The sequence below is a fragment of the Chaetodon auriga genome, chromosome 24 (genome assembly GCF_051107435.1).
Source record: "Chaetodon auriga isolate fChaAug3 chromosome 24, fChaAug3.hap1, whole genome shotgun sequence".
In the NCBI taxonomy this organism is placed as follows: domain Eukaryota; kingdom Metazoa; phylum Chordata; class Actinopteri; order Chaetodontiformes; family Chaetodontidae; genus Chaetodon; species Chaetodon auriga.
The window spans coordinates 17,972,719-18,038,509 of NC_135097.1; the positions used below are offsets into that span (position 1 = coordinate 17,972,719).

General features: G+C 40.2%; 1 protein-coding gene across 1 annotated transcript; it reads right to left on the minus strand.

Moving 5' to 3' along the window:
- Window positions 1–17,077: 17,077 nt before the first annotated feature.
- On the minus strand, window positions 17,078–60,609 carry ache (acetylcholinesterase (Yt blood group)). The gene is made up of 9 exons (XM_076724538.1): window positions 60,313–60,609; window positions 32,349–32,866; window positions 31,116–31,339; window positions 30,746–31,006; window positions 30,260–30,482; window positions 29,499–29,744; window positions 27,585–27,777; window positions 25,562–25,740; window positions 17,078–22,665 (listed from the first exon to the last, which is right to left on the minus strand). The coding sequence occupies exons 2-9, from the start codon at window positions 32,776–32,778 to the stop codon at window positions 22,544–22,546; spliced, it is 1,878 nt and encodes a 625-aa protein (XP_076580653.1). The 5' UTR covers window positions 32,779–32,866; window positions 60,313–60,609; the 3' UTR covers window positions 17,078–22,543.
- Window positions 60,610–65,791: the final 5,182 nt, after the last annotated feature.

Genomic DNA, 65,791 nt, shown 5'->3' on the forward strand with positions numbered 1-65,791 from the left:
GCCAATAGACCTAAGCACTTTAATTTCATTTAAAGCACTTTGATTGTCATTTGTAATTTTGAAAAATGTGGCTATCCCCACAGAAGCAATAGCCATGGGTCTAGCTATCAGCTACATTGTTCACATTTCCATATTTGTAACAAATTTTCTGTTCAGACATTATTTCTCTACTTTCCATTTTTAGGAATAGGTCATTTAAGTCCATTTTACCAGCTTTGTTGGGCTGCATGCTACCTCTGTTTGTATACTTGTTTGAAGTCTGACTGAAATGACTGAACTGTGTTTCCTATGAGGGCCAGTAGGCCAAAGCACTTTAATTTAATTTGAAGCACTTCAGTTCCATTTCTTTTTTTTTTGTCGTCTTGAAATGTGGCTGGGTAACCCCATATAGCTAATAGTCTAGCTGTAAGTAATGTTAAGATTACTCCCCCCCCCAGGCCAGTTTTATTTTATCCCTTGAGGCCAAGAACTAATCTTTTACTTATTTTTGATGAAGCATAAACTATGTGTCATTATGCTGTAAATTTTCAGTGAATAAAAGAGAATAAAGGGATAGAAATGTAAAAAGGGTTGTGTATCTTGTCATGTCTTTTTTTAGGTCACAATATACACTAGTAGGCTCTAGCTCTATTGATTTCAATATGAAGACGCCATTACAGTATTTCTATTATAATATGTATTACACCATGAGCCATAATTGCGGCCATTATATTGTACTGTTGTTAACCTTAACCCCAGCTCAGTCAATATGCCATACCACGCCACCTCCTGTTGGGTGTGTAATGAGCTGCACTGAATGCAAGAAGATCTATTGAGAACGCCAAATCCATATTTCTAGTTATTTTCGTGAAAGTAATGCAAAAGTACTGTAATGCCTTACAATTCAAAGACAGTAATATTATAATATAACAAATTACTTTGAAATGACAGTAACAAGTAATAAATAATGCATTACGTTTTTGAAGTAACCTGCCAAACACTGTTTATCAGTACTCACGAATCCAGGAATAATCAGCGGAGCAGGTGAGTAGAAAGGTGGTCATGGAGGGCAGTCAGAGCATAGACGGAAACAGCAGCAACAGCCAACGGCAGCACACCAGCAGGAGGTTTCCAGGTATTCTCTCTCAGTCACAAATCTCCGTGTCCTGAATCACATTCATCAGCTAAGCAGCAAGTCCATACACTATTTCATGCCGATCTAGCAATAACTTGTCTTCACCAATGTAAGCACATGCAACGCTAACAGTACGCCAGCAAAGCTAATGGCGCTAACGCTAACAGCTAACTCGCGATTAGCAACACACTCACGTTTACACTGTAACATTTCGTCACGGTATGGAAACAGTACAAAACTTATTTACCTCGTGTAGATCACAATAAGTCCAACAGGATAACTGGTCATCAACCCTTGAGTTATGAACGCTATAACTCTCCTTCTTTTAACACATGTGACGTTCACTTGTGGATGATAACTTGCTTCTGCGTTTCTTCAAAACATACTCATTTTACGACTATGCCCCGCCCCTCTACCTAGGCACGCACATGAATTGCCTGTTAACTTTAGAACCTTCCAATTAGAGTAAAGAAAAACAAAGATTGACATTGGGCTGCAATCCACTTTAGATTGTCATGCTGACTACACTCCTGGCCATACATATCAAACAAACTATGCTTATTCACATGAACTCCATCCTTTTGACTATAAACATGACTTACATTTTTAACCATATACATTTTAAACATCATTTTGCTTTTTTAAAAAAACTATTTACATCGTGATGTCTAAATGAATTTTAGCCAGGGCATTTTTATGCCTACATAATTTATGCACTCCTCCTTGAACTGCCACCTTATCGTGGTGGAGGAGTTTGAGTACCCGAATGATCCTAGAGGCTATGTTGTCCGGGGCTTAATGCCCCTGGTAGGGTCTCCCAAGGCAAACAGGTTCTAGGTGACGGGTCAGACTAAGAGCGGTTCACAAGCCCCCATGGATAGTAAAAAAACAAGGATGTTCACGTCGCCCGGATTGGCGTCACCGGGGCCCCACCCTGGAGCCAGGCCTGGGGTTGGGGCTCGCAGGCGAGCGCCTGGTGGCCGGGTCTTTGCCCACGGGACCCGCTGGGCTCAGCCCGAAGGAGTGACATGGGCCCGCCTTCCCGTAGGCCCACCACCCGCAGGAAGGACCAGAAGGGGCCGGTGCTTTGCGTTTTGGGTGGCAGTCGTGGGCGGGGGCCCCGACGACCCAAACCCTGGACAACGACTCTGGCTATGGGGACATGGAATGTCACCTCGCTGGGGGGGAAGGAGCCGGAGCTAGTGCGGGAGGTTGAGCGGTACCGACTAGAGATAGTCGGACTCACCTCTACGCACAGCTCGGGCTCTGGAACCCAACTCCTTGAGAGAGGCTGGACTCTCTTCTACTCTGGAGTTGCCCGCGGTGAGAGGCGGCAAGCTGGTGTGGACTTGCTTATAGCCCCCCAGCTCAGCCGTCATGTGTTGGAGTTCTCCCCGCTGAGCGAGAGGGTCACTTCCCTGCGCCTTCGGGTCGGGGACAGGTCTCTCACTGTTGTTTCGGCCTATGGGCCAAACGGCAGTGCAGAGTACCCGGCCTTCTTGGAGTCCCTGGAGGGGTACTGGAAAGTGCTCCAACCAGGGACTCCATCGTTCTGCTGGGGGACTTCAATGCCCACGTGGGTAGCGACAGTGATACCTGGAGGGGCGTGATTGGGAGGAACGGCCTCCCCGATCTGAACCCGAGTGGTGTTCTGTTGTTGGACTTCTGTGCTAGTCATAGTTTGTCAATAACGAACACCATGTTCAAGCATAAGGGTGTCCATCAGTGCACGTGGCACCAGGACACCCTAGGTCGGAGGTCAATGATCGACTTTGTAGTCGTATCATTTGACCTTCGGCGGTATGTCTTGGACACTCGGGTGAAGAGAGGGGCTGAGCTGTCAACTGATCACCACCTGGTAGTGAGTTGGATCCGCTGGCAGGGGAGGAAGCGGGACAGACTTGGCAGACCCAAACGTACTGTGAGGGTCTGTTGGGAACGTCTGGCGGAACCCGCTGTCAGGGAGGTCTTCAACTCCCACCTCCGGGAGAGCTTCGACCAGATTCCGAGGGAGGTTGGAGACATCGAGTCCGAATGGACCATGTTCTCCACTTCCATCGTTGATGCAGCCGTCCATAGCTGTGGCCGTAAAGTCGCCGGTGCCTGTCGTGGCGGCAATCCCCGAACCGGAAGTAAGGGATGCCGTCAAGCTGAAGAAGGAGTCCTATCGGGCTTGGTTGGCTCATAGGACTCCTGAGGCAGCTGACGGGTACCGGCAGGCTAAGCGGGCAGCAGCTCGGGTGGTTGTAGAAGCAAAAACTCGGGTCTGGGAGGAGTTCGGGGAGGCCATGGAGGAGGACTACCGGTCGGCCTCGAAGAAATTCTGGCAAACCGTTCGGCGCCTCAGGAGGGGGAAGCAGCTCTCCATTAATACTGTTTACAGTGGAGGTGGGGAGCTGCTGACCTCGACTGGGGATATTGTCGGGCGGTGGAAGGAATACTTCGAGGATCTCCTCAATCCCACTGTCATGTCTTCTGCAGAGGAAGCAGAGACTTGGGACTTGGAGGTCGATTCGTTCATCACCCGGGCTGAAGTCACTGAGGTAGTCTGCAAGCTCCTCGGTGGCAAAGCTCCAGGGGTGGACGAGATCCGCCCTGAGTACCTCAAGTCACTGGATGTTGCAGGGCTGTCCTGGTTGACACGCCTCTGCAACATCGCGTGGCAGTCGGGGACGGTGCCTTTGGACTGGCAGACTGGGGTGGTGGTCCCTCTGTTTAAAAAGGGGGACCGGAGGGTGTGTTCCAACTATAGGGGGATCACACTCCTCAGCCTCCCTGGGAAAGTCTATTCCAGGGTACTGGAGAGGAGAATCCGGCCGATAGTCGAACCTCGGATTCAGGAGGAACAATGCGGTTTTCGTCCCGGCCGTGGAACACTGGACCAGCTCTATACCCTCCACAGGGTGCTTGAGGGTTCATGGGAGTTTGCCCAACCAGTCCACATGTGTTTTGTGGACTTGGAGAAGGCATTCGACCGTGTCCCTCGCGTCATTCTGTGGGAGGTGCTCCGGGAGTATGGGGTTGGAGGCCCTCTGCTGAGGGCTGTGCAGTCCCTGTACAACCGGAGCAGGAGCTTGTTCCGCATTGCCGGCAGTAAGTCGGACCTGTTCCCGGTGCATGTTGGACTCCGCCAGGGCTGCCCTTTGTCACCGGTTCTGTTCATTATTTTTATGGACAGAATTTCTAGGCGCAGCCAGGGACCGGAGGGGGTTCGGTTCGGGAGCCGGCAGATTTCGTCTCTGCTTTTTGCGGATGATGTTGTCTTGTTGGCTCCATCGAGCCAGGACCTTCAGCGTGCACTGGGACGGTTCGCAGCCGAGTGTGAAGCAGCTGGGATGAGAGTCAGCACCTCCAAGTCCGAGGCCATGGTTCTCGACCGGAAAAAGGTGGTTTGCTCCCTCAGGGTTGGGGGAGAGATCCTGCCTCAAGTTGAGGAGTTTAAGTATCTTGGGATCTTGTTCACGAGTGAGGGAAGAATGGAGCGTGAGATTGACAGGCGGATCGGTGCAGCGGCAGCAGTAATGCGGTCACTGTATCGGTTCGTCGTGGTGAAGAAGGAGCTGAGCCGAAAGGCGAAGCTCTCGATTTACCGGTCAATCTACGTTCCTACCCTCACCTATGGTCATGAACTTTGGGTCATGACCGAAAGAACGAGGTCCCGGATACAAGCGGCTGAAATGAGTTTCCTCCGCAGGGTGGCGGGGCACTCCCTTAGAGATAGGGTGAGGAGCTCTGTCACCCGGGAGAGGCTCAGAGTAGAGTCGCTGCTCCTCCACATCGAGAGGAGTCAGCTGAGGTGGCTCGGGCATCTGTACCGGATGCCCCCTGGACGCCTCCCTAGGGAGGTGTTCCAGGCATGCCCCACCGGGAGGAGGCCCCGGGGAAGACCCAGGACACGCTGGAGTGACTATGTCGCTCGGCTGGCCTGGGAACACCTCGGGGTCCCCCCGGATGAGCTGGAGGAAGTGTCTGGGGAGAGGGAAGTTTGGGCGTCCCTGCTCAGACTGCTGCCCCCGGATAAGCGGGTGGAAATGGATGGATGGATAATTTATGCATTCAGATACTCCCTAGTTCTGTTAAGGTTTGGGAAAACCTTAAAGGTCCCATATTATAAAGCTTTTCCAACAAGTTAACATAGGTCTACAAGTTCCATAAAACATGTTTTTGAAGCTGTTCACCTCCCTCTATTTCCCTCTGTTTCAGTCCCTTTCAGAATATGCTGTTTCTAAGAAGGAGGGGAGGCTCCTACAGAACCTCAGACGCTTCTGAATTAATTGAGTTAGTCAAAAAATGTCTTTCTATTTTTTTTTTTGGAACTTAGATATTTTAAACCTGTTCAATACGAGCACCCCCTGCACAGGGGGCAGTGTGAGATGTGCACAGTTCAGATGGTCGATGCTCATGCTAGGAACACCAATCAAAACTTGTAGCATACCAGATTGACAAGGAGAAACTCAGCTAAAAGCCTCTACCAAGCATTGCCACCCAAACGAAACATAATCCATACAACAAGAAATTATATGGGCATGTAACAAAAACAGTGTATGTCCATTTTAGTGCATCTGCTGATTTCACCACTTCACACAAACCACACAAGCCTGGTATCATATGAAAGGTCCCGGTTGTTTACATAAAGAGGAGGGGGTTTCTAGAGTAGGGGGAGCACTCTTCATGTGATATACTGTCTCTGGGGTTACTTCCTTCTGGATCGCCATTGGTGCTTCTATGGTGAACTTACAAGTACAATTAGTCATTTCGCAGACGCTTTTATCCAAAGCGACTTACATATGAATTCACACACTGATCGCGCAGCATCGGGGGCAGTTTTTGGGGTTCAATATCTTGCCAAGGATACTTCGGCATGTGGACTGCCGAGGCCGGGGATTGAGCCACCAACCTCTTGATTGGCAGCAACCGCTATACCTACTGAGCTACAGCCACCCACTTGGGTGCTGCCCTTCGATTCTCTTGACTCTGACTGTTCAATAGAGGTGTCAATCATCAAATTCGACCACTGGATTGCTGAGATATTGACCGGCCTAACTGCACTGTTAGTTTCAGTTCTCCTTCTCAGAGCGCACACAGACACTGCTGACCAGCACTACTGGCCATTCACCTCAGGGTGAGAAAAAGTACCTAGCCAGAGCACGCACATTCAAATCTAAAACGTGGGTGCTATTATTGGTTGCAAATACTGGTATGCCAGGTTTCTTATTGCTTTAGCTTTATACATGCATGAATCTGTTAGCCGGTTCTTTTATTGGAAGCCCAAGAACAGACCAGAGAAATGGTCAGTTCATAGCCAAAGTATTTATTGAGGTCACAGGTGAAGTATAGCAGCGTTGGTTTTGGAATGACAGAGCTCTCGCAGGAACTCTGTCAGGATGAGCCCAGCTCTCTGATGAAAGTTCACATTTATCTTCTTGGGCTGTGCCAGCCCCGTACAGAAGTTGGACTGATGCGACCGAATGTAATTGGCCAATTACCAGGACGTGGATACGCCAACCACTGTCCACATCTTGTCCTTGGAATGTGATGAGCAACCTGTGTGTGAGTGTTGTCTATGCGTGTATCTAATGCAACAGACCTTACTGACAGAGAAGTGTCTCCTGTTATCAAAACTGGCTTTCACCAGTCATGCTATCTCACAGTTCTGAACAGTACAAGGACATACATTGGGTTACACAAGTGCAGTAGGAAGGTACAGAATAAGAACACATAAAATTACTAGACAAAGCCAATTGTAACAAATCGTCATTTTTTTTTATTTGTTTGTATAGGTGCACATGTGGAAACTGTGCAACAGTGCAGTCACAGCCTGAGAACATATGCTGCCAGGGGGTGCCACAGGTAACATTATCTTTACCTACACTTATGATTACAGTGTGTGATTGCAGATAACATGCCACTGCAGATACTCACTTTATGTTATGCATAACAGGTTACAAGACAGCTGCAGCTGCTGGATGAAAGGCCTCCACGCATGATTGACCATCCAGGTTGTAGCAGAACGTGCCGTGTAACTGACCAAAAGGTTTCCATAATTAAACTGGAGGCTCTCTCCAATATTATTGACCATCAGCAAGTTTTTATGTTGTCTTCACAACAAGAACCAATGATCTTTTGGCCATTCTAAGCAGCTGCCTCCACACTGGCACTTTTGAACATGGTTGACAAAGATTCCAAAAAAATCCTCAATTGAAAGAGATTCTTTTAGGGGGGATTTTCCAATTTAGACCCCAATGCACAAGTAGACTCATCAAGTCAGTCAGTTGGAAATGGATCAGGCCCATCTAATCAAAATACCAGGCATTAATCAGTTGCTAGCTCAACTCTCTTGCCCCAACAGTATTTGGAGCCATACATACACTGAAAAAAATGAAACATTGGATCAACTTAAAAAAATTGAAGTAATCGGTCACACCTAATATTTTCACACCTAATATTTTAGCATTGACTCAAAGTAAATAAATCATTTAGTTTAACCTGAATATTTTAACTTAATGTAAACTAATTTCTGAAGGTGAAGCAAATCAATTATTTATAGTTGTCCTAAATTAAATTAATTAAGTTGGATCTATTACTTAACGTAAATAATAATTTTAACTTCATGTAAACCTTTTTTTGAAAAGTTGGAACAAACTTCTTTTTTTAAGTTGTCTCAAAAAAAAATTGAAAGTTGTCATAATTTATTTATTTATTTTATAAATTTATTTAGTTATTTATTTTTGAATTTATTTAAACAGTTTCCCCCGGGATCAATAAAGTATATCTGATTCAGATTCTGAATTTAATGTATATAAAATTGAATTTAAAAAAATTGCTTTAAAAACATTTTGACTAATACTCAGAACACATTCCTTTATAAACTCAATCTCTATTGTTCAATGAACATTTTTAACATTTTAACATTGTACTTTTTTGTGTACAGCACAACACTGCTCTTTGCATTTGAAGGTGACAAAAAACAACCAAGAAATGTCTGTATTTTTTCAGAAGTTAATACACTGTATGCATGCTCTGGGGTCTCTGAGTATTTTCAAACACTGATGATTTTGGTATGCCCTACTGGCTGTTGCCCAGATGACAGGACATTACAACATTTCCGCAACTTTTTACGAATTTATAGCTTTTATTGCACATAACCTAGCGAGTTCACATCTCTCCTGTTGTTCTCTCCCCAAACGGCAGAGGGACTGAGTCCTCCGCTGTATTGGCTGTTACTGAGTGAAATTGCATCCACACCTTTTGAAGCCTTCGTCCTCACTAGTATGTACCATGGGCAATGTCAACAGTTAAACACCGCCATGTTATATATACTGGCCCCGAGGACTGAAAACAACGTCCAGTCAAGGACAGAATAATATATACATGTTTAAAAACAGAAATGACTTAGACTATCTTTGTTCGTTACCAGAATGCAAAGTTTATTCTTTTCTTTACCAGTGTCGACGTCGGCTTCTTCTGTTGGTCCAAATCCGAAAGTTTGAGGTGGAAATACAATTACCGCCAGAAGTTTTAAAGACTGTACATGCACAAATCATACTCAATGTAATAAAATTCCTTTTGTGCCCCGCTGTCAGATTACATTATAGTAAAGAAAAAGAAAACAGATTCAACCATAAACATAAATTAGAAAGTTTAGTTTAAATGAGCAAACTAATATTTTTCAACTATTGGAATGAGAAAAATCACATTAAACGAATGACAGCTTTGTTTTACTTTTTTCAGTGTACAGCCGCAGATCAGATGATCTGTCGATCATCAGTCTTTGGCCCACTGTGTTTTCAAACCAAGATTCCACTTTTTGCTTGAACTTGCCAACTGTCATAGGCAGTCTATGGCACCAAAACAAAACTCTACACTCTGAAGGCAGAATAAATCTGGAAAAGTACATTTTCAAACAACAAAAATATCCAAAATTGTCCTGCATTCACTGCTCCCATAAATGTGTGTTGGTCCCTCTATGGAAAGGGCTGACAAAACCGGAGCATGGCCTAACCCAATTCTGGCTCTGAGTATCTACTGCTCTATTACTCCCTTTGTGCTCATGCCTCCCATTAATAACGTGAGGATTTCGTGTAACACGTTTTATATTTCTCTCTGCTAATATCTATACTGGGCCTAGCAATATCTAGAGAATGTAATATTCTGTCATACTATCCCATTTTTAACAAATCTCACTGTAAATTTAGAGAAAAAGTGAACAGCCTGTTGACAGCTACCTCTCTGTTGTGGTAGACATTTGGGTTAACTAAGCCTAAAAGTCTTCCCTGTTTACTCTGGAGGCTTTCTCCAGTGTTGTTATCACCAAACAGATTCACATTGCATCCACAATGACTTTGGAGGAGAATGTAACCCAGTTGTGTGAGGTTTGAGGAATGTGTAATTGTCATGTTTTGTGTTGTAATTTTAACCTTGTGTTTTAATGTTAGAATGTCTGAGAACTTGCTATGAATTAATATTAATCTGGGTTCACTGCTTTGTTCATATACCCACTGATTTGTACTATAATATATCACTATGAAGTGTAAGCCCCAGCTCTTGCTCACATACCATGTCCTTCTTGGAAACCCAGGCCTAAAATTGCACCATGACTCCAGTCATGTCTCTTGCTACATTCATGTATTGTCTTCCTCTTTGTTACATCACTCATGTGCATTTTATATATTCTGTGCGAAATGGTCTGTTGCTGGTTGAAATCCTATGCTTTTTTCTCTGTGTTTTTTGCCCTGCTGCAGCATACAGTAATAAAAGCTAGATGATGATAGATGAGACTCCTCTACAACAATGACCCCTTCAACAATATTTCCGTACAGCCTCCTCCACAGTGTAGGTTTCACTCTCTCAGAGTGAAAAAAGGGCATTGTTTGGGAATGGATCAAGCCTATCTGATACAAAACCAGGTAGTAATTACATGACGGCTCTGCAACTCTCTAAGACCAACATATATGGGTGGCATGGTAGCACAGTGGCAACACTGTCGCCGGGTTCGATTCCCACGTGTCCTCCACCATGCCTTAGGTGCCTGCTCGAGGAAAGGGCCTTTCTGTGTGGAGTTTGCATGTTCTCCCCATGTTCACCTGGGGTATCCTCCATAAAAAACCCCCACCACCCCCACCATGAGCAATGGTGACCAAAGTAACTGGGTCCCCGGGTGCTGCTGTCAGCTGGCAACCCACCACTCCTGGTCTGCCGCGGAGGAAGGACTTTCCAGGATGGGTCAAATGTGGAGAAAATAATTTCACTAAAGCATGGCAAGTGTGCAGTCTCCCTCCTGTAGCATGTGTGTGCTGTGATAAATAAAGTATATCTTAGTCTTAATCTTAATATATGGTGTAGTCCCGGCTAAAAATAATTTAGACATCAGGTTGTAAAATGAATATTAAAAATGTATAGATGGTTAAAATGTCTTAAAAATGTAAGAGTCAAAATGTTTACAGTTAAAAGGTCAAAAGGTTGGAGTTCATGTGAATAAGCATAGTTTGTGTGATATGTATGGCCAGCGCATGTAGTCAGCCTGACAATCTAACGTGGATTGCAGCCCAATGTCAATCTTAGTCTTTCTTTACTAAAGCTAACAGCCAATTCATGTGCATGCCTAGGTAAAGGGGTGGGGCTTAGTAGTAAGATGAATAAGTTTTGGGTTTTGGAGAAACGCAGAAGCAAATTACCATCGACGAGTGAACATCACATGTTGAAAAAAGAGAGCAATAAAGTTCATAACTCGAGGGTTGACGACCAGTTATCCTACTGTTGGACTTACTGTGATCTACACAAGGAGACAGAGCTTTGTGACTGTAAGAGAGGACCTGGAAATCTCCTATGGACCACTATGGAGAGTGATTTCCCTCCTGCTTGTGTGCTGTCGCTGTTGTTTTTTCTATGCTCTGTCTGTCGTCCATTACCACATTTCCACTCACCTGCTCTGCTGACTATCCTTGGATTTGTAAGTACTGATAAACTAGCATGTGCCATTTTATTTTGATTGCTTGTGTTAACAAGTGAAGCGGCCATTACAATTTTAGGCCTCCATACTCCCGAGCCACAACTCAGGTCTGCAACGGTGTTTTGTGTGTGTGTGTGTGTGTGTGTGTGTGTGTGTGTGTGTGTGTGAGAGAGAGAGAGAGAGAGAGAGAGAGAGAGAGAGAGAGAGAGAGAGAGAGAGTGGGCCCACAGTATATTAGTTTACTTTTGATGTTCATATGTCAAAGATGTCATGCACTTATAATATTAGAGCTTAAATAATGGTAACAGAGATTTAAAGGGACTTGAAGGAAATAAGAGAAACAAAGTATTATTTTGTGTTTATTGATATTGGGTATTATTTGTATTTTCATTTATTTTCATGAGAGAACAAAAGACTGGTTTTATTTTGTGTACCTGGATTATAAATACCCACCTTGGTTTTATTGCATTTTAAATACTTGTGGTGTTATACTTCATCATACAAAATTCACATTTTGAGTAATATTTGTTTAAAAATGTCAGACACCAGGTAAAAACCTAACTGGAGGCATAAATACCATTAGTGTACTTCTTTAATTTCATTGGAGGCACTGCCAGTTATTTTTTAGTGTTGAATTAGGGAACAAAGGTTGTAAAAGTAATAATTCATAAATACAGATAAAAGCACCAATAAATTTGAAACTGTACCCAGGCCCCCTCCGATAGTACTAATACACCTAGCAGATTCACATAACAGTATTTAGATAGATGGGACTGGTCTTACATGTCCAGTATCTCCCAAATCCTGTTCCTCTTGTGTTCTCAAAACAAATTCAGTTCAATTATATTTATATAGTGCCACATAACAGGTTGTCTCAGGACACTTTCCATATAGAGCTGGTACAGACCAAACTCTGTATCTGCAGAGAATTCCCTCATGAGCAAGCACTTGGCGACAGTTATACCTTGTGCTTGAACTTGGTGGCTGTTATGGACATTCTATGGCAACACCTCAAAGCTCCACTCTCTTTTAAACCGTGCAAGGAAAGCAATGTGAGGTGCAACAATTTGTGGGTAAAATTTACAGGATTAGGCACCAAACATCTAGGGTATTCAGCTAATTTCATTTCAAACAAGTATCACTTTTTGATTTGGGAAACTTATGTTTTAATTGACAAAAGACATTTCATAACCAGTATCTAATATTTTTCATCAGGAGTTAACATGATTCCATTTTCAGCACTAGATCACTTCTTGTCAGGTTACCAATGATTTACTTCTCATCCTAGAGACTAATTGAAAAAAAATGCCATTGACATCAAACATCACTGATTATTTTGTGTAGCAGTCCAGTGAGCTTTCTCCTCCTGTGGTCATTTATTTCACAGTCATATCATCCAGTTCCAATGCTATGTAACAAAGCTCAGTTCTCTCTCCCACTTAAAAGTTACAGCTAAAGTCTTTCTGATATGAAAGGTTGATATCACTTGAATCTTAATCAGATAAGGAGGCTCATTTACAGCCTTTCTGACCCAGGCAAGACATCCAGCGGCCGAACCTAAAAAAAATTGATTATTAGCTTCAGTATGCACACCTTTTAATGTAATGACGATAAATATTATGATAAATGTTGGTGGCAAAGCAAATAATTGTTGTGGTAAATTATTGTTGTATTTATCTTAGTTTAACTGCCAAATGTTAATCAAATAGCAATGCTAGAGTTTACGGGAGCCAACTGTAGCCACTGAAATGTACTGGCTAATTTACGTACAACGTAGCATCATCAAATGACAAAACACACAGACCACCATTAACTTGCCCCTTCTCTTCCTCCTCTCTCCTCTGTTTTCTGTATGGCACTCCTTAAGACTTTAATTTTTAAATTTCTAAATAACCGAATGACAGTTGAATTTTATTGATTAGATACACCACTCGGTTTCCGTTCCATGGTATCTCCAACATCACTTGAGATATGTGGTGCATTGTGAGATGTGGCGCTCTCTCCAGACAGCAGTCACATAACAAACATAGCAAAAGGAGGAGGGACGCTGAGGCTGCTGCTGTCAGGTGGGACAGTGAAACAGAAGAAAAGTTTGGCCATACTGTCCTCTCTGTGCCACCCAGGAGCACATCCACAGATGTTTTTTCTTTCTTGTTTTTTGCTACACAAGACCGCTAACATCAAACACAATGCTTCTGCCCAATGATTGACAGTTGCTTCACTCGCCTCCCCGATGACATCTGAATTTGTGCTTGATCATGAAATAAAATGTACTGTGATTGGTCGAGGTGTAGTCTTGCCAGTCACCTGACCAAGACACGGCAAAAGTTTATGGCACTGTGATTGTTAGATCTGACATGGTGACCATGTTCAAGACAAAAATATTGTGTAGTCTGATAGAGCATCATGCAATAATTACTTGACAGACACATACACACACAGGACAGAAAAGCATTAATTTACCATTTCTCATAGATTAGATTAGAATCGACTTTATTGTCATCGTGAGAGTGCATCACAGAGATGACATGCAGGAAAAAATATCTACTTTAATTACTAATATTACACTATATCTCACTGTTTCTTATATTTCTGTGTTAAATTTTTCTTGAATTTTTGTACATTACCTTACTCTACATTAATTTAGCTTTAAGTAAATTTTATATATATATATACCGATCACAATACACTGTACTGTACAAATATGATGTAAAGCTTCCATACTTTATTATTTAAGTCCTCAAAACAGTATGCTACATATAGGGAAAACATTGCACATCCAAAATACTTGTCAAACAGTTGGTTCAAACTAAGGGCAGATAACCAATCATACTTTAGGATAATGGGGCGGCACTTAGGTTGACCAATCAGTTTTCAGGGGTGGCCAGTACCACCCCACGCCCCCTTTCTGGACATGCCACAGTGCTAGGGAACAGTCATGGTTAAAGAAGCCATTGTTGACTGACCATATGAAACAGGAAATGAACAGCTGTTTGCTGTGTCAAAGCTGACCCAAAGGCGAGGAAGATCAGGATCAGCCTAAAATGGCTATCTAAGATGTACTCAAAGTAAACTGAAAGCTGTTCTTGAGCCATTTGGAGCACATGCACAGTTTTGGTCTCTTCAAAAGGTAACACTAACTCCAGAGGTCAGAATCACTGTAAGTGTTACTGGTATTGAGTAATGGAAGTTTGAACACACTGAAGTTGAAGGTTCTTTTTTCCATCTAAATATGTAATGTAATGAGTCCACAGTACGAAGTCTTACCCTAGTCCAAGTTCAATAAAAACAGCATTCTCCAAAAAAAAAAAAAAAAAATTCATTGTATTTTTCTGCATAAATATCTATATCTATATTGATGAGATCAAAATTTTGATATTGAGGTCATTTACTATATTTATCACTTCAAACTGTGTTCAATATCTCTATTAGAACTGAATTCCTTGATTGGAGCTGTAAATAACCCACTGAAGTGGTACATCTGCGCTTTCAGAATTTCCTTGGTTAATCGAAGTGCCAGTCATCTACAAAATTGGTTGTGATTGGCTAGCTCAAGAGAATGAGGCACTTCTGTTCAACTTGGACTGTTATTGGCTGCTCCAGTTGCTAGGCTTCATAAGGCAGTGCGATTGGTTCAGTGAGGTGTCATTTGACATCTGAGACTCCAGAGTAAGAGGAGACAAGATAAGGGAGGATATTGTGGAGGATTAAAACCTAACAAAGCTAAAAGCTTTTTAGCTTAAGATGACAGATCTTCAGTCAAGACGGATTAAAACCATACATAATAGATTTACCCTTGACTATTGCACAACCTTAAAACTCTTCATCAGTTTTACTGATGGAGCTGCTAAGTCTAAAAGGCAGGACAACAGTTGAGTTCCCATGTACTTCATAATTAAATCGATCTCTGATCAAATTATTGTGGGCTAACCATTTGACTAATTCCTTACAATTTTGAGACTAACTTAAATTTAACACGACTTCTTTCAGCTGTAAGAAAACTGAGGAATGGGGTAATTTAGATTTAGAATTAAAAAAAGAAACTGAAGGATCAATCAGTGGCATGTTTTTGATGTGTCAAGATCTGATGTTGGTCAGGTGACACCTGACTCAACGAGTCATGGACCTTAAGTTCCAGCAAACTTTTTAATGTTGAAAGAATTTCCTCTTTTGACAAATTTTACCACAAAATACAACCTTTTTGAGGCAGTTGTCTGACCCGCCTTTATTAGAACTTCAGCATATTTTCTCTGTTTTATTTGAGATTCCTGAATATTCATTCAGCAAAAAATCTTACTCTAGAATCTAGAAGAAGAAAACTGCCCTCTATTTGTAAATTTACATTTGGGAATTGTCCACAACTTGGCCAGCTAAAGTTATGAAAAAGCATTATGATCTTTAGAATGAGATGAGATGTGAGATTGTCTTTGAAGCCAGACATTCCAACAAACAAGTGTTTTCATGATAGAGTAGGCCCAAAATGGGACAGACAGAAAATATGACACTTAGCATCTGTGACACTAAGGATCGTATCTTTGACCAAGCAGGACCTTGCCATATGAGATAAGAAAATGTTTCTCTGTTACCATCAGTTTTGTTCTGTATAATTCTGTATCTATCACATTTAAATCTGAACTGATAACAGACCTCCCAAATACTGTCTATTCAGATGTAGAAAAGTATATGCTGTCCCCATCCTAGCTTTACAGATAGACAAGATAGACGAATAATTGATAGATAAACTTTTTTTAAAGTGTGATACCACTTTTTCTTGCTGTGTGAACAAGAGTACACTGAATGGAGCCAGAGTCATTATGAAATTGCCTGTAGTTATTTCACAACTGAACAGAAGAATTCAAAACCTCATTACTGACTGAGGAAGGTAGTTTAGGGTGGTGCCACAGAGCTTTAAGTGAGATATTATTACAAGACAATATGTTCTTTTTTAGCCATTTTGTACTATGTACCTAAAAATTGGATTTGTCGGCCAAAATTAAGAAGTGACAGTACATTTACTAGATGGCAGCAAGCAAAATGATCTGTGCAGTACAATGACATGGGAATAAATTAATTTTAATGATCCTCAGTTGCTCTAGGTGCATAGAAAGTGAGAGCCACTAGGTGGCAGCATGAAACTACTCTCAGTAAATGAAAGACAACACTTCTGACCTCTCACGTCACTCCTGGAAACATTTGTTTCTCATTTTCCTCTTGTGTGTACCCCGGAAACTACAAAACTGCTTCATTATTTATGACAAAAATAAAGTCTTGGTGTCATAATTATGACTTAATATCTCATAATATTGGCTTACTTTTTTTTGGGTCAGTTTGTCATGATTTTTTTTCGTGGTGTGAATGAGGTTCCACAGAAAATCAACAAATGCTATGAAGTACGGTACTGTAGCATTCATCAGGTTTTGTATGTAATGTAATGTAATTTGGCACAGCTGTGACTCAGGAAGTAGAGCTGTCATCCACATGCCAGAAGGTTGGTGGTTCAATCCATGGCCCGTACAGTTTACATGTCAAAGTGATACTGAGCACCAAATTGCTCAGTGGTCATTCAGACTAGAAAAGCACTATATAAATATAGTCCACTTAGCATTTAATGTAAAGTCAGATTCTATACTCCATTAGCTGTAGTCACAGGAATACAGAATATTTTGTAAATAAAATGGAAGTTAAAAGTCTCAAAAATTTCAGTTACTGTTGTATAAGTTGCACTTGATGTCATAGCTATTTGTTTTTATCTTAATAAAATGGCCGTTTCAATGATCACAATTCAGTGATAAACACGTATAATAGCGTGATGCTCTCATAAACTGGATGTGTGTCATATCACCATAATTTGCAGTTTCATTTTACATACTACATGAGAGTTTGAACCAAAAATTGGACCTTCTAGCCTTGATTCATATGGTAAAAATCTTAAATCATGAACATCTGAGTTTTTGTACCCTGTCTAAATCATACAGCTGACAGTGCATGCTGAGAGTCAATAAAAGCTCGAGACGGACAGAAGCAGCAGGATGTCTTTATTTCTGTTGCTATAGCTTAACCAATTCAGCATTCATGATACACAGAGACATACTGGATAGCTACAGAAGCCTTTAACACTTACAGTACTGGTGACTACAACAAACAATGATGGGGCAGAGGACTGAAACAAGTCAAACAAACAGAAAAATACAAGAAAAGAGATTTATGGCACTCATTTTTAGTTGATACTCAGAATAATATTGCTTTTAAAACACAACCTCTATCCATCATCATTGTTGTTTGATCACGTTATATTTTCACTGCATTTAAATATCAAATATATTCCTTTACTGATGTATTTACGTTATTGCTAACATCAAACATACCTAAGATAAGAGATATATTACTTTAATAATAGTTTTGTTCAAAAGTACAAATTTTACAGAAAATAACAGTCCAAGTTTGGTAGGGATGGAGTTGACTTCAGGACATGCATAAGGATTTAATAGGAGGGCAAGGGAAGGAGGTGGGGCTTAAGCGGGGTCTCCCATTAGATAAGAAGAACTGGAGCTGTCACTCACACAGCCAGTCACACATGCATTCTTCACTGGTATTTTAGACATCAGGTACAATCCTTTATTCATATTTAGTTTGTTTTAATGCTAGACTACACTACTCCAGTCCATAAATAACTTTACATGCCAAAGAGACGCTTTGCTGGGACAGGCGTGAGCCAGTCAGAGTGCTGATTCTATTCCCTCTCAGTGTTCACGTAAAAATGGCAAAGAGGATGACAGACAGGTAGACATTTCATTACACACCCACTCGTGCACACACACCCACTCGTGCGCGCGCACACACACACACACACACACACACACACACACACACACACACACACACACACACACAAAAACAACCCTCGCTGATATTAAAGGAGGCAGAGACAGACAAATGACACACACCTACACACTCAGGTGGAGTGAGAAGGCAGCCAAAGTCAGAAGTTCCATTCAGCAAATGATAATGTAAATTCTAAGAGAGCCCCCAGTCCTGAAAGATCAATTATGCATCTTTTAACTTGAATCCACCAGATGATAGCATGAGTGTATAAGTATTACTTCATTATTAAGTACATCTTTAGTGCATATAACATATGGATCTTGCTCTCACAAGTAAATAACTTTTGCACATAGTATATGGATTTTGTAACTTGTGAAGTAAGGTATCTTGTTCCCACAAAACAAAAACTTGCAGACTTTGGAACAAGCTAATAATGTATAAAGTACAACATATTGTTATCAGAAGTTAATAACTCATGCATTAAACATGGATCTTGTAAGAACAAAATAATAACGTGTCGAGACAATATATGGAACATGTGCACATAGACAGAAAATATGATCTTTCAGGACTGTCAGAGCTCTGTAGTATCAAAATCAGTGTCAAGTATCAGTAATGGATGGCTAAGGCTAGATGGGGGTCAAGTTTAAACGTTTTGTTCAACTTTTGGCACAATTTACATTTTCCCCTGCATTTTTCTGCAGTTTTGTATTTGCAAATATGAGTGAATGCTGTTAATAATGTGAATAAAAGTATTTACTGTGAGCCTTACAGTTAAAATAAAAATGTTAAAGAGCCTGTCTATATAAATACAAGACCAGTCTTTGTGTGCAAAAGACGGAACCTTTAGCCAATTGGTTTTTGGGGTTAAAAATAAAACTTGTATATTGGTTTGTTCTGTTGTCAAATCCTGGATGGGGCCCCGTAAAATCCAGGTTTGGCCCTGAAACCCAAATTTGATCAGGATATTATAGTTTATTATTAAATCAGCAGCTAATGACTGGTAATTTCTGTAATTTTGAGAATGAGGTTTTACAACTTTTTATTACATTTTAATAATTTGTCACATAATCAGTGGCACATGTAAGCTTTTACTCACATACAAGGTTTTTCTACGGAGTTATGTAATGATGTATTTCTCTGACTGTCTTTTCATCTCTCCATCACATCTCCTCTTCTTTCTGCTTCATCCATCTCCCCTCTATCTCCCCATCCCCTGTCCCTTTCTCCTTTCTTCATCTCTTTACCTTTCCACCTCTATTTTCTATCCATCCATCCATTGTGTCCTTTTGGCTGGCAGGCCAGAGGCTGAGCCAGCGCTCTGTCACATTATCCTGCCGCTGAGTGAATTACTCTGCCTCCATTAAACTAACGAGAAAGCAGGAGGATAGAGAGATGGGGTAGGGGGCAGGGATGGAGAGCACAAGGGGGAGGGAGCGGAAGGGAAAGAGTGATGCAACTGAGAGATGTATGAGGAAGGAAAGAGATGAGAGAGATGATGAAGAGGAGAGAAGTTAGATGAGGTGGAAGGACAAAGAGAAATGAGGGGTAGTGGAAAAAAAAGTAAGTCTGAAACAAGAGTGAGAGGAAGGAAGGAAGGAAGGAAGGAAGGAAGGAAAGAGCGAAGGATTAAAGGAAGAGCAGAGGAAAGACAGAAGAGTGGGTGGAGGTTGATTAGAGATGAAGATGAAGATGACAGCCGGAGTGGAGAAAAGGATTAAGGAAGAGAACGACCGGGAGGTGGAAAGCTGGGTGAGGAGCCGGACTACAGGGCCATGATAGAGAGAAATGAACAGATGCAGGAGGAGAAGAGGAGGTCAGAGGAGATGGAGGAGGAATGGAAGATGGGAGGATATGTTAGAGATGGGGGAAGAACAGGAGAGGGTTGGGCAGTTGGTGGAAACTAGAATGAAGAAAAAGAAATTGAGAGGGGAGATGTGAGTTGGAATAAAAGGGATGATGGAAGGATAAGAGGAGAAAAAACTGAAAAGAAAAATGACAGAACAGAGAGAGATAAAACAGTGAAGACTGGAATGAACAGAGGGAGGTGTGTCACAAAAATGTTAATGACATACATCACAGCTGCACAAGACACTGAGTGGATGACACACATAGCTAAGACAATACGCACACATAATTCAGTGCAGTTGTTGAGTCCAAGATTTAAGGAGGACTGAGGTCATGGATCCAATTATTGAATTATTCTGTTAACTCTTCAGTTAACTTATACTGTGAAACACAGATGTCTAAATGCTGTTTACTGTAACAGACCTGTGTACACTGAATAATAATAATACAATTCTGGTGATGAAATACTGAAGCTGACCTAAAAACAGTCATATTTAAATATAGTGAAAAAAGCGCTGTATTTTTAGACTGTATGTAAAATCCTCATATAAGAATGTAAGTTCCTTCCAGGTTGCTAAATCACCAAAATTCCCAGAAAAAAATCAGATGACATGACCTCAGTGACCTCAATGTTAGCTACCGCTGTGCTCCTGCTTCTTACATCTCATCAAAAGCTTCGGATTGAGACACACAAACAAACACATGAAAATACACAGACATAGGCATTATACTGTATTTAAAGAATTACCTTGATTATGTTGACATTTTCTGTTGTACTAGAAAAGCCAACAAGGCTTTTTGAAGGTTGAATAAGTTGCTAGAACTGCAGGTATCCCTTTAGCCACTTTGCCATGACCCTCATTCCTCCCTCTAGCAACTGATTCACTCTCACTGCAATGTAAGAATTTGTCAAAATGTAATAATATATAATATATACTACTATATAGTATAGTATGTTATTGTAGCACAAAGGTGGATATTATTACATTATAATGGGTGTATTCAAATGGAATTGGAATTGGAAATGTGAGGTACTTCACTGTACTACACCGTGGTAAGACATTTTTCAAATCCTACATACAGTGGCTTTTAAGTGAAACTATGTAACTTTTGAAAAAAGAAACAACATAATTATCCTCTTACAAATGAGGAGTTGTATTTAAGCAGTAAACCACACCTTTGCTCAATGCAACACACTCAGCTGTTTAGTTGCTACAATTTTACTTGGTTGTAGTAAATGTTAGCAGATTTAAGGTTAGAGCCGCACCGATCAGTCAGTGCTGATTAGTTGATTGAATGAAAATTCATTGGCAACTATTTTGATAATCGATGAATCGTCAATGTCTCTTTTCAAGCAAAAATGCCAAAACTTGATGATTCAATGTTCTCAAATATTAGAATTTGCTACTAAATAAATTGAATATTGTGTGGTTTTGGACTAATTATGGGACATCTGCTGACACCACCTTGTACTCATATGCACTTGTATGTTTTATAGACCAAATATTAATCAATAAATCAAGAAAAATGTTCGATTAACAATAATTGACATAATGGTTAGTAGCAGTATTACATAAAAAAGACATTGTTTTTATATAATCGACAGCACTGAGTAGGTCACCGACTTTATGACACTTCTCAGTTGTACTACATTAAACTTTAAACAGTTACCTTTATCCCATAGTATCATTTGTGGCCAATGTGGCTGCTCTTCAGCAAATTACACAGCCTCCCTCACTCGTGGGTGGGGGCTGTTTCTGTCCTCATTTTACCTCCTCCATCTTTTCCTCTGCAATATTTCACAATCTTTTTCAAACTCGTTCAATCAGTTTCTCTTCACATTTGTGATTCATTTGCATGGATATTTTTTTTCATCACATTTTGACATTTTTTTACAGTATCAGTAGATATTTTCAGTTCCAACTGTCAAGCTGATTTAAAGTTTTGAAATGGCATGTAAATTATGCACCAATCAGCTGAACTGAATGTCATGCACCATCTATAGTACAAGTAGAAGGATCTAACTTACAAATGTACGTCACATCAAACTAGCACAAAGTAGTTTTCCTAGTACAGAGGACAAATTAGAGAAACCAATGTTTCCATGGAACCTTTTCACACAAAAACACTGGGATGTAACCCAACTGACTTTGGGTGTTAGAAACACATCGTTAAACAGGACACGACGGGTAATCACAATAGTGGTCATAATAGTAGAAATGAACAAGAATGAGAATAAAAGGCTTCATAAGAAATGTGAGACAGAAATAACCTGTGCTGTTAAGTCCAAAAAACAAACCCTGATATGTTGGAAAGAAGGAGTCCTCAGAAAACAAAATGGAGTTAATGAGATCAACACAAAAACAAGTGAGTCAACAGTAAACCAACAGTGGTAGTGGTGTAGTGTTATGGGCCTGTCAAGATTTGAGTTAAACAGGGGGCTTTCAAGCCATTCACACGCACACGTGCACACACTGTGCACACACCACACACGCGCACACACACACACACACGAGGTAATGACGAATCTTTGACATGTCTAATATACTCCATACTGATGACAAGTTCCCTCCATAGCCCTGTATTTCCTCAGAGACACACACAAATTCAGAAAAACAACACATAAATAAATAGTATAAATAATATAAATAAAGATCAACAGTGCCTGATGTGTGTGTAGTGAAACAGAAGACATAAAAAAAAGTTGAATGAAGATAGACTTCACTGAGGGGCTATGGAGGAAAATGGCCATAGCTTCTTCTCTCGGCCTCCCCCCTTCCCATCATTCTCTCATCTCTCTGCTGAGGCTTTCAGAGGTCAGTGCAGCGCTCCTGCTTGCTGTAGTGGTCAAACTGGCTCTTCCAGTGCATCATGTAGGAGGACCAGCGGTGGAACTCCACCTTCCACTGACGCTCTGCCTCATCTATGTTGTCTGAAAGAAGAAACACACAGACTTAGTAACAGTAGACAGAAAGTGTTCGTTAGCGGTGAAGCTTTTATGGCATACTGAAGTTGCACTTATACTGTCCTGTTGTTCATGCTACAACAACAGGCAGTCATTTCCGTTTTTACTGGCTGCCAACCTCAAGTGGGTGGGTCTTTCTGAGGGCAGACACCACAGACGAGAGACATGAATGCATACGAGTGCAGACAATGAGTGATAAACCTCATTGCTTAAGTATTTTACTTACTCTTTATCCTACTTCAGGGTGCAAAGCAGTATACAGTCTCCTGTTCTTTTCCTTGTTTTTGGTCTTTTGCTTTTTTGGACTTCTGTCTACTTGACACTCTGTGAATCATGAACATGTTATGTAAGCTTGCTTCACAGACATGGCTGAATGGGAATATACCTTACAGCCTCCTTGAGCTAGCCGGCTTGATGCTACTATGGGTGGGTGGCAAACAGAGGTAAGAAGAGAGGAGGAGGCCTAGCTGTCTTTGTTAACTCTAAGCGGTGTAATACTGGACATGGACATCCCCTGATACTGAAATGATGGCGGTACGATTCAGACTTTACGATCCACCATGGGAGTTATTGCACAACATCCTTGTCCTTGTTTGCATTCAACCATCTGCTGTGGTGGCGAGGGCCACAGCAAGCCAGAGTGGATGACGTGATAAACAACACTGAGGCACACCAAGGAGCTGTACTGGTGCCATTTCTCTTCACACACCTCAGACTTTTGCTTCAAGTCAGGTTCCTGCCACCTCCAAAAGTTTTCCTACAACTCCTCTATGGTTGCATGCAGCTTTATCACATGGTTGAACAACAGTCACCTGAAGCTCAATATTATGGGAGCAAATTTTGCTTCCTTACAATATCAGCAAGACCAAAGAGCTGGTGGTGGAGCACTGGAGGAAGAGGAGGCCCCACGTCTCCATCATCCATGGAGAGAAAGTGGAGAGGGTGGACTCATACAAGTGCCTTGAAGTCCACATCAACAATAAATTAGACTGGTCTCATGACACACCATTGTCAGGAAGGGCCAGAACAGACTGTTCTTCCCAAAGAGCCTCAGATTCTTCAGTGTGTGCAACAGGCTTCTGAAGATCTTCTATCGGTCTGCACTAGCCAGCGAGCTGTTCTTTGCTGTAGTGTGCTGATGAGGTGGCATCAGGGCTAGTGAGGCCAGCAGACTTAATAAGCTGGTAAGGAAGGCCAGATGTGGTCAGAAATGGACAGTCGGGAGTCTGTGGCAGAGAGGAGGATGAAGGACAAGATCAAAGTGATCCTGAATAACCCCTTCTCACCCTCTCTACGACGAGCTGTAGCAGATGGGCAGCTCATTCATCTGCTTGATTGCCTCACTCAGATGTAAAATAGAATACTTCAGGTGCTCGTTTGTGCCCACTGCCATCAGGCTGTACAACCGCAGTGGAAACCACAGACTATCAAAACCACTTCTAACTGCCAGCTTTGACCCCACAGTGTCTGACGCACTTGGGACATCAATAATACTTTCTCTTGGCGGAAAGTTAGTCAAGCTCACCAGGGTTTCAGGTGAGGTGATTATATGTGGTTAGTTTGTAGTAACTGATACAGCCAGAAGGCTTAACGGTAATGAAATCACCTAGACCTAAAACAAATCATGTTACTAGTATTACCTATCCTAATATCCTCCTTTAAATGCAATCTTAAAACATATCTGTTCTCACAAGCTTTTAATTAGCTTTCTATGTTTGTTTGTTTGTTTGTTTTAAGACATTATCTCTGCTTTAATATGCATTTAAATGTATTACCATGCTGCTTTTATCATGAGGTACATTGAGTTTATGCTTGCCATATGAAATGTGCTATTCAAATAAAACTGACTTTGACTTTGACTACCTGTACAATGACACATGCATGTATTACCTTAGATTTAGACAGGATTATATTAGAGACAGACCTTTATTCCTAATTTTCCATTTCACAAGTATATATTATCAGATGTTAGTCAGAGGTAACCCCATTTTAATTTGCTGTTAAAGCAAACTAAACATTCCTGGTATGCCCAACTGTTGTCCTCATAAATTCAAGGTAATGTGTATTTCCAAAAGCATTGTGTCACACTCACCACTCTACTTATGTCCCTTTTGTTTCTCAAACATAAATGTTGTTTTCATTTGCTGTTCATTTAAGCTACTGTCAAAATGTCAAAATAAAAATATGTTGCACTTTATCCAATAAAGGTCTAGAGCTACTTTTCCTTTAATTAGAGTGGTCTCTGAGGTTGTTTCCAGTTTCCTTTGATCAGTCTTGTGAGTATATACAAAATTACCACTATCTGTTTTAAAGCAATGTTTGGAAACACAGTGAATACACTCTGTATCTACTTTCAGTGGATATAAGGAAACAACTTATGACACCACCCTGACAAAGACAAGATAGTCAAAAATGTTTGGTGACTAAATCATGGTGTAATGGAGAGGAGCTGTTCAACAGCTGTGTCTGTACTTTGTTGTATGTGTGTTCTCAAAGTTACAAAAAGGCTTTTAATGTGAAACAACTGTAGGATATGTTAAGGTTCTTGGATATTAGCTCAACATCATGAAGGAAGACAGCGATATGTGCAAATGCACATTCTGCTATTTTTACAAATAAAATGTCCCACTCAGTATACATCTTGGTCATATATATTATGTAAATGAGGGATTCTATCAAAATGATTTGTTTATGTTGAAACTGAATATTAGTTGACCCCGTCAGACCTATGGTGTTGTGTGAAGTGCAATGTTGCTTTCTGGTATGACTGTGCAGTAAGTTTAACTTAGGGCAAAGACTAGTGAACGACTAGTATTCAAATTGCATTTGTTGAGTCGAAGCAGTGTTGAGAAGTAGTGTTTACCAGTGATGTTGAGGAGGCGTGGCAAGAAGCGGTTCCAGAAAGCACACATCTGGTTCCTCAGACCTTTGTGGATCCTCAGTGTTTCAGTATTGAGTCCAACATGTTTCTGCTCACTGATAGTGAACAGAGGCCATCGCTTCTTACTTTCAACCAGTCCATCATGGTTGACATTAGGATTTCTGAAAGGGGTGAGAATAAAGGGAATGAGCCTTTATTGGACAGAACAACTGGAGAGAGAGTGTGCAAGTGTGAGATAGAGAGAGAGAGAGAAGATGGAATAAAAATTGCTTTTAAGTTTCTTAGGTCTAGGCTAGGCCAAGTGATCAGATCTGATTTGAGTGTCCAGACATCACCAACCTATCTACATGGGTTGCTATGGTAACAGCTTTCCAACATGGAAACATGACAAATGGAGATCCATCACCTCACCCGACAAACAATCCCGCCCTCTCTCTCTCTCTCTCTCTCTCTCTCTCTCTCTCACACACATTCTCTTACATTTGACTAAAGTCTTTATTTTCTTAATGATTTTGTAAATCATTCGTTGAAATTAGGTAGTAGTTACTGAGAATTTAGGAGGGACTTCACATTCACTCAAGAGGTGTGTTCACAGGCAGTCTTATGGATGTCTGGACAGACATTTTTATTTTTGCGTGAACAAGGCACAAGATCTTATCAGTGCAGTGACTGCACAGAAATAGTAGCAATTTTGTGGATCTTCCAGCTATACTCACATTACAATCTTAGTTGGACTTCACTAGAAAGAAAGTTACAAGCAAATACTGTATGTGAGCCATGTTTGCATATTTCACATTCATTTATTACAGTAATGTTCAAATTTGTAGGACAGAACCATTATTTGATATGCACAAAATGTTTAGGAAAAACTAGTTGGTTTTAACTACTGAGAAGCATGCATTTGCTAAATTACATGATCTAAATCATTTCATCACAAAAGATGAGACGATGTCAGGACCTGTCTGATTGGTCTCAGCAGATGACTGACTGAATGGTGAGGTTTACCCCTCATAGATTAACTTTGCCTCTTTAATATCTACCTGTTAAGGTAGTTAGGGACCTCCAGCTGGGAGGAGACCCCAGGACAGAACCAGAATAATAACAGCCTACGGTGATGCAATGGGCTTTGTGAGACTGTACATGGTGGTGCTTTGTGCTAAATGCTAGTGCGAGCATGCTAACATGTCCACAATGACAATGTTAACACACTGATGTTTAGCAGGCATATGTGTTTCCCAGAAGTACCTGCACTTGACTTGGAAAAATCACGTGGATTACCTGACTTGGGATGGAGCTGTAACTTCTGGTCAGGTCTGTAAGTGACTGTTACGTGCAGCAGCCTGCTCTCTCGCTCTCTCTCTCTCCCTGTCAGGTTTGTCTCCCTCCTCCCTCTGTCTGCTGCGCACCTGAGTGCAATCGGCACTCAGGTAGAGAGAGGAGGAGGAGATAAGAGTGTAGGGACGCAGGCGGCACATGGCACAGACACCAGCACAGGTGGTGAGGAGTTTTCTTTCCTTCCCTCTTGTTTTTCCTTTCCCCAAGCAGGTTTTTCCCCCATGCTTGTTTAGGTGCTAGGGTTTTGTTGTTTTAATTTGTTGTGTTAGTTTGGGCAGGAGATTGCCGGTAGTTACTTTATTCGTCTCCTTGTTTATTTCAGGTTTAGTTTGGCTTTAGGTAGTTTGGGGAGAGACGATCGGAGCGACGGCCCACTGCGTGGTTGGTCCGGCATCTTCCCTCCTTTCGCTCTTTTCGGCCGGGGTCTCCAGCCCCTTTTGTTTCTCCTTAGTTCGTTTGTGTGTTTGATTAATACTTTGGGTTTAAAAATAAAGCATGTGGGTAACCTATTACTTTTTTGGTGTGGCTCCTCCTGTGGAGGCCGTAACAGTGACCATCTCACCTATTCTGTAACGAAGCAGCTTAATCAAGAAGGTCTGTTCTCTCTGCTGCTCATTATAGTTAATAATTACATAACAGATCTATTGTTTTACTGTCTGCAATGCCTCACCCAGTGCGTGCAAAGTTGGCCCAGTATCTCATCATGCGTCGGCTCAGTTTCTCCTCCTCTGAGGTGTAGTTGAGTCTCTTCTCCAGCGGCAGGCCGAAGACAAACTCGATCTCATATCCGTGGATCACACCCATCCACTCTGGCCAGGCCAGGTTTGATGCTCGGTGGTCGAATAGGTAGAGATAGACACCTCCTTGAGAAGCAGCAGAAGAAAAGCACGAGTGGTTATTATTTGTATACAGCACCACTCTCTGTAGATGCTGGTGAAATGTTTGGTTTGGTGGATAAGACACTAATCGTGTGTGTTGCAGTCATCAAGAAATTACTGCAAAATACCGTATACTGAGTAATTTCCTGATGCCTTATACTGTATAAATTTATATTTTTCTTAAGAGCCTGAGCAAGTTTCACACTGAACTGAGTGTTTAATAGAATAAAATGGAAAAAGGCAGTCATAACCCAAGGAAAAAACTGTAATGAGGAAAGTCATGATGAAAGTGGTTTTGACTATTTTATTTTTTGGCCCCCAGTCCTCAACCGAGGCCTTGCCAAAACTGCGTATATTCCGATATATTTCAATGATATACTGCAGATAAAGAGTATGGAACGTACAAGCTCTATATGGAAAGTGTCCCGAGACAACTTCTGTTGTGATTTGGCACTATATAAATAAAACTGAATTGAATTGAATTTTTATTTTTCTTATATTAGAACTGTACAGTGTACAGCTGTAAAGTCATGAAGCACGATGTTTGTGCAGAGTTCGTTTTCACATTCATCTGCTGAAGGACATTAAGTTTGTTTGTGCTCACCTTAAATCTGAGTTTGAGACATGTATGTATAAGCAGGATTTTGTGACATCACAACTTTAAAGCTGCAGTAGGTAACTTGTATAAAAGTAATTTGTTGTCATATTTGCTAAAACTGTCCCTATGCCCAGACAGCAGTACATGAAACATGTAGTCTGTGGCTCCATTGGTCCCACCTACTGCTCCTACTGCGATTTGCAAGAATCCACAGCACCCAACACAAAACAACCAATCAGAGCCAGAGGAGCGTCTGACAGAGTGTCTGACATCTGTCAATCACTACTCACACATGCTGTGAACCGCCCCCTCCCTCCGCTCATGCTGCCGGCTGCTGCTCAAACAGCTCTGTGAGGTGTCAGGAGGCTAGTGAAAGCCATGGTGGAGCAACAGCCACCCGCAAAGGAGAGACTGCTCATACTGCCGCTGCCAACAACAGCATATATGGCTAAGATAACAAATAACCATAAAGCTAATACGGTGATTGTTGCAGTAACACTCAGCAGCGCATACGTTAGCGGCTGTGATGTAACGGCTGGGCAGAGTTAGCTTGTTTCTGATGCTAAGGCTAACGTTACTGGTTGTCACGGCAGCCGTGCAGATGCCGCAGGGAGGAGGGGCTTGGAGGCAGGGCATGAGTGCAGCAGAGAGGGAGGGGGAGTGATGTGAACTTGCGTTGGTTAAAATTTTCAGGCTAAGTCTGCTCTCTTCTCGATCTTACCTACTGCAGCTTTAACCATTTGGTTCCTAGCTAAATAGCACTGAGAAAACATAACCTCCATTACAGTATTTCTGTCATTACACTACTATTATTGTTGTTCAGTCATTCAATTCAGAAGAAACAAACACATATAACCCATGAGAGAGTTGAAATTATTTTGAGAATCGAATGAAAAGTAACTAAATAAATAAAATGAGAAATCATATTTTTCTAAATTTTGATTTGGATTTTTTGTGAGGGCCAAGATGGGGCTGATACAGAAGCACAGCTGATGCATCATCCAGAGCACAGCACAACTTAAACTTTCCCAAAAGTAGCTTTGAGGCACAATTTCTCCTCTCCATAATAACACACTCCTCTACTAGTGACAACTGTGTGTAATCTTACCTTGTGAATTTCCTCCACTGTTCACCACCCCAGTGCTGGCTCCTCCCATGTTAGCCTTGAGGGAGTTGTACTGGGCGTAAGAGCGAGCAAAATGAGCCAGTGGGCATATAACATTATGGTCGCCGACAATATCGTCCAAGGCGTCGCGGTTCTTCACCCCATTATTTTCATCCATCCAGTCAGTGTACTGCAGCACCACTGCCTCCAGGCCAATATCGTTAGCATGTGGTACACTCATCTTGACACCTGGAAAAGTTAGGTTTTTAGGCGCAATTTTAAATGTTATAGTTAGAAGATACAATCAGGGATGCAATTGTTTTGGTTGAATGTGATAGTGTTGATTTCTATAATTCTCTCTGATTTGTCACATGGACAGAATGATTATGGAGAACTGTCAGTTTCTGCAGTTATATAAACTGTTGAAACTACTGGTTCACTTTCATTTTTGCAATGGTGTTTCATGTAATGTCAGCCACGTCTATTCAAATCTAACCATATTAATTACTAAGTGAAAAAAACACACAAATGTAATTTTGACAACACTAATATCACTGTATAATGTCAGAACTGCATACACAATGGACCATTAAATCTAAACCACCTTTCAGCATCAATTGTGCTGCTTTTCATGACTGCAGGATCAATCTATTGTCCATTCTAAATGAGCTTCTACTTCAACCTCGAATTTCAGCTGAACAGAATTTTGGGCTATTTTTTGTGTCTATATCCGTTCCTTCCAGCTGAGATGAGCTGAGCTTCACCTTCTAAGAAGTCTTCTCGGGCAATGAGGCTCTCATTGTCCTTGCTGAAGCCTGGTGCTCCGTACAGCAGGAAGTACGTGCCTTCGTCCTGGTTGACCCCAAGCAGGATCTGAGTGTCTTTAAAGTTGCCAGAGTTGAGCATTGCCTCTGGAGTGTCAGGCACAACCTCACCATCCACAATAGGGACAAATGAAAATCGGAAGAGGGCTGACCATGGCAGGACCTGCTCAGATAGGATCACAAGCTCAATTGTACTGCTGAGTTTGAGTGACTGTGAAATGGCTGCGACATGCAAATACATAACAGAGCAAATGTCACATGGATAAAACTCATAAAACCACTGATGATGGATAACAGGGTCTGTAAAAAACTAAAACATTCTAAGAAAATTGTTCCAACTGGATTGCCTTCTGACACTTCCTGCGTGTTACGGACTAAAAGAGAATAAAATGAACGCAGATTGTTTACTGGCTTAGTCTGCATTACCTGCCACTCCTGGTCGATGAGCTCCTGTGGAGTTTTACTGCGCAGACAGTCCACGAGCTCTGTGTCATTGCCTCCGTTGCAGCCAACCAGCTTGCCCAGCAGTGTAGCCCGTCTGCGGGCCTCAGCAGGGCTGACTGAGGCCCAGGGACAGTTGGGGACCCCGCTCTGAAGGATAGCCCTGGTGAAGGTGGGCCAGCTCTCTGGAGACAAGAGGTGGAATCCTACTGAAGCACCACCAGCACTCTCACCAAAGATAGTCACCTGTTAAATGGGCAAAAAAAGAATAAATACAGAGATCAGGATCAAAATGAATTTACACATGATACTTTATACACAAACAGTACAATAGACAAAACAGTGGGAAACTAACCTGTTTGGGGTTTCCACCAAAGAGATGAATGTTGTCTTGTACCCACTGCAGTGCCATTCTCTGGTCCAGCAGACCCACATTGCCAGGAGCCTCAGAGGAGCCATGCAGAGCAAGAAAACCAAAGGCACCGAGCCGGTAGTTCATGGAAACCACAATTACTGTCTCACTGTGAGCTAGGTAACGGCCATCATACACGTCCAGAGAAGAGGAACCACTGTAGAATCCTGGAAAGATTAAAGTATAGTATCAACCCATTGTACCACAATCTCCCACAACAGATGGAAGCTTTGCTGTATAAAACAGCATGGCGGTTACAATTCAAGGATGCATATTTTGAATTATGATGGTTAACATCTAGAGTTATCCATTTATAAGGAAGCAGCTGAAAGGGTATCAGGCTGAGAGACACTGTCAAAGTCTGGATTGCATTTTCACTTTTTGCTATGGTAACTAAATAACCTGAAATTTGGCTAAATCTCACCAGTAGGTGCAAAATAAAATCGTTGGCCAAGATGATGCAGGTCTAATAAAATAGAAGCATGTATAATGAATGCATAAAATCAATCCTTGTGCTCCATATCAGCTCTTTTTATTATTTGTTCTTTATGCAAGTCACTGCTAATTGCCATGGCCAGTGGCTGGATTTCAGTGAAAAATAATAGAGGGTAGAGGTGGCAGCCTTGTCTAGTTCTGCACTGCAATGAGACTGTCATGATATAATTTTGGGTCAAAATCTAGAGTTCCAGCTATGTAAGGCACTGTGACTCCAGTCAATCCAATGCCTTCTCTGCATAAAGGGAAAATGACTACTTCTACAGGTACTGTACTTATGAGTGGACATGGTAGACACATTAAACACATGCCTTTTATTGAAAAAGAACTGGCTATCCTTTATGCCCCCTGCTGAGGTAGACACAACCTGGTCTGCTTATACATACACTGTGAATTAAAACAGATGATTACAGATCGTAAATTTACTTGTTTCTCAAATTTGAATAAAAAGTGGCAGCCCTGTTGGTACATGCCTACAACATTAACTTAATTTGCATAGTATGCAGTATTTGTGCATTTCTTCCCACCTACCGTCATTATTAGATGGATACTGCTAATGCTTTTAACAGTGGTTTTGTTTAGTTTGTTTGCTATGCACTGCTGACCCAATGTCCTCACTGGTAGAATGAGTCATAATCTATTTATATTTTGGCTCATTCATAATAAGTCGTGACCAAATACCTCCGCCGTAGATCCACACCATGACAGTGAGATTGTGTGGTCTGGGTGAGGAGGGCACCCACACATTGAGATACAGGCAGTCTTCACTCATCTCTCTGTTGGGGTTCCACATCTCACTTCCCGGGAAGCCGGGGAATGATGTGTCCACAAACTGGTAGCAGGCGTTGGGGTAGGCATTGGCCTCATACACCCCTGTCCATGGACGCTTGGGCTCAGCACGACGGAAACGCCGCTTCCCTACAGGTGCCTCAGCGAAGGGGATGCCCAAGAAAGCGGTGACATAGCTGCGGTCAGGCACTGGCATGCGGATACCACGAACTCGACCAGTACGTGTCTGAACGATGAGGTCTGCCTCGCTCTGGGAGGAGCAAGGGATGAGGAGAGACAGGAGGAGGATTGAGGAAAGTAGGAGAAGGATGGAGTTCTGCATGATGAGGCAAAGATGGTGTGGCTGGAGCAGTGGTTTTTATTCCCTCTTCAATGAGGGAAGACAGGGTCTGCTCTGCTTCCCCTGAGCTCTACACAGAGACAAGGAGAGAGAGAGAGAGAGAGAGAGAGAGAGAGAGAGAGAGAGAGAGAGAGAGAGAGTAAATGTTATTACAGTAAAAGAGAGTGATATAGAACAGACTGAAAGAGGGAGGGAGAAATCAGATGAGGAAAGAGATAAGAGAGCAGAGGTAGTACGACGTCTGGAAGTGTCATTGAGGTAGATTCAAAGATGTGTTGAGACAGGCAGGCAACCAAAATCCAAATTATACAGTATTTTCACATGTGTGGTATTGGTCACATATCTCAATTAAAATTTTCTTAATTCAAAATAAAAATCACACGTTTAAACTCTTAGTGTCATTAATAGGATTCATCCTCTTAGATACATGAATCAATCAAAGACTTGGGTAATGTATTTCTTCTGCACAAGTGGAGATTTACCTAACAGTGGTGTTAAAACAAGGTTCAAGAAGATCAACAAAAACATCCTCTGGAGTCCATGAAACCCTGCAGCAAATTTCATGTCTATCTGGCCATTAGTCAAGGTTTTTCCAGGATATTAGTTAGTGGAGGTGGTGAGCCTGCAGTTCAGCAATGACTTTTTCTTCCTTGCACATCGGAACCTAAATGTGCCTGATTGGCCTTTTTGATAACGTTTACAGTTTGGGCTGGGACAAGCTATGGTGCTTAGATTGCTAGAGGACTTCCAATGATACACTGAGCTCTTCTCTTCTACTCTCCCTCTCCATCATGTCCCATTCATGTCATGTCATGGATCATGGCTGTGCCTGGATTGTGGATCATGTATGTTCTGGCTCTTCGTGACTGCTAGCATCAATTTCTTAGTCCTATTTCTGTCATTATCATATACATATTATCATACATATACTATCACATATTAATATACACAAAGATGAATGGATTTTCCTTGCTGCTGTCACCAAGAGCTAACTCATGGGAGAATTGTTTGAATTGTTGGGTCTCTGTAAATTTAGGTATGGTCTAGTGCCATTTAACAACTTTTGATGTGATTTGGCTTTATATAAATAAATTGGGCCAATTGAATATGGCATTGAATGAGACATACGCTGATGAATCTTGACACATTATCAATGTAGTAAGTACGTGCGCTCTCTTTTAAACAACAGTTTTTTAATGAATGATATGATTTTAGATTATAAGTTAGACTGTCTTCTTTTAACGGTGACATGGCTTAGCACTGACGCACCTGTTGTTCTCACCAAGGCTTCCCTACCAAATTTTAATTTTAATTTTCTACTGCGTCAATCGCAAATAACACACTGACCTCTAATGGAGTGTCTTTTAACAGTTTCACATCATTTGAGCATCATGCCTTTGTTTTTAGCAGCCCTCCGATTCTCTGCATTACTGTATATAGACCACCCCATCACTCTAGCTCTTTTATCAGTGACTTACTGAACTTTCATCAATCATTCACACCTCTTATAACAGGATTTTAATAACTGGTGATTTTAATCTACATGTTGATGACACCTCAGATCCAATATCCAGAGAATTTTTAAACCTTTTAAATTGTCTAGATTTTGAGCAGTACGTCACACAGCCAACTCACAACAGAGAACACATCCTGGACCTGGTCATAACCCATGGCCTGTCCATTGGCGTGTCCTCTGTTTTCAACCTGTCTGACCACTACTGTGTGTTTTTTAACATCACCAGTTTTAACCAGTGGGAGGCCCCAGTGATAACAGTGAGGAGGCGCTACCTAACTTCTGAAGTGGCTGCAAATTTTATTGAGATTTTACAGAGCACTCCTGCTGAAATTTTACCTGCACCCTGTTATTTTATCGTTGATAATTTTAACAGCAGTCCACTCTTGACTCAGTAGCTCCACTTTTAACCAAAACAATAAAAAGAAAACCTACACCCCTGTGGAGAAACAACGATAAAATATATGAACTGAAAGGACTTTGCAGGAGTGCCAAGAGGAGATGGAGGAAATCAAAATTAACAGTCCACCTTGAGACTTTACGGCAACAGCTCAAAACCTACAATAACGCAGTTAAACAGGCAAGAATTTCTCATTTCTCACAACTCATCATGGACCATAAAAACAAAACCCTGTTCCTCTTCTCCACCCTTGATATTTTAACAAGCACAAATTTTAATAAAGCTTTTAGCATGCCATCAGATGCTCTTTGTGAGAAATTTGCAGACCACTTCAGAACAAAAATCAAGGACATCAGATCCAGCCTTGGTGAAGCCCTTCTGAAGAAAAGCACTCTAGACCCCAATGTTTTTAATAACTACCGACCTGTATCCGACTTTTTAAACAGAAACAACATTTTAGAGAGACATCAGTCTGGTTTTAGGATGAATCACAGTACCGATACAGCACTTTTAAAGATTCTAAACGACATCAGGTGGAACTTAGATGACAAGAAACTCACAGTCTTGGTTCTACTGGATCTAAGCGCCGCCTTTGATACAGTAGACCATCACATTTTATTAAATAGACTCAGACACCTGGTTGTCCTCTCTGGTACTGTTTTTAACTGGTTCCACTCTTATCTTACAGAGCGATGTTTTTATGTAAGTATGGATACTTGTTCCTCTGGAGCACATGAAATTAGGTGTGGGTTCCCAGAAGCTCAATTTTAGGTCCAATTCTTTTTAATCTTTACATGCTTCCTCTGGGGGACGTGATCAGAAGACACAGCATCAGTTTCCATAGCTACGCTGATGATACACAGCTGTACATTGCATATCAAATACATATCAAAAATATAAGAAAAATAGGCTTTTATCACCTTAAGAACATAGCCAGAGTCTGCCCGGTTCTCTCTCAGGCCAGCACAAAGGTGCTAATGCATGCTTTTATTTAATGTCGTTTAGATTACTGTAATGCCCTGCTCTCTGGTCTTCCCAAAAAGAGTATTTCAAACCTCCAATTACTTCAAAATTCAGCCGCTCGCGTGCTGACGAAGACCAGAGGGCGGGCCCACATTACACCCGTTTTACAGTCGCTGCATTGGCTCCCTGTCCGTTTCAGGGTCGATTTTAAGGTTCTTTGACTAGTTTTTAAATGTCTTAACGGCCTTGCGCCCACTTACTTATCTTACCTGCTTTTACCGTATCAACCCTCGCTGACCCTGAGGGCCTCCAGCACCAGCCTTTTATCCATACCAAAAGCCAGAACTAAACCCCACGGTGAAGCGGCATTTAGCCACTATGCTCCATACCTGTGGAACAGCCTGCCGGAGGGCCTCAGGATTTCAGAGACTGTTGATATTTTTAAAAGAAGGTTAAAGACACACCTTTTTAATCAGGCTTTTAACTGACCTTTAAATTCTCTTATGTTCTTATCATTTATCTTATGTTGATGCCTTTTATTTTGCTGTTTTATATTCTGTAGTATTTTATCCTATTTAATCTACTTTATTTATTATCTTATGTATTTTTCTTCCTTTAACTGTTTAATTTATTTTAGTTATCTTATATCATGCCTTTTACTTTTAACTGCAATGTTTCCTGTTTCCTCAGGGGGTTCATCCACACTGAGAGTTGTGTGTGGTACGATGCTGGGGGTGCAGACCAGACACAACAAGAAGCCTTGTGTGCCAAGACAATCCAGCTTGACGATGTGATGAAAACAGTAGTAAAAACTGTCAACATAATTCAAGCACAAGGGCTTCACCACAGAGAATTTTAAGCTTTCCTATTTGATGTCAATGCTTAATACGGGGATCTACTCTGATGACAGTCTGATGTGCACTGGTTAGTCGTGGCTCCGCGCTGCAGCAATTTTATTCCCTCAGTTCAGAAACTGACTAGTTTTTGAATGAGACAGACTGACCTCTTCATGAACTGAGAGACCCTCTATGGTTTGCAGACCTGGCATTTCTAGTTGATCTTACTGAACATCTTAACACACTGACCAAGAGCCTGCAAGGCAAAGACCAGCTTGTACCACAACTTCATGCACACATGAAAGCATTCTCTGTGAAACTTGGACACAACTACGCAACTTCAATGGTGCACACTCCCCCACTCTGTCCAAAATCAAATTTGCTTTTGCAAAGGCCAACCTTTCTGCTACATGTGTCTGTGATCACATCTCTTTTGACAGAATTCATTCAGTGCTTCCAACATTGTTTTATCATTGAAAAAGAAATCAAGCTGTTCTCAACTCCCTTCCTGATGGATGCAGAAGAAGTGGAAGAGTGTCTGCAAGTAGAACTTATCAGAATGTAGTGTGATAATTCCCTGATGAATCAACATCAGCTTCTCTCCCTACCCAACTTCTACCAGAGCTTGGAAAAGGCCAAGTTTCCTCTGATGCAATGCCACACAAAAAGAATGAGTCTGCTCACTCAACATACATAAGTGAGCAAACATTTTCTCTGTTTACTCTGAACAAAAGCAGATTGAGGAACAAAAGCAGATTGAGGACCAAAATGACCGACAGCCATCTCTGTGACGTCCTTTGCATATCAACAACCAAACTTAATCCTGACCTGCCAGCCATCCTTTGGTCCAAAACGGAGCATCACTGCTCCCACCAAGTGCAACACTGTTCCCGTTATAGGTGAGTTAAAAATATATTACACAGTATTCATGTGTTCACAAGCCCAATCACTTAATAAATTAAGTCAATCTAACAAATGTTAGTTGATGTGTTAACGACCCCAATAACTTATTTGCATAACTAACTTAAATATAACCATCCCCTTTGCTCCCTTATTTTCCCACCGTGATACAGGGCTGTGAAGGGAGATCACCATCCTGACTAATAAGCAATCTGAGGCTGCTGTTTTGAGAATGAGCTACCAACCCTTTTTGTAACAAAATAAATGACAACCCATCGAGGCAAAGTAGTGATGTAAGCTGTTTTGTTTTTCTTTAAGCACATTCAATTATCAAGCATAATTTATCTACATTTGATTTAATACACTAGAAGTGAAGCAATATACCTCACCTCTAGTGAGTGGCCCAACCTTTCGTATATTTTTCTGTATGTGGCCCTCAGTGAAAAAAGTTCAACAAGTTTGAAAGGACACCCCTGGTTTAAAGGTACAATGTGTAAGATATGGCCATCTGTCCAAGGTCACTCCAAACAAATAGGGGGGGAGCACATCAAAAGACTAATCACTAACTGCTGCTCAATATAGTCTCGCTAGCTTTGGCTGTAGCTACTAGCAGCTGTTAGCTAGTTAGCTTAGTCAGCGATGCAGCTAGTGGTCATTAGCTGACTGGAGTCTGCCCTGAACGAGAGCTTGGAGCACTGGGGGATTGTTGGTGTTTACACCACAGACAACAGAACTGGACTCAGCAGCCTCCCAGTCAACACGCCTGGATCAGATAAGAACACAGGCTCCAAGACTGACAGGCCAGTCTGACGACAGAAATTACAATACTGAGGTGATTTACAGCAGCTCAGACCAGGACTCTGAATCTGGGAATGACAAACACATGGCAGGCGGGGACAGAAGGCATCAGCAGCAGGGAATGTTGTGACGGTGGAAAAACGAGATGGTGTTGGTGAGGTTTTTTTTTTTTTTTTTTTTTTTTCCCCCACTCAAGTTTGAATGTAGTGCGTTTTGTAATAAAAAAATAACATTCATGTTTTGAATGTTTTAAAGTTCTGGTCATATCTTATGTACACACTGTACCTTTAAACAATCTCCTCAATAATTCTTTATATGGCTTTTGCTGTGAGATTAAGCTCCGCTGCTTGTTATCCCTGAAGGAAACCCTTGTAGGTGTTTACATATCTTAAAAAAAGTTGTCTAGCTGTCTGTTGACATAGAGTTTTATACCTAGGTCAGGTGATGACAACTGAGCAAACTCCAAGAGCTGAAAAAACCATGAGGTGTGGTAAACAGCTCCCAAAACAAGCTTGTAAGTGGACCTGGAGTTAGTCTTACTTTGTCACATAACTATTTCAGGTTCAAGAGGGAACTCAAAAAAGCTTTTTTAATACAGCTACTTGTTACATTTCTACTGAAAGACAAATCAATCCAAAACTATTTTAGCCAGGAAGGTATGACTTATGATGCCATTATCTTCATGGTCTAAAATATGTCTAAGACTACTTATATTCAAGCTACTATCATACAACAAGGTAAGTGTTTTAGTCAGACTAAATGAAAAGTCAGTTTGACTTTTGAAAAGAACAAATTCCTAGTACAAAAAAAATATTTTTCAGTGGCCACATATCTCTTTGGGTGTGTCATGCAAAGCACACATGACAATGAAATCGAAAAAAGTGTGGATCTACAGGAATAAGTAATCAATATCATACTATGATGAAAATGTGTGAAAAAATCATGTTTTTATAACTGTAATTTGTTCAGATGGTTTTTAGTCAGAATTTACTTGGAATCATCTTGAACAGAATATTGTAAAATGCTGAAAACTGAATCAAACCATTAAAAGAAATCACTTGTAAAATAAATGAAGAATGGATTGAGGTGTAAACACACCATGACGTCATCCATTGGTTTGTGGAGTACCATTTTGAAGCTTCGAGTGTGGCATTATGGCCATCTCCATCTTGCTTTCTTGGAGCCAAAGGTGGTCATATTTGGGCAACAGGATGGCTGGGGAGGTTTATGAATTGCTATGCCTCGATCGTGTTTGGACCTGACTAAGAACCCTTGAACACACCACCATTGCGACTTGACAATCACAAGGTAACTATGCCCTGAAGCAGATGCTACTATATCGTCTACTTTAACTGTTAGTATAACTTACAAAATGAACATCATGCTGTCTTGAAGAAGACTTGGAACTAGCAGTTGAGACCATAAACTCATAAACTATTGACTTGAAACATATCAAGTGAAATGTAAGACTTTTTTTCATCACCTTACAAAAAACTGGACTTCTTTCTGGAGCGAGTGGAGTCGCCCTGCGGAACATTAGCAAGAATGCTGGTTTAAAGCACCCAAGAAGCTCCTTCCACTATTTATACAGTCTAGGATTGAACTGTATTCTTCATGTCTTGGATTTAGGCAGGCTGTTAAACACATCTGAGGGCCTCTTGGTACAGGTTATCAGTGGACAGTACAGTGAATGGAGATGTGTAGGTGGCCTGTGGCTTCCCAGAAGAGACTTGAATATTCAGCACAACAGTCCTCCTGCTCTACAGTACAGATGAACATGTCAGTGCTACAGTAGAATCAAATACACACATTTCACTGCTTCTGCTTGTGTTGAGGTGTCACTTCTGTTTCAGGCTTTCAGTGTTGTAAGAGACTTGCAAATCACGTCCCCCCCTGGACATAGTCTCTGTGAGTTCACCCACATGTTTCTGTTTGTGAAGCTCAGTGACAGTGGCTCTGGCCGTTGCCATCCCCAAATCCGCCAAACTCCTGGCTAACCAAAAATAGGCAAAGAGGTGGAGCAGGAGCGGGCCGTATGACGCTTAGTTGCCCAAACATAGTAGCTAGTTGTCACTGAATCCAGCCCTGATTTGCTAGATTTCCTGCCCCAAAAATATAGCAGAAACATTAAGGGATAGCTTCTGCAGTGGAAATGGTATTATCAAATCTCTACCAAATATGAATACTTTTCTACCTTCACATATACCACCACATCACCAAACCCTTGCTGGTGATTATTTTTCTTTCAGCTGACCGGTCGATTAATCAACCAATTGTTTCAGCACTACTCTCAAGAGAAGAGCAAATCAATATAGACATCAGTCCCTTGGTTGTTGAGCCCAGCATAAACTGCAGCACTCTGCTGGCCTTGCTGTAATAAAAAGTGATTAAGATATCACATTCAAAGACTTGACTTGGCATTTGTGACTAACACATATCCCTGGTTTAAGGGAACCTTCTTCCTATTGATTTAATATTGCACTTTCATAAAGTTCATAAAGGAGGCTTTCCCGTAAAAACCCACATCTCTCAAATTACAAATCTCCAATTTTTAACCAAGGTTTTCTGTTGTATGTTTGTCTCCAAGCCCTAATGACATCTTAAGGGTTATTTTTACAATTAAAGAAAGTTTCAGAGCCACACAGACATTAGACAACTGTTTTCATAAGCTGAGTACTCCTCATGATGACCTGTAGCAGCTGCTTCACAATAAAAACCTTGCACAAACACCTCCACCATTCAGACATCTACTCTAATATTTCTGAATTCCAAATTTGGTTTTATTCAACTTTGCTGTTTATCACCAAATATGAATTAAAAATACACACTTGATATATGAAGAAGCTTGAAGCAATAAAAAAACAAAAACAAAAAAACATTGGGATATTGCAAAGGTTGTTGTTAGTAGTTTGGAATGGCTGCAATTTATAGGGTCTTACCACCATAAATTTCATCCACAGGGTCAATGCCAGGAATGTTTGAGCTATGAAAACAAACACCTGCAGTTTGTGTGTAGTATCATCCCTAATGAAAATTGAATATCAGCTCAAGTCTTCAGTAAACTCTACATAAGCTAAGAAAAAGATAACTACACAGACATATTTGAGTGAATATCTCAGTTGAATAAAGTTTGCTGTGGATGTATAGTATAGTAATGTTAATATAAATCAGTAAAAACAAGGAAAATGATAACCAATCTCTTCTTTTGCTTGACTCACACTGTCCGCGTTAGAAAACAAGTCATAATATTCAAAGTTCAGTGATAATAATATCACTTTGTTTGTTTGAATGTGCAGTGTGTGTGAGGGACAGAGAAAGGTGACATCACTAAAATAGTCTCTATACAACTGAGAGAGAGTGTGTTCAGAAATAGTATCGATACACACACACACACACGCACACAGCTGCCCCCTATCCCTTACAGCACCTCTGAGCTAATCCTGTCACTATGACAACCATACATTGCAAAACATAAACAGCAGCCTCCAACCTAACAGGTGGGAGACATGTCTCCAGGCATTGTTGCACATTTATAACCAAACACTAAACGAGGTATGACACTGTGTTTGTGAGAGCAAGGTGGAAGAAGCGCTCATGAGAGTGACAATGTAGTCAAATGTATATCTAACCTTGAGACGTTTCCCCTTCCTTGTGTCCTGGTTGCCTCTCCCCTGTCTGTCTAGTCTGTAGCTGTGTACCAATTCAGCGGCTGCATCCTTCGGAGGACCCAGCCTACGCGGTCTCCGGAGGCTGGGTCCTTCGGAGGCTCCTCTGTCGGCCGCATCAACTATCGGTAAATGGGACGGTCTAGCCTTCGGAGCATTTCCTGATTGCGTCACGACGTCCCGTACAGCTCCTATCGCTTGTAAGAGGAGCGAAATGTAGCCTATTACAAACTTACAAATTCACCTGATGTGAATATCTTCACAGTTACAATAAGATATTAGTCGACATGTGAGCTTGTAACATTTGTAAGTGAAGGATTTTAATAAGGCTAACAGTTAACTGAGCTCCTCATATCAACAGGTCGCCATTATTACAAAAAAGAATCGGCGCACAAAGCATCTTGGGATATGGGAGGCCGTGAAGGATAGTAGCGATGCATCCTCAGAATACAGGGAAAAGGAGGACGCATTTGTCGGCTGCATTTGGAGGGTCCTTCGAATTTGGACGAATTGGGACAGCCTTCGCGCAGCATTATGACGTAATCGTCCTTCAAATCCATCCTCCGAAGGATGCAGCTGCTGAATTGGGACACAGCTTGTGTCTGTGTTGCTTTAGGGTGTGGCTGGCAGGTTGGGACCAGTCTCCTGAACACACCTGCACGCAATCATCAATCAAGACCCACCTGCTCACTCAGTGTATAAGCACCTGGATTACAACCAGTATTCGTCATATCATCTGCCTTGCTGTGTGGTAATGGCCAGACCTGAAGCTCATGTTAAGTACCCTGTCAGTTTTTGTCTTGTCTGCCTTCAGCATACCTAATCGGTTGTGTTTTCCCTATTGTGCTCAGGTTCCTAGCCCACACTAGCTTTGTTGGTTTCCGGCCGGTCTGCTCTCACATAAGAACTTGGATCAGTCTACCTACGCTTGCCAACAGACTAGATACTTCTACCCTTCAGCTCAGTTTAAGGATTTGGCTTTGTTTGAACTCAGTCATTACCTTTTAATCATTAAAATACTTCAACTGTTTTCCTGCCTCATTTTTCCAAGCATGGCACTTTGGGTCCTGGTTGGCCCGGCAGACGCTGCAAGGAGGAGAGGCTTGGAGGCAGGGCATGAGTGCAGCGGAGAGGGAGGGGGAGCGACGTGGAACTTGTGTTGGTTCAAATTTTCAGGCTAAGTCTGCTCTCTCCTCGATCTTACCTACTGCAGCTTTAACCCATACTGACATGAGCTAGTGAATGTACACATTCAACACATGTGATTCCCGATTGGAGCTCTGCCCTCCTGCAGCTGCAGACTAACAAGCAGCTTGTTCTCTGCTGTGAAAGGGTGAATGCAGACTTGTGTTGTAAATATGCTTTGAGTGGTCCTCAGACTAGAAACACGCTATACAAATACAGCCCATTTACCATTTAACTCCCACTAAAATCACAAATTGTTATGTTCACATATCTGTTTGTGTACAAAACTAGACAGGTAAATAAGTAAACTATACTAAACTAATTGAACTTTGGATAGAACAAGGTTGCTGTTTCACCGTGCTTTATGATAAGCTAGGCTAACCACATCCTGACTCCAGTCTGTACTGAACACACAGGCTGTGTCTCCCTCACTAATTCACTGCTCCCTATAAAATGGGCACACAACAGTTTATTCTGTAGTGAGCAGCAAATTGAGATTTTGGTGACTTAATAATCATCGTCATTTTGCATCATTACTGCAAAGTGTAGTCACAAAATGGTAATTTTCACTTTTATAAAACTAGAACTACAGCCTAGTGGTTGTATGCCTCCACCAAGCAGTCAAATTGCAGTTTACATTCATGTCTGTCGAGACTCGTATAATATAAGTATGTAGTGAAAACTTTCAAAGAATTAAAAAAAAGGTATTAAGTGTCCTTTTTGGTGAAATAGAAGTTTTCACTATATTGACTCATATGATTCCAGTGAATATTTTACAGTAAGAAACGTTGTCTTCACTGCAAGAGTTTAAAGGAGCCCAGAGGACTGATTGAGGAGCTTCAGCAAATGGTGCAACGACCATCACCTAATGCTTGATAACAGCAAAACCAATGAGCTTGTGGTGGACAACAATGCTTCAAATATGGATGTTGCTTCAGAGAAGCAACAAATTCTGAAATGTGGATGCTTCACACACATCTTCAGCCCAGCACCACAGAAGCTGGATACAATCACCAAAGTTACAATGTGGGTGTCTATGATTAGTGTCACCAATTCAGCATCTGACCAAATGTGAAGTATGGTCACACCTCATTATTATATGAGATATTTGTGTGAAATTTTGTCACATCTAGTATATGAATTCTTGAGTTATGGCCAGAAATGTGCTTTTTGCCGTCACAGTTGCCTTGACCTTTGATCACCAAAATCTAAACATTTCACTCTTGAGTCCAAGTGAACATTGTGCCAAATTTGAAGAAATTCCCAAAAAGCACTCTCAACATATCGTGTCCACAATACTTGGGCTATTATGAGGTCACAGTGATCTTGACCATTGATCATTAAAATCTAATCATTTCATCCTTGAGTGAACAATGTACCAAATTTGAAGAGATTCTCTCTAGACGTTCCTGAGATATCCAATTCACGAGAATGGGACAGATGAATGACAAACAATCTGAAAACATGATGCCTCTAGATACAGAAACACATATGTCATGGGCACTACTTTTTTCATTCTATTGTGAATTTTGAAGGGCAATATATAGTGAATACATTTTCACACCGATTCCAATTGATCTGAAGATGGCGCTGTGTTAGGTGGCCGCCTGTTGCAGTAGCTCCGTCGTTAGCGTTCATTTCTAAAGAATTTCCCAAATTGGGATTAATAAAGTTCAGTCTAAGTCTAAGTCTAAGTTCTCAAATGAAATGGCTGACAGTATATATAGCGCACTGTCTAGTAAATAAGTAAAGATTTCAGACACAGACATGAAATTGATATTGATTCTCTTGAAAAGAAAGCAAATAAGGGTATTTGCCAAAATGTTGAACAATTCCTTTATGAGCACCAACCTACAATAGTAACAGCCATAATTCAGCTTGTGACAACTACTGCAGGTGATCCCTGAGAAAAGATGAGGAAAAGAGGAGTAGATGGATACAAAACAGACAGAGAGGAAGTGAGAAGAGGACCTCCAATGGCTAAGGAAATAAGAGAGGGCAGAGGGAGACAGTGAAGGGGCCTGGGACTGGGTGGGAGAAAGTGTGTCACTTCTCAAATTAGACTAAGGAATTTGTGTATGAAGTTCACAGGAGGATTGGTTTCACCGGGGGTGGGTGCAAGTCATGTATCTCTCAGGATAAAACACTGGACAAGGCAGTCAGTATCAGTGTAAAAATCAGTATCAGTGCACATGTACTGACAAGAACTAGGTAAAGAGATCATATTTATATCATATTAGTTTCTCTGCACTGGCCCCCTTTAACATCAAGAAAGGAATTTAAAATCACTCTCCTCACCTACAAAGCATTTAATGACATTACAAAACCATTTTATCTTGAAGAGCTGAAAGTTCCTTATTACACCAGCAGAACACTGCACTCCCACAGGCCAGACTGACTTGTGGTTCCTCAAGTCTCACGAAGTAGAATGGAAGCCAAAGCCTTCAGCCATAAAGCTCCACTCCTGTGGAACCAGCTCCCAGTTTTAGTTAAGGAGGCAGCACTCTCTCCATATTTTAGGCTTTAGGAGTAGGCTTAAAACTTTTCCTCTTTGATAACCCTTACAGTTAGGGCTGACATGCCATCAAATGTTCTCCAGCTATCTTGTTTGGTTGAGTGTAGTGTAGCTGTAGGTGAGACTGTTGGGTATACATGTGTTATATCTATAACCGGAATGGACAGTGCTGTTGTGATTTTTCTACAGACAAGGTGAATCAGCTGCTTGAGAGAGAGTTGTGATTAAAAAACTTTTACCCCCATGTCATCACTAGTGAGCCCTGCTGAAAAGGTCATTATTTCAGTCTGTAAATACTATCTACAAATTCTCACAATTTTTTTTTACAATTTCTTTCTTTTTATTTTTATTTAAAATTCTCACTCTTTTGTATATATACTGATGTTGTTTCTAATTTGCATGCACTCCTTATATTAATCTGCTCTACTGATGCTACTGTAATCTGGAATTTCCCCTCGCGGGACAAATAAAGGGATATTGAATTGAATTGAATTTCTAACGTGCCCCTGTTCCTGAAAAATTTGTTTTTGGAGAAGGTGTTGGTGAGACACGAACAGTTACTGTCTCCAATAAAGATAATCCCCATGAGCTGTAAACCTCCTTGTCTAAAACGTCATGTCTTTTAAGAGAGAAGTTTTCATGGTTCTAAAAAGAGCAATGAGGAACTGAAGTTATAGTTGATGATTTGATTATACTGTACATGTGACCTCAGAAACAATGAAGTGTTTTGGATGAGGCTCTGAGGGGCATTTGTTTCCACCAAGGTGAACAGAAAACACAAACTGAGGTAAAGGAAAATCAATAGAGTGGTAGAGTCAGTGTTGTGTGATGAGAAAGTTATGATCGATGATGAAGTTTCTAAAGTGTCAATCACAGGACAAAATCCAGAAAACAAATCAAACAATCAACAAGTTATTTCTGTCAGTCAGATGACAGCTAAATAAACATGCAAGAAAGTGAATGTGATCTAACTGGAAACACACAGGTGGATGTGTGAAGTGTTTACTCTTTCAACAGAATGTGGTCTTTATTGCAAGACACAAAAGGCATGAGATGGATTTAAAGCTGTTCTTTGACCAAGTTAGCCTTTTCATGAAAAACACACAATACACTGTGCAACCAACCTTCACTGAAATGGTTTCAAATACCAAAGGGCGTATCAGTTTTTTCCTCCTTTTTCTGTGCGTTGCTCCCTTTTTTAAATGCAGTTTTATCATAAACGCATGGCATAAAGCTGGACTCTTTAAACATTAATTGTGCAAGGAAGGATGTCATGAGAGCTTCTCTTTTCACTTTGTTTAAGGTTACGAAATGAAGTGTTATTTTTCTACAACAAACATACAGGACAGCTGAGGATGAACCTATATGGAGGTGGGAATGGGATGGGGAGGTTTTCCTCAGCCATAAGAAGAGACAATGGTTACTTCTCTACAAGAGTTGGTGGTCTTGTTTACTTACATTTTTTACTTATTACTTGTGTCATTGAAGAAATTATTGAGGGTCCTTTGTTGAAAATACAAGCTGTTGGAAAATGTAAAAATGATTTTTCTTGGTGTACTGTATATGCTCCAACCACAGGCACAGTGGCGGGTTTTATTTTTCAACCCTTTAAATGCTGTTGTTAACAGCTGTAGTGGCAAAGGGTACATGTTCTAGGGTGGCCACTTTAACTGTACTTCAAATGCAACTCTAGACGGAGATCCTCCAGAACCATATGGAGTCACCAAAACTTGTCCTGTTAAGTTAATTTTTCATCACACTCAATGTCAATATCCGAATCCGAATCCGAATCAGAATCAGAAATACTTTATTGATCCCCGGGGGATATTGTTTTTGTTACAGGTGCTCCTTACAAGAATAGAAGAAATAGAAGAGATGAAGAAGAGATAGAAGAGATATAGAAGAGATAATAGAAGAGAAAGAAGAGATAAACATGTAGAGCAATTAAAAGAGAAAAAGAATTTATATATATATATATATATATATATATATATACACACACACACACACACACACACACACACACACATGCACAAAATAGATATACAGATAACTAAACAAAAATATATACTGAGACAAGGGCCATTCAGAGGGAGGAGTTGTACAGTTTGATGGCCACAGGCAGGAATGATTTCTTGTGGCATTCACTCTTGCATTTTGGATACTTGGGCTCATGCTAAAGATAACTGTTTACCTATGACTAGGCTCAATAGATTTTACTATTTCAAATAACAGACCATCAGACCGATGTACTTCAAAGTTGTCTGATACTCCACTTAAATGTGGTCTTGCTTTGTGGTAACATTTTAAAAAATGATTTAAGTCTCTTTTGGAGTAAATATATAAAGATAAAATCAGAAAACACTTAAATAAAGGGAAGGGTCAAATAAAACACCTGTGCCTACAGCACACTCAATGTCACAAGGGACATGGCAAGGTCTGTGAAAGCCCTGGAGAGAGAAATAGTGGGGCTGCAAAATTTAGCAGACTCCAAAGGAGAAAGAGAACATGTCAAAAATTCTAAACTGCAAAAAGTCAGTTCTAACTGACCTGCTGGGTTTTTCTGCTGAAGGTTCTCTGGTGCTCCTGTTTTCATAACCTTCAATGCAAAAATGGACAAAAAAAATCATGCATTCCCTGCAGTTCAACAGTGGCCAACCGTTGCAGGAGTCTGCAAAGTTTTGCAGATGGTCAACTGCCCTCTATGAGGAGCTCATCAAGAGGGAGTTCCTGGAGAGACCAGAGGTGGCACAGTCTATGACTGCCTATGGTCAGGTGGTCATTGGACACACAGTTCTCCACGGATGATATGCATGTGGAGCAGAGCCTAGAGAGTGGCAAGGCTCCAGTTTTCTTTGGCCTTCCTGTAGACTTATACAAGGCTTTTCGGCTTGTGATTGGCAAGGTTTCCCTAATTATTATCAGAGACAGTCTTAATAAATGACAGTTACCTTTGAGCTGCAGCTACCCTTCTCCCAAGAAATGGGATCTACAAGAGATTAAGAACTGGCAGCCAGTAGCTCTGCACTGACTACAGACTTTCAGCATGAGGCTAAGAAAAGTAATGAAGCAGGTAATTCACACTGACCAGACCTCTTTTGTACCCAGCAGGCTGATATCTGATGACACGACTCTAAATCCCAATATTTTGGACCCCTCCCGCTTTTGACCGTTTAACACCAGTTGAACACCAGTATTTGCGGGAGATGCAAGATCCGTTTGGGTTCAGCTTTGCTCTCAAAGCCAAGGTCCAGGTCTTGTGTGGTGACATTGAGAGTGTACTAAAGATCAGCAGTGATTTAAGGCGCTCTCTAGAGTCGGTTTGTCTGTTCTGGGCTACTGTAGAAACATGGCAGTACAACAATCAGCCTGTTCTGCATGCATTACTAGCTGTGTGTCTGTGAACCCTAAGTGTGTTTTTGCACAATTCTGCATGTTGGGCTTCCAGTGAATGTTTTTTTTTTTTTTTTTTTCATTTTGGGAGATCTTAGCTAGTTAGTGAACCCCACACTTTAGTACCATATAATATCAGTGGGTCTATTACTGTATTTAGGATTTTGAATCAGGTCTCAATTGAAATATCAAGGGGAAATTTTCATTTGATGACATTAAAAGCCCTTCTTATCTTGTATTTCAGCTCATTCACAGACGTGCCAAAATGTCAACTGGAATTGATGTTCAAGCCTAAATATGTAATGTTCTTTTCCATACTTACAGTTAGTGCCCATGCTTGACTGAATTTGTGGAGGATATCCAAGTTCTGCTGTAAGCCCTCTCTGGAGGGACATAAGAGAACCAGGACATCAACAAGCATTAGACATTTGATCTCCGTGTCCAGTAGAGTCACACCAGGAGCTGTGGATGTTTGATGCTGTTATGCAAATGCATTTATACATACAGCATGTTGAAAAGGATTGGGCTCATATTACAGCCCTGTTTCACCCCATGGTGATGTCGGAAGTCATTTTTTCTTTTGTTTGAAATTTTAATTGGAATCCATTGTTTGAGTTTTTTACCCAGATGACACTCTATAATAACTAATAAAAGTGCCCTTCATGCCAATTACAATCAAATGCCTTTTTTTGAAATCTGCAAAACATGAATGCATTACATTTTTATTTTGGTGAACATGTGCATTAATTTGGGTGATATGGGTGAAGATACGGACATATGTGCAATGGTTTGGCACGAATCCAATCTGAGTTTTAGTTAATGATGATAATGCTGTAGTGCACCTTGCCCATAAAGTGAGTGACATATATTCTGCTGTATTTCTGAGGGTCAAATTTGTCACCACTTTAAAATATAGGTGTAATAAGACCATCATTCCACCTCTCAGGAAAATATTCCACACTGGATTGAATAATTTCGTTTTTGGTGGAGGTGCAGTGTAGGGGAAATAAACTCCTCTAGTAATAACTTAATCTCCTCACTATTGCCTGCTTCTTGGTGTTGGTCTGTTTGAGAAAGAGAGTGATCTGGTTGTGGTTCAATACCGGGGTTTGGGGTTTGACTGTGAATGCACTGAGAGAGAAGGGTCCATGTCTGTGATCATATTATCTACAGTGCTGTTGCCAAGGGTTCAACAATAAGTGAACCTTACAAAAGAGTCCCCTCTTACCTAACCATTAACAATGTACAGAGTGAGGCTTTTGCAAAGTTTGAATAGCTCCTTCCCATTCCTGTTAATCACAGTGTCAAAGCTGTTTCAAGGATGCAGATGTAGGTGATTAGTAGGACCTTGCTGGGTGACAAAATTGTCTCCTTGACACTGGTAAAATGTGTACCACACTGGGCATTAAAATTAATACTGATTATTGAATTTCCCACCATTTGTAATAGTAAATCTCTTAATCAAGGCAGGGAAATATTTAATCAGAGAAGTAAGGGGTCTCAGATGGGGAAATGTAAACAGCACATTGATGTACATATCCCTCTGAGTAGAAATGAGATCTCTTTTTATTATTTATATATATATTGTCTACTGCCTTGGCTAACGATAGACTGTTTCATTTGAAAGCTGTTATGATTGTAAAGAAGAAAGAGTTTTTTCATATTTCTAATAAATAATAAATATACATAAATACATCTCTCTCCCTCCCTCATTACCATGCAATGTAATATAGATTATATACTCTTTGTACCTCTACCTGTCAGAGATTTTGCCATACTGTTTATAAAGAAGCATATATTCCTATATATATATAGTTGTATTAGGCCACTGTGCCCTGCAGATCAGTAAGGACTGTTTTACTTGATTAGTTAGGTGTGTGTTTGTTTAGATTACTGATAGGGATGAGCGAGTACACCACTATCTGTATCTGTATCTTTATCTGTTCAACCATCTAAATTATCTGTATCCATATCTGTACTTGGAGTGGGTGGGGCCTAACAGAAATGGGTGGGGCTTAAATCAGTACATTATTTTAAGTCTGAAATTGATATACAATAAAAATATTAATATAGGCTACTTTGTGTGTTCAGCTATATGTGTGTAAGTGTGTAAGTGGTCTGTTATTTTTTAATGATCTGTGTGAACTTGGTGATTTATGCAAACATCCAGTGATGGCAAACAGGGAAATAATATGTCAGCCTTGTTCACTGTATTCTTCTAAAAAGCACCGCGTTCAGTGCGAGCAAAGTTTTCCAACTGACTTTATATCACCAGCCAAACTACGAGCAAGCAGATGGTAAAAAAAAAAAAAACCCGACCAGAGTGGAGGCCGTTTTCAGCTTTGTCTTGTCAAATGCACCGCGTACGTTACGAAACAAGTTCACCAAGTAACTTTAAATATCATACAAACCGAAATAGAGGCGAGCTGAAGAAAACCTAAGGAGTACTGAAGAGAGCAACGTGAGCTAGAGACGTGTCTGTGTAGGGAGGGGCGGGCACTGTGTGTGACTGGCCATTCACAGAGCGTGAAGACAGTCAGTTACCCAATGAGGATTTTCCTTCAGCACAAGCACAGATAGTGACGAGTTTTACTCATATCATGCTAGTACTCGTCAAAAATGCTGTATCCGTAACCGGATACTCGTTTCAGCCAAAAACTGCCAAAATTGTTCCCACTTCACCTAACTGTTCTCTATTTCCAGAAATCTTACAATACCATAATACATAAGTATTGTAATATACAACAACATATACCATGATAAAAGATTCAAGATTTTATCATTAATAATGCCTACTAAGCTATTATTATTTGCAATTCTTCGAATTCCTGCCATACATGCAAAGTTGGGCAATATGTTGCTGCTAAAAGAATCAAACAAATAAAGTCATGTGCAAAAAAAAAAATAATTGTAACAGTCAAAAGCTGCTTTAACACAAAGTCTGACATAGTACCTAGTACCACTAAAACATCGTAACTGACAGATTGGCAGCAAGGGAATCAATGGAATTTTCCATTTTCCAGTTTGGCACTCTAAGGTTTCACACAACACTGTGATTACAGGACATAAACACTCACTCACACACACACACACACACACACACACACACACACACACACACAGTGATAGGAATACACTGAGTAGGGCTCAGAAATGGGATAGACAAGAATAGACCAGAATATGAGAGCAATGTCACTCGGATAGTAAACACTCAACAGTTTACTATAGAGTCCTATTTTGGGTTATTGAGAGTACTATACTGCATAAATGTTATACTTAGAGTTGGGACACTGGACTGAGGACAGAGCTTGTGTTCAGTGTCCTGTTTTCATGTAGTTTCAGGGGATTAATTGTACCCTTCTTAATATTAAGTGAGATAGGGGCAACATTTTCAAGTTGCTTGACAGAACCTTTGTGTTTTCACCTGATCTGTTAAATTTTCTTTTTTTTCTGTTCTAGGGCTAATGGTACCCTGCTACCCTAACCCAAACCCAACCAACAACCTAAATCATTTAAAAAAAAAACTTTACTAATAAATTAGTGCGTACAGCATTTTTGGTTCATATAGAATTTGCACTTTAAAGCACTTCTGATTCCCATCTTTCATAAAATAAAAGTAGCTAGCCATGACCTAAGCATGTGAAAAAAATAGCTGTGAACTGTCTTTGACAATGAATGACTGAACCATGTACAGTTTCAAAACGAAAACAATGCAGCAACCATTAGCAGTTCTTTTATAAAATAATTAAAAGAGCTCCATCAGGTGACCACATCCATATGCAGATTTAACAGCCTCTGTTTGGTGGTCAGCACACCTGTGGCAGTTGAACTGTGGTGAAAAAACAGTGCTACATGCCTCACATGACCAAGCAGACAGCTGGCGCGGCCTACATTCAAACCTACTCAAGAAGCAAGGTATAAAGTGTGTGCAAAACACTTTATGTGTTGGGACAGTCCAGCCTCTCACCGCTACATCCATATTTTGTGCACTGTCTGTAACAACAGAAATATCGATTACAGATTGTTATTCATGTCGAGCTCCTGCTCCAAAACAGCGGATTTCAAAACCTAAGCTATGTTTGTCCAGTCCAGTTTGTGATTTGAATAGAGGCCATGTCTGTAGGACAAAACTATTAATTTCCCATTCACGGATCATAACATGAGCTGTGACTGTAGCTTGTGTGGTCCACCCATCTGTGGTCATTGAGATGCACTCTGCATGTTTGAGGCTCATTGTCACCTTAGCTTTTGTCTCTTGGTACTGAGCTGCTATCACTGTGGCCTTGATGGAATTCTATACTGTGGCTCCGACATGTTTACTAACCTCTGAAATCTATCGTTAGCAACCACAGAAAACAGCCTTTAGTCTTTGGCTATATATTCAGTGAGGCACATCGTGTTATTTTTTCAGCTGTTGGACTGTTATGGGGAAGTAGGGCTTGAAATGCTTCTTTCAGGCTCCTTTGGCCTGCTGAAGCTTTTTCCTCACAGTATGTTATTGCCGTGATTTAAGGTTTTCTGAGTGGCGATGTGCCAAGTGGCTTCTCATGTTTGATGCGTTTCCCGTAATGGAGTTGACAGTCATCAGCAGTATTTGCAAGTTGTTTTGCATTTGTTTCCTTTTCACGAGTTCTTGAAACTAGAAAACCGAAATGCAGCCACACATCAGCTCTAAACTCTTTTTGGAATATTGCAGCCGGTTGCCTGCAGCTCTTCAGCTAACAGCTCACTGTGGCTGCTCCTTTTTCTGTTACTTCCTGCAATGTTTCGAACTGATCTGCTGTCAAAACTGCCAGAAATGGCCGTTGTTTTGTGATAGATGATAACGGTTAATTAAATATTACATTTTCTGTGACTACTTCATAATAAAAGTCAACTCATGTTTCACCAGTTAAATGCTTTTAATGTGAAGCTGCAGCAGTAGGAAATATTCGGTTTGCATTGGCAGTCATTTTTTCCAGGTGTTTGTAACACTGCAAATAATTGAATATTGCAATGCTTTCATCAGTGGGCCACAGGCTCAATCACCATCGTGTTATTTCATTTTGTGATAAGTAAATAAATAAGATAAATAAATCTTTATATTTATTATTCTATATTATAATTATTATTATAAAACACTTATTCTTTATTTGTTTTTACTTGTTCATCCAACTACTAAATATCTGCCAATTACTATGTTAAGTGATGACCTGAAACTAAGTCTTGTCATCGTAGTTTAATGTGTAACCATCTTCTCATCAGACTGGACCACACAGTTTCATCCAATGTTCCATCCTGGCCTTCCCTTATCTTATACTATACAATATTTGTTAAGTTGCATTGTTATCACATTGATTGCTTGCTATATGCTGACAATATCAACAATTTTACAACTCCATATTGTGTCTTGGCTGTGTGCTTGTCAGCTTGTTTTACATTTGTTCTGCCCCCAGTATCATGCCATGACACAACACTGTGTCCCCTTAGTGGGAAGAGAACTTTCATTTCACATAAAATATTCTGAATTGAAATGCACTGTTAAAAGTCTCACCACGCCATACACTAACAACGAGCAGCCACGATCTTTGAGTCAGTTCTTAAAGCCACACTGGTGTTCAAGACTTGTGTCTTAAAGATGGTGCATTGTTAAAGATGATGCATTCTTTTTTAACAAAAATCAACCCACCAACTGCTGAAGAATGTGTGAGTCTCTCGACAGTAATTCTTCATTTGGTAGCAGTGTAAATTCCTTTTTGATGACAATAAATACCAATTATGATAGAACTGTCATCATAATTAATGTTTTTTATGAAATATGGAATTGCAAAACCTAAATGGAAATGGAAAATGTTGGGAGAAGAATGTATCTTCTGTCATTTAAATTATGCTGAATAATAAAGTTGGCACAACTGTATAACCTTAGCTTTCATTCTGCGATTTGATGCACATAAGATACTTGAATATTCACTGTCAGTGAGGTTAAATGATGTGAGGTTAAATGATGCTGGTGACAGTTACTACTGATGGATAGCTAGCTTGAGTGTAAGGCTGCAAGAGCACAATCACACACTAGAGCATCGTTGGCTATGAACAGGTTGAATATTTACAGGAAACACTTAGCCTAACACTACCTATGATGTGTGGATAAGCAATGTCTGGCCATTGTGATTCCTAAAAAATGAGGCATGACTGTGACATTTTGCGAAGTATCTGTATGTGCCAGTTTTGTCTAATGTAGCTTCCCCATTATTTAACCCCTTTCCTCATAATAAAAACTGCTCCACAAAAGAAATGTGATTTGAAGACAGTTATGAGGCAGGGGTAGATTGTACAAATATGTCTTCTTAATAAACTGTGTTAAATTATTGCCCAATTAGCAACTGACCAAAGCTAACTAGGTAATAAGTTTGCTAATTGATCATTAGCAAGGGCAGCTTTATTTTCCCTCTTCAATGACTTTTTAGTGAAGGAAACCATGTAAAATGGTGCATAAAATGCAAGGGGGAAGTAAACAGAACAGAAATAAAGAAGTTCTGGGAGCTGTCGTGACTGACCGGCACGACTTACCAGCTACAGCAGTTTACCAGCTAGCCTTGCTCGCCCTATTTCGGAAAGACGCAAGGATTAGTGTCGCTGTACCACTTTCTGATGTGACCAGGCCTTAAGTCAGGCTTTTCCTAGGTTCCCTTTCGGAACACTTTTTGCTGAATTACCTTTGGTTAATTCAAGAGTCTCATTAGCAAAAACAATGACAGCTAAGCTAACTTTTTTTTTTTTTATTATTATTAAGCAATTTGGTGAGCCCTGATATTTACCAACATACACACACACATCAGTTAGATGCTAACAGTGCATAAATATTAAGACCTCTAGCTTGCGGGTGGCAGCAGTTTGAAGTATATACAGTATATACGTAAATCAAGTGGTTAGGGACTGAAAAGATGTGACAATGTAAAACTAATGAGATGCATGTGTTTGACACAACCACTGATGTCATGAAAGTTATCTTAGTATTACAGATTGCATTATTTTAAGTCACTAACGTTTTTAATTTACCACTGATATCCACCAGCTCCTCAAAATGCATCCTATTTACTATTTACAGTAAGTCTCCTACATCTTCAAATTCACACATTTAAAGTATTTTTAAGAAGTTTTAAAGTGGCATATTTAATCAATTCCATTCAAGGGTTGCTGTGGCGTACCAGTTTCACAATATACTGTGGTATGAAAATTGATGCTTAACAAAGGTTTGCATATCTTACCAAATAAGTGTTATTTAAAAAAAAATCAAATGTAGATATAAAGTTTCATGCCTGTCAGGACATATCATGTGAAAATTATAGCTACGTCTCGTGCCATTACCCTGTCTGACATCCACTGCAACTGCTACTACTATACTATCTGTTCTCATTACGTATATATGTCACATACATAAATATATCACATTTGTATATACTATGTTATAAATACTACATATAGTTGAGAGTCTATTATTAGAGCTGTCACTGTTACTGTGATTCCATTTCTGTCTGTCGCTCTCTCTCTCTCTCTCTAACCCAACTGGTCGAGGCAGATGGCAGCCCACCCAGAGCCTGGTTCAGCTTCTGCCTGTTAAAAGAAAGTTTTTCCTCGTCACTGTCACCAAGTGCTTGCTCATGAGGGAATTGTTGGGTCTCTATAGATAAAGAGTTTGGTCTGTGCCAATTCTATATGAAAAGTGTCCTGAGACAACTTCTGTTGTGATTTGGCGCTATACAAATAAAATTGAATTGAGTTGATTGGAAAATATGATAAAGCATTTGTTCAAACAAAAACACACCTGTTTCTAATTCCTTCAAGGGTCTTTATAACATAATAATAATACTGTATAGTTTCTGAGATAGTTATCATACCATGAAAATCTTATACTGTTGCAACTTGTTTCCATTTCAATATAATAAAGTGGAAACATTTCTCTTTCCATGACAAGGCAGCAGGAGATGTTTTGTATTTTTCAGCAAGACTACATTAAAATTATTTTATTCATCAAATGTAAATTATAGCCTGAAAGAATTTTTCTATAAGCCTAATATATGTATTTTCTTATTCTAAACAACATCCATGAAAAGAAAAAAACAACATTTGAGTCTGTCGACCAACACTTTCTGCCTTACCTACCCTGTGGCTCTGAGAGGCTCAAAGCGTTTTTTTTTCTTTCTTTTTTTTTTTTTTTTCCTCTTTTTTTTCTTTTTTTTTGGTGTGCCATGGTGTGGCTCACTGATGTGTGTGAGAATGGAACTGTATGGCACACAGGAATGAGATACTGTATATAAGGCTAGAAGGATACATTGATTGTTGGTATAGCTATGCACATGACATTTGTTGACAAGAAAAGAAACAGAGAGCCAGCGTTATTGTTTAATAGCCTTTTAATAACCTATTTTGTATATATAAAAACCAACAAAAAAAGGCTACATTAGATACAGGTATGTAACAAATACTATAACCTAAGGTGTATTTTTTTTTACATCTTAGTATTTACAAAATGCAGCAGGATGCAATACGTCACCTCAGATAGAGTAAATGATGATACACAATAAATGAGAAAATGTACTGAGGAAGGTTAAAGAGTGTTAAGAAAACTAGTAGGGTTACTAAACTAGGACAAGGCTTCCTCCTGGACTGTCGATGATTTCAGATTCAAAAGTTCAGATTAAATTAATCACAAAAATATTAAAAGAGGATGATGGTTAGCTGCTGCCACATTTGTGCATTACCATTCCATCCAAATCTAGTGATATTTTTCATTACTATTATTATTGTCAACTAATCTTAACTGTAATGAATACATTTTCAGAAAAAAGGCAAAGACCTGAGCTGATGCAAAACAGAGAGAACGGTAACACTGGCAGCAGCTTGGTGCTCTACCAACAAAAGCGGTACAAAGCAGTACAAAGGGTCACAATACCTTTCACTTTTTTCAATCTCCATCTGCCTTAAAAAACCCTCTGCTAGAGATGATGCGCCATGTAATTAGAGCTGATAGTAGCCTGACTGAGGACCGTGGTCAGGCCTTGCTCCAAAGACTTTAACTTCTCCAAAGTTAAGTTCCTAAGTCTTTTGAGAACAGAATTCCAACTATCCTTCCACTGAGGCTAAACACTAAAACTTAGACTTAAAGAGTATTGGTGAGAGATCTTTTAAAGCCCAGCATGAAAGAGTGGATGGTTACAGCAGGCGAAACCTGTGTTAATCTTCAATGGGCACCTGACTATTGTTTGACAGACTTGAAAAATTGTGAACATATTCTTATAGAGTGTACCCATTAAGACCTTTACCACAGACTATTAAAAACACATCAATGAGCCACACTGTTACATTGGGTGCCATAGTCACTCGTTAGAATGAACACACATTGTAGTTTATTTTGATTCAATCTCAGATTTGCAACACTGTCGTGCTGCCAGAAATACCTACAAATGAAATGTGGATTCATCTGCAGCTGAAAATAGTCCTCAAAAATTGTCCTCTGCCCATCTGCTCCTGCTTTCGTACTGTTTCAAAAAACTAGAGTGGTCAGATGTTTTAAGAAAAATGTGTGTACGTGTGTGTGTGTGTGTGTGTGTGTGTGTGTGTGTGTGTGTGTGTAGAAGGGAAGTCAAGTATTGAGAGATGGAATAATACACTGTTGCTTTTGCTCTTTTTGTGGGAATTATTGACAATAAGAAAAATATATTATCACTTCAGCCCCATCCTTTAATTCTCTAAGCTTATTAAACTAGCTAACCAATGTTTTTCAGAACCAGAGTACAACTACTTCCCAGAGATGAAAAAAAAAAAAAAAAAAAAAAAATGCAGTCAGATATCATTTACAGATATTGTGCACTGTACAGAAACTGCACGCAAATGCAACTTTTATTAAATGAGTAAAACCTGCAGCACTGATACCACCTTGGCAGTCACTCCACTGTAATCCATCTAAGGAATGTGCACTGCCAGCTGCCAACTGCATTTACTGTTATAACTTATACAAGCAAATAATTCAGGCTGCAGTTAACTGCTACAGCATAGAGGGAGGAATCAAGGATTTATTGTTTTAACCGCGCGCGCACGCGCGCGCACACACACACACACACACACACACACACACACACACACACAAATATCATCATCAATTAGCTTCTCTTCAGCTTCATCTATCCACTGACTTCAGCCAGCATGCAGCATCCCTGAAAGCACTGACTGTTATGCAATATGCAGCACAGGTGGAGATCTGATCTGCCATCACACACAGAGCTATTTCAGTGTATGAGAGATTAAACAGAATATACGACTAGAGAGAATAAAGCTATTGTAATGAGACAATTGTCACAACAGGCCGCCCATAGATACATAATATTGTTAGAACCGTATTGGAAAGGCCTCAGTGGTATAAGCAGCTGAGGTAAAAGCATTTAACCACCAACACCATGTTGATTTTCTTTATATGAAAGGCCTCCGCAGAGCAAAACGTTGGCACATACAATACTGCATGTATGTGTATGTGTAAAAGAGACATAGAGACAGTGAACATGAGTAACGAAAGGAGACACCATCAACACACAGTAGCCACATGCGTCTCGCCAGCGAGGCGCTTCACACATCGATTTCCAGTTACCTCCAGCTATAATTTAACACCTATCCTGCAGTGTTCAATCACCCACCTCAGAGAAAACAGAAAAAAACACTAGGTCGCACAATTAAATTATTATTTTGACAATTTGGTGTTCTTTTGTGGGAAAACATACTAACACGAACGTGTGTAACTAACTGCACTTTTGCTAGACGTTTACTTCGGAAGCTTGTGGGCAGTGCAGAGAGCAGCGTCATCGAGCTAAAATATTATTTCACTAAAGCTAGTCGTTTTTCGAGGAGTTATATTTATGCCGACAGAGACACACTACTCCTGTCGATTCAGAGTGGTTATCTACCCCTATTCCGTGAGCTATGTAGATTTGGTGATAAGTAAGGGAACCTTAAATTGATAATATATTAAATGGAATTTGGCGTGACGCTTTAACCATGATACACAACAGCACACGAAGTGACACAATCTGACCCGGTACTGGTTCTATGGAGCCGGGGAAATGGCAAGTAACCATGGCTACCGTTGATATAGCAAATATTAAAGGACATTACATCAGTCATGCACGAGATATATTGCCTTAAAACTGCACGCGTTAAATGGGTTTGCAACTCTCGGTGCAAAGAATGGCTGAAAGCAAATACAGACCGACTGCTGACGTGCACTGGACAGCAATTTTATCGTGTAATGATTATGGAAATTTCATATCAGCTCTTAAATAGCTGCCAATAAAGGCTCGGTATCACTGTTTATGTCTTACCTGGTTAACGTTACCCCTGTAGAGCAAACCCAAGCCGACGATTTCCTTGCTTCCTTTCCTCGCTATGCTTGGACAGCAAACGACACTAGAGTGGTATCGTGGGCGAATGAAATTGTCTCCGCAGGAGAGGTGTCTCCGTCAGACCTTCCGATGAAAACGTCGGGAATGCCTCCTCCCAGCAGCAGCCGATTTTCTTAATATTCACTCACACGGACCGTAAAACAGTGACAGTAGGGGGAGACTGCCGCTAATAAATAGTGCTTGTAAACATAGTACAGACAGTTGCTCTCGCGAGAACACATGCATTCAATTCCCTCGTCAAACAGTATGGAAATGGCTGTGCCAAATTTCCCCAAATCAGGATTCTGCTTCTGCTGTCATTCACTGATGGTGAAAAGAGTCTCTGCGTAGAAAAGAGAAAGAAAGCACTGTATTGTGTAGTCGTTATAAATGAATAAGGTTCCTAAGGTATCTTAACTACAAATACTGACTACTGAGAACAAACACTAAGTGGTAAAAGGCATTGTAGGCTCTAGGCCAAAGGCACAATGAACTGATAAAACAATACAACACAGAGCACAAAACAGCATAAAATGTCGATCAACCTCTTAAGTCAGTCTGGTATAAAAAGAGACTGTGGAGAGATGTTCCTGCCATGCAAAAATGCTGCAGTTTCGGTATAACCTGTACCACTATGGATATCTCACAAAATGTCACAGAAAGCAGTTTTTTATTGATTAATCTACCTGAATATTATGTTATTATTATGTCTGCCCAGAGTAAGTATCGGCTCTGTTTTTGGGAATGTAGAATATTCCTTGAGGTTCAAAATACTGCCGGCAAACACAGGTCACTGACTGTCTGGCACACTGGCCAGCTCAATGTCAATTTAGATAATCTTTCCTTTTGCAAGAACTAATTTTCCTCCTGTATTATATTACCATTACATGACCCATTCATAACCACACCCCTTTTTTTGTTTCACCACTTAGTGGTTGTTGGGAGGTGGTGTCAAATGAAAAAGTGATGTTAATGCTTCTGCAGGGAGGTCCCAGTCAGTGAATTAGATGCGGTTGATCCCTTTACTTCCTTTAATTACTTGTTCGCTGGCCTAAAAATAGTATCCTTATATCCCCAACTTTGGATCTACATGGTGACCCATCCTGCCCTCTATAATACTCAAATGGAGAGAGTGTGGCTACTGATTTGTGGCCACACCTTCTATGTATTAACAGATTTTTCTTGGGTTGCAACAAAAGGAAGACTGTTTGCCTGTTTGTTAAATAGTGCAAAATTGCATGTCTCCTCAGAATGGGGAAATCTTAAGAACATGCGTACAGTTTATAGCACTCAAGCAGAGGGAGGTTATTGTACTCATCGTTGCTTTGCCGCTAAATGATTTTGTGTTGTAGGTCCTCGGCCACATCAGCTGGTTCCACAATAATGTTGTAGCAAATATGTTCAGTTCCTTTTGTTTACCTTTCATGTACTGAAAACTCTCACCAAATGCCTGAAGGAGTTTTGCACACTTACCGGCATAAGATGTCATAGCAAGAGTTGTTTTTGCAGTGTAGGAAAATGCACAGTGTTAACCTTTTCCAGTTGCACTTACCATAGTTTTAATTTTGCTTCAAATGATTTCAGCTGGCTGTCGGCATTGGAGCTTGACGTTCAGCTCTGAGCTTAGTAATGTCCACGAAGAAGGCCAAATAACACAGCCATTTGGTATCACTGAGTTCCATGACAGGTTTTCCCTTCATCTCATGAATATTCAAGACAGACTGACACCTTTGAATTTTTTTTTCTTCGTCCAGTGTGTCCAACTCAGCAGCAGCAGCAGCAGCAGCAGCAGCAGCAGCAGCAGCAGCAGCAAGGCACTCCTCAACAAATTCTACTTTTGAATGAGATTTCAGTTTCTTAGCCATTAGCTGAATCACCACAAAACTTGCCTACAGAACACTGTCTCTCTCAGAACAATGTCCCTCTGATTCTATAGTCTTGTCATTCCAAACTCTGCTGAAGATCATTAACTTTCTCAAAGAGCATTTTATGAGTCATCTAATTTGGCTTGATTTGAGCTGTGGTGACATATGAGATTGACCTTTTTTCATCACTGCAAACACATCCCCACAAACTACGGCACCCTGGCTCACCTTTTCAACAACAACAACAAAAAAAATAATAAGCAGACCAAAAAAGCTTTGGGATACATGCAATACATGCATACTTTAGCCATTGTTTTAAGAAAAAATGTCAGTCTCCCTCCCTTTTCCACTCTTTTCTGGTGGCATTAACAGGTCCGCCATCACTCAACCAATCCCCATGAGCTTTCTGGAAGTCCTGGAAACATGTACTGCATAAAAGTTAAGATGCGTAAGGAAACACTATCAAGGCTTGGCAGGTTATATTTGAGGGGTTGTTCACAGTAATAAGTAAGAATGTGACTGGCTGTCCAAGCACACACACACACACACACACACACACACACACACACACACACATATACACTCGTCGGGTTTTCATTACTTCTGGGGACATTACATAGACTTAAATTTATTTCCTAGAGACTTACCCTAACCATAACCATAACCACTACTTGCCTAACCCAAACCCAAACCTTAACCTAAACCTGACCTTACCCTAACCTTAACCCAAGTCTTCACTTCAAAATTTTATGATTTACATTATTGGGACCTGCAATTTGTCCCCACAAGTATGACGAGTCCCCACAATGTGACTGTGTAAGCAGAATTATGTCCCCACAACATGAGTAATACATGGACACACACATATATACAGTCATGGTCCCTCCAGTCTTGTTAAGTGACAACTGTTGTCTTTTATTGGCACTAGAGACAGCAACTGTTCTGCAAACAATCCCACAGGCTAATACGATGTAAGTCACGCTCAGAATAGTAGGGATGTTTTGTGTGTGTGTCTGCATGTCTCTGTAGGAGATCTCAAATAGCCATAACAAATAATGATTCCTGACATTGTCAAATAGCAAACAGTTACATCGCTTAATTAAAAACATTAAATAACAAACACTTCAGCTGGTCAAATAATGAAAAGTTAGAGGAAACAAAAACAAATCACAAGGAAAAAGCCAGTCATCTTCATTGACTGCCAAATAAAGTATCAAACTGGGAGGACTTCAGTTGTCCAAGGAAGTAAAGGTACTTTTTTTTATCTGCATAGACAGTATTATGTGACTGAGAGTTGAAGCAGTTCCAAAACCTTGGTAATGCCTTCAGCAGTTTAAATTGATTCACTTTTGGATCGGTTTTAAATTAATCCATCCACAGCGCCAGCTTCAGTGTCGGCAGAGCAAGGAAGTGAGTGCAGCAGTATGTACTATGAGTAGCATTATTGTACGCACAACACAATGCAATGCTATTGGCAAACAGGATCAATGCAGAGTTATGCCTGCTCTGCAATGACTACACACTCTCTCTAGACAAATGTATTTAAAAACGCTTCCATCCTGGCTGGATTGTCGTCAGGTTATATTTATGTCATATTCTTAATTCTCACAGTTTTATGTATCATTTAAGGAAATCTTCCCCAAAATTTGGTACTGTGGAAAGTTTGGGTTCTCCACTAGAATATAAAATAAAGTCCTGTGGATTTGAACAAAGCTATTTAGCTGCAGCATGAGTTTATAATGACTTACCCACAGGTAGACCAGAAAAGCCCGTCCTTAAATTAAAGCAATTTGTGAAATGTAAAGTACAAATGGTAAAGTAGAAGACAAATGAATGAACAAATGAATTTGACAGGTAGACACAAAGTCAAATTTAAAAATCATTTTATTTTAAGGAATTTTGTTATTCCATTTTAAAATGAAATAAATTAATAATAAATAAACTAATGAATCAATTATTAATTGCATTCAAAGACAGAAATGGAAAAATATTTATAAATGAGCAAATTCATGATATCTTTTGTATTTTCTTTTGCTTTTATGAATATATGATTTGAATGGAAAAAAAATGTAATTGCATTTTTAATTCAACAATGTAATTTCATGTAATGACTATAATTAAACAGGGACACAGTATCTCATAATAGTATGTTGTGGCCAACCATCTGGGAAGGAAGCCCAAGGCAAACGTATTTGGCAAGCAAATAAACAGTACAATTACATCCATTACATTTTACAGACCCACTTCTCACTTGAACCTTGATCTGCATGCTTAATGTATGTTTGCACAGTTTTTCTGTACAATTAGCAGTGAGCTACTTTGAAATAGTAGCTAGTGGAGCTACAAGCTACTCTTCATTGGATAGGTACATAGGGTACAGTTACACTATATTACTGCTGAAAGTAGCAAGCACTGCAAAAAGCATAATACATAAAATATACAAATGTGGCATACTGTCAAAGAAGCCCATTGTTTCATTTTCATCTGAATTAGAAGAAAAATAGAATATAGAATATAGCAATGTTGCTTTTGGTTGCATGTCCCAGATGTTTAGTAGAAATAGCTTACCTCTAGAAAACATTACATGACTTTGAAAATAGCTACGCTACCCAAACGATACTGGGAAATAAATTGTACATCACTACATTTCACAACCTTAGTCCAACACTGACAATCATAGATATATTCAGTGGATATTGCATTTGGACTTGTTAGATGCATCTCTGCTGCCACCATCTTGCAGAGGTGTTCTGTTTAAACAGAAAATGCCAGATGTTTGTGCACCTATTTTATGTTCTAATGATAAAAAAATGCAAAAGTCAAGCAACAGGGAAAAACCTTTAACAGGTGAAGATATTTTACAATATTGTGCTGTTACGAATGTGTTGACTTAGATATATAAGTACACTACAGTAATATTACTTGTTTTATGCTAACAAAAGGTAAAGTGACTGTCCCGATACTAAGTTAAGCTAACATTTGTAAGATGAGGAAAAGAGATGAACATCTTTTATTAAAGTTATATACCAGTAAATTGCTGAAAATCTTTGTCATCAATCATCATCATATTTTAACAGATTAATATGAGATTAGAGCTACATTTTTATTGTTCATCTCTCTTGGATCAAGATGCAGGCCAAAGACATTTTCATTGCGCTTTCATTGTCAATTTTACAAAACTGTAATGTTGGTTACTTTGCAAATAATGTGTGACTTAAATTCTAATTAACAAAATGTTAATATTTCACTGCAAATGTAATTAAAAACAGAACTGTTGAGCCTGTAAAAAATTCTTAATCTTGTAACTTTAGTATTTGTTGTAATTATGTCTTTTTCATTATTTAAATCTTTACCTATTTCCAAAATTATAACACAATTACATCATGGCAGCCATTTAACATGTGTTTAAAAAAGAACATACATTGTAACTAATTACAAAGGATAAGTTTATCTTATATTATAAAATTATTACTGTTACTATGTACATAAAATAATGTATTTGGCATGAAAGCCCACACATCTGGCATTTGTAACAAACCAAATCGATTGAAAAA

Coding starts and splice junctions, on each gene's coding strand:
- ache (XM_076724538.1), bottom strand. CDS start 32,778: ATGCAGAACTCCATCCTTCTCCTACTTTCCTCAATCCTCCTCCTGTCT. Junction 31,007..31,115: donor TTGGTGGAAACCCCAAACAG/GTTAGTTTCCCA, acceptor CCCATTTAACAG/GTGACTATCTTTGGTGAGAG. Junction 22,666..25,561: donor ACGCCTCCTCAACATCACTG/GTAAACACTACT, acceptor TTCTTCTTTCAG/ACAACATAGATGAGGCAGAG.